Source organism: Ochlerotatus camptorhynchus, unplaced genomic scaffold (genome assembly GCF_037179485.1).
Source record: "Ochlerotatus camptorhynchus isolate MF236.1 unplaced genomic scaffold, CSIRO-AGI_Acam_v1.1 ptg000844l, whole genome shotgun sequence".
Taxonomy (NCBI): Eukaryota; Metazoa; Arthropoda; class Insecta; order Diptera; family Culicidae; genus Ochlerotatus; species Ochlerotatus camptorhynchus.
Window position 1 is genome coordinate 31,205 of NW_027041303.1, and position 72,089 is coordinate 103,293.

General features: G+C 41.2%; 1 protein-coding gene and 1 pseudogene across 1 annotated transcript; one reads left to right on the plus strand and one right to left on the minus strand.

Moving 5' to 3' along the window:
• Positions 1-30,914: 30,914 nt before the first annotated feature.
• Positions 30,915-55,743, minus strand: LOC135715285 (uncharacterized). The gene is made up of 4 exons (XM_065238621.1): positions 55,359-55,743; positions 32,150-32,459; positions 31,869-32,065; positions 30,915-31,798 (listed from the first exon to the last, which is right to left on the minus strand). Exons 1-4 carry the CDS (start codon positions 55,741-55,743, stop codon positions 30,915-30,917), a joined length of 1,776 nt encoding a protein of 591 aa, XP_065094693.1.
• A 13,883-nt stretch (positions 55,744-69,626) lies between these two features.
• Positions 69,627-71,535, plus strand: LOC135715286 (putative nuclease HARBI1; annotated as a pseudogene).
• Positions 71,536-72,089: the final 554 nt, after the last annotated feature.

The window sequence follows — 72,089 nt, forward strand, 5'->3', positions numbered from 1 at the left end:
TTAAAATTCTACTACCTAACTTCGGATATTTTTTGTTAGTTTGAATTCAGAGACCGATAACCGGGCACTCACAGAATTCATCGAAAGCTTTTCACGCGAATAACTACAGCTTTCCCTCGAAAAACGCGTTACCCACTGAGTTCTACCCACCGCTTTGTCTCGGTGGGGTTTCAACCAAGCGCTCTGATTTTCTGCGAGTGACTAGTTCTCCATAAAAACTACTCACATGCAAAAAATCAGACCGACAGGTTGAAACCCCACCGAGAAAAAGCGGTGGGTGCAACTCAGTTTGTAACGCGTTCTTCGGGGGAAAGCTGTAAATCTAATTGTATGATCAGTTCGTTCTCGTTTTACGTTATGATTTGCAAGGTATAAAATCTTATTGCTCCTCAGAAACCTTCACTGTTGAACCAAAACCATTATCAGACCCCTCGAACGAATGCAACCAGTATCACCGTCCATTCCCCAGCTAGAAAGTTGAAGATGTTCCCTCTCTCTCCCGAAAGACGGATCGGAATCTACTGGATGAATGTTTCCTAAACCATCCATGACCAATCCTTGCACCGAAACAACAGACGGATTTCACGCTGCATTGGGCAAACTATTTCCTCGTTTTGGCATTTCAGGATGACTTGAATCGAGAATGTTTTTCGTCCATTGAAAACATCACCGTTGGGAGCATTCCGGCAGATTGAGGGTGGGAGCGTGGTTCTAGCAAAAGCAAACATTGATTGATCATTCCGAGGGATAAGGTTCTGATTCCGAGAGAGGTGAAAACAGTACAAACCGCATACAGCCCCACACAATCGTAATGACAGCTAGCAAAAGCGAAGCATCTACGATGGTGATGGCTGCTGATGGGAATGGGGGGGGGGGCAACCTGGAAGAAGAATGAAGATTAATGACCCAGGTCTCAAGTCAAAGTGACACACCACTGCTGATGGCTTAAGGAAATCGATCCATTTGCATCGGCAGTCTGACGGCAGTCTAGACGGTGCGACCTGTGATAAGTTGAATTCTTAGGATTTCTAGCGCCGAGTCGCAATCGATTTCAGCTCACGCTACACCTACCTAACTTGCCGATAACTGATTGGACCGTTCCATCTGAATAGTTGGCTGCAAGACGGAGCAGAAGGAAGACCCTGTTTGAGAATGAATAATGTATCTATTTATGTCCCCGGTAGGTGCAGGATTATAAAGTGTAATAATGCGAACGTATTCCGTACCGGAGGATCTCGGTAAGGGAAATCACCCTTATGGTAATTAAGATATGTGTACTCTTATTTATGATTGCAAACCGATCCAAGATTGTTTCCTTGGGCGGTAAATTTCCTGTGCGAATTGGGAGGGGGAGCTACGAAAACATTCATTTTGCATAATTTTAATTGGTTTTCCTCTTATTTATGCGAAGAATCCTTCGCCTCTTCCTAGAAAGAAAATATTACCTCGAGGTAGTCTATTTCGCCAAAATAATGACACTTGAGAGTAACCCCTTGGCTTTCGTCGGAACTCGGGCGAGTGATGCTTGTTTAATTCAGCATCAAATAAATAATATCAAAAAGCTGGATGGTCCTTCAGATGGCTTCACCCCTTTCTGCATTAGCTGCGGTGCGCTCAATCGAAAGGGTCGCATGTGGCTTTCACTGGTTATATTGGCGGGCAAGATACCGGACTGTAATTATGATTATGGCATGGAATTTTATTAGTATGGTACAATGAATTTCAGAAGGATGAGTTTATCTTCCACCCTGGAATGCAATGAAACGGTGTAATTCTGGTTCACCTGACACTAACAGTATTGTGCAACATATTAATTGATTGAGAATAGATGATACGTAGATGATGCTCATTTTGGAAAAAGTAATCGTAATAATATCAACCACACCTAAAGGTTAATCAGATTATCAAAGGAGGGCATACACATGGTGATAATAGATAATCTCTCCAGTAACTGTAGAAAACAGTGACATAACAATTGGATAATTTTGTTTGAAAACAATCTTCTTTGATCCCTTCATATGCCACATGTGGCTCAAGACCGGAATCCTATGTTGTGTTCACATCACACGGACAAAGAGTCAGTCTACTTCCGGTCACTTTCATCTGCCGGGCTACGACTTACCGAAGAACGAAGAGGCGTGAAAGGAATTTGTCAATAATTCAGCTAAATCCCTCTACCCCTGTGTGAACCATTATGAACCCAGCCAAAAGTTGAGGGTTTACAAAAGTATAAGCACAAGTGAAAGCCACATCAAAAGGCGCGGAAGTCACTTTCTCTTTTTCAGATGATTAGGGTTTGACGCCCCACCCTGGTTTGTTTCGAAGTTCGAAATACTGCTGGTGGACGCATGGTCCACCACTTTCAGCCTAATCAAAAATTTACAACAGCCAATTACAATTACAACGGTTTCTAACCTCACTAAATCACATTTCAGCTGGGGCCCCCGTTAGATCCTTTCAACCGGGTAGAGAAAAATCCCATCTAATCCAGCACAGTAAACATGTGCAAACACCAACCGAAGGAAGGCAACAGCTTATCGAATTTAGAGCCGAATGTTTGGTGCGTGTAAACACCCGCTCCCTTGTTTTCTTCTGGACACATCAAAGGATCTGTCGTGTGGCCCTTTTCTGTACAACTGGTGAGATGGACATTCACGCGCTCGAATGTGCCTTAACTGAATTATTAACGGTCGTTTTAGCTTTTCGTAATAATTTCTTTCTCGCTTTGATTGACAGCCTCGGGGTTGAAATCACCACTAGCCTATGCATTGGAGGATGATGCGTAGTACATGGTTGAGTGGTCACGCACATGTTCGGGTGAAATGTCAAATTTGAAATTGTGTAAAACGTAGTTGCTGTCAAGTGGTTTGTCCGAGGAACTCACCCTTTTAAGTGAAAGGGTGAGCTCTTTGGACAAACCACAGTGCTGCATGAAGAGTCGTCATTGAGCATCGTTTTCGAGTTTATGTACGATTTTCTTTAGAGCTATGATTGAAACTGGTAATTTGTTGACTATTTTCTCCTTTATGTAAATACTGTAGTTGAAAAAAAAAATGCAACTGACGAAAATGATCACCAAAAATTCATTTTTAGTCGGATATTTTTGAAACTCTCGGGGAATAAATAAATATATATTAGCTATGTTTCTGCAAAGTTGGTTTATTCAACTTCCTTTCCTAGGCTAAATACCCGCATCTTGGACTTAACGCTACCCATCAAATCCTGTGCAACACTTGCGCCATCTTTCTTACACACTTTCATCCACTCTTTCTTCAAATCATTGTCGTTTTTGAAGAACTTCCCTGTTTTACCGAGCTCAGAATTTTTCTATTGGGCGAAGTTCTGGCGAGTTTGGCGGATTTGCCTCCTTCGGCACAAAAACAACATCGTTGGTTTCGTATCACTCCATCACCGGTTTCGCGTAATGGCACAATGCCAGATTCGGCCAAAACAGAGTGTCTCCTTCGTGGGACCTGAGGAAGGACAGCAGGTGCTTCTGGAGGCATTCTTCTTTATATATTAGGCCGTTTATGGTGAATCGTTATGTACGGCTTGCTGAATTTGCCGCACCCACAGATCGCCTGCCACACTAGGTACTTATTGGAAAATTTGTCGACCTTCTTCTTCCGGAATTTCTCCGAAACATCCAGGCGGAACTTGCCGACGAAAAACTCCAGGCCGGGATCTGCTTGGCGTCCGCTTTAATGTATGTCTCGTCGTTCATTACGATGCATTTCGGCTGCACCAACCACTCGCGGTACTGCTTCCTGGTGCGGGATTTGGCCACCGTATTCTGTTTATCGGTTCGCTTAGGCACCTTCCTTACCTTGAAGACGTGAAGTCCGGCCAGCTTCATTGTCTTCTGAACGAACCAGACGGAAGAATTGACCTTCTTGGCCACGTCCCGAATCGAAAGGTTCTGATTGCGCTAGAAGTAATCTCTCACCATCCTTGCGTTCACGGGATCGGTCGTCTTCGCTTTTCTTCTGCTGCCAGCTCGCCGCTGGGTCGTCTGGGTCTCCTGAGACGATTTTACCGCACGAGACACGGTCGAGTTGTCGATTCCAAACTGTTTCGCGATCCACCTGTGGGACTGGCCTGGATTTTCCACGACCGCTCCCACTTTTTTAGCCACCTTAAGAACTTGTTCGAGCTGTCATAAAGTGGTTAAGTTTATAGCAGAAAAGTGTGTAACATTTAGACATATCCTGAGAAAAACATTCAGCAGCATTCTAAGCAGGTACATTGTGCTGTTGCTTGTTTTTAGAAATATGCATTTCCGGCCAATGTTTATTGATGGTTGTGAACCAATTAACAAAAATCATTCAATAGCACATCTATGGTTAAGCATTCGATACGATATCCCTACTTAGGGATTGCAATGTTTAATTTCATTTCGAAAACTCATGATTAATCACCTTGAGAGAGCTTACACGGTAACCAGCGTAAACACATTAATGTGTAAAATTTAACACATTTCGTGAAAAAATGCTTCTTATATGCCTTAAGACTGGTCGATTTCCCAAGTATTGACAGCCACAGACACAGGCCTAATAATCGCAACGTTCATGGTTCGAGCCCAGTCTGTTTCCTTTTTTTTTAATTTTTTTGAACATCATTCCTTCCTTCCAACCATTAAGTAATTTTTACCCATTGTTGCGACTACTTAAAATTAATTATGTAATTTGAGTAGTAGCTATACTGAAGAACCGAGAGATGTCGCCCCGTCATTGGTAGGAAAATCATTTTTGCAGTATGGAGAATATCAGAAAATCCACGATTTGTGACTAAACATGGTTTCACAGAAGGAAATAAATTAACGAGTTTTTACCTTATCACCATAGTATGTTGGGCTTCATTAAGAGGTTCAGCTATAATTTTCAAGACCCATACACTATCAAATTATTATATATTACATACGTAAGACCTATTCTGGAATACTGTAACCTAATCCGTACATTGCCATACACGAGGAACGTATAGAATCCGTTTAAAAACAATTCCTTTTATATGCCCTTCGCAAATTGAATTGGACCGCATTTCCTCTTCCATTATGAAGCATGATGTATGCTCATCAGCTTACTAATGATGCGACAGTATAATCTACACTGTGAAGTCATTAGCATCACTATGTAAAAAGAAGAAATTAAAACCCAACTAAAACATAATAGACATAATGCATAGTATGTAAGTAAAATATTGTAACCATTGTATGTAGTCTACTTTGCTTGACAAAATAAATAAATAAATATATAAGTTTTTTTTTTGCATCTAAAACTGCTCATCTATATATATAAAAATGAATTTCTGTCTGTCTGTCTGTCTGTCTGACCCTTATAGACTCGGAAACTACTGAACCGATTGGCGTGAAAATTTGTATACAGGGGTTTTTGGGGCCGTGGAAGGTTCTTATGATGGTTCGAGACCCCTCCCCCTTCTGTAAGGGGGGGCTCCCATACAAATGAAACAGAAATTTCTGCATAACTCGAGAACTAATCAAGCAAATGGAACCAAATTAGGCATGTGGGGGCGAGTGTGGGGGTATAAGGAGATAATCATAGGGGGTAGCCCCTTAGATAATAGGGGGGGGGGCTACGTACAATATAGCATGCTTTTTTTTAAATCGGCGCATAAACTCAAGCTAATATTGAATCCCGAGCAAGACCGGGCACACTCAGCTAGTAATGAATAAAAACTGAAAATGGTCATGCATTTCCAAATGGTTTTCTACCATTCCCAAACATTCGTCAAAAACGGGTACACGACGTTAGGCATACGGACGTTAGGCATATGGACGTTAGGCATACGGACGTTAGGCATAATGTACGATAGGCATAATGGACGTTAGGCATAAAAGACGTTAGGCATAATCTACCTGATGAATTCCAGAAGAATGATAATGGGGACCGTCTATTGATTGCTGACATCGGTGACAATAATGAAAGAGCCTTAAGTTTTGGGACTCATGAAAACTTGCGACGTCTTGGACAGGCAAAGTATTGGGTTGCAGATGGTACGTTTGCCACAGTTCCTTGTTTGTTTCAGCAACTCGTCACTGTTCATGGAAGTACGGAGCATTTTTTTAGGACTGCAGATGGAATAACACTCGGACCTGGTGAAAATGATGATTTGGTTTTACTCATCACAGAGAGAACCATTTGTACATCTACGGCAAAAACATCCATGTTTACGACGTCGGTTGGCACATCACGGACGGCTCGCTCAATTTCTGCTTGCGATGGGGAGTCATTCGAGAAGACGCTTAAGAAGTGCCTAGCAAATAGGCTGCATTTGTCCTCAGTTGTCAATGCTACGTCATTGCCGAGAAACATTTTTGACGGCAGTCCAGTTTTTTTCCTCTTAGTATTCACAAACGACCAGAATCCCTTGGGGTGGCATTGCAGATTATGTTGAGTACGAATTACATACCTCTTGTAAAGAAGCTTGTTGTAGTGGCGATAATCATTGCTGGCAATTGAAAAATTTCGCTTGGTAAGGGTACATCGTCGATGAGTGAGAGCACGGAGAGCTCTAGATCGCACTCGTTTCAGGTTGCGGAGAGTAGCGTTAGACCAAGGCGGTTTTCTTGGAGGTTGGCACTTCGGTACTGAAGCACAAACACAGTCGCGCAAAAGGCTATTATAGCGAGCGGCTGCTGTATCGATATCAAGGTCATTCAACACGTTCCAGTTGATCCGGGACAAGGAACGTCTCAGCAAACGGAAATCGGTCTTCCGGAAATTGAGCCGAGTGGCAGTCATGGTTTCATCAAAACGAATTCGAGATCCATTCGCGATAGATATATCAAAAGCAGGGTGGAAATTGTCAAAAGGAACGATGACATCAGGCGCTTCAACGACGACACAGTCCAGAAGTGCACTTTCGCTAACAAAAACCAAGTCAAGAAAACGAGACTGGAAATTGGGAACAAGGTTTATCTGGCTCAGTCCATGAAAAGCCGTGCCGTCAACAAGCAAGCGGCTGGCAGGAGTAGTTAAAGATGCAATCGGATCTGGAAACGCATAACCCTGGCCTGAGGGTGACCAGCTAAGCCCAGGCTGATTAAAATCACCAAGCAGAAGAAGCACATCCGTTATATCAGCCATGGACGATGCAAATTCTGTAGCATCCAGATGAAGCTGCATTGTGGTGCAGTCATGTCGACGTTCAGGGGGAATATACACCGCTCCAATGAGGATGTCCCGCGAAGTGAGGCTGACCTTAACCCAAACCGCTTCAATTGTAGTAAATAGTTCGTTGGAGATTACGCAGGAGGCGAATTCGTTGGAAACAGCGATGAGCACACCACCACCGCGAGTACGAATGCTGTTGGATGAATTACGGTCTAATCTGTAGACAGTAAAAGAGTCACCAAACAGTTGCACTGAATTGATCCTCCCATCGAGCCAAGTTTCCGTGAATACATAAACGTCATATTCCCCGTCAAGTGCATCCAGATAAACATCGTCCAATTTAGTCATGAGCCCCCTGGTGTTCTGATAGTAGACACGTAAACCGCTAGAGGGTTCGGTGCGAGCCGTGTCAATGATAACTTGTCCAGGATCCACACGAGAGAACGGTGAACTATAAGGCAGCGAAAGATCACCTGACGTAGAAAGGCTCGAAGTGGTGGCCATAAGCGAAGATGAACTGAAACGAAGTGGCGGATCAACAGTTGAATTCACATGGACGAGTTCATACTTGCCGTAAACGAGTGGTTGGAAGACCCCTTCACCAGGCCCGCACACAGGGCCGGGACGGCTGCAGGTCGCTGGCGGGAATGGCTCGACTGTGGCGGGGGGCTCGGGGGCTTCCATGATGCCAACGGCAGTGCGTCCCAGTAAACAAACAGAAGTTGATTCATCATAATGGTGTAAGTCGTCAATCTTCGGCAGGACTAGATCAGAGGATCTGAATGCTTCTTCCGGTGAATTTTCTGTGGAGCGTCTCGGCTTCTGGTATGGTGGGGCTGGTATACTGTTAATGTTATCTTCAGACCACAATTGTCGAGGAGCAGACATATACAATGGCACTCTGGAAATCAAGAATTTTTCAGACAGAGCAGTTGTTGCTTGCTGATTATACTTGCCTACAGTTGGAGTTTGGAAGACCCCCTCTCCTAACTCAAACGCAGGGCTGGGACGACTGTTGAACGCTGGCAGCATAGGCTCGACTGCGATGATAGGATCAGGGGCTTCCACAAGGCTAGTTGCAAGTGTGCGTCCGAGTGTCGAGTTGAATAAAGCAGGTTGTGCTTTTATCGGAAATGATCGGCTGTAGGCATAATACATTTCAGGAAGTGGATTGTTCGAAATAATGTCGTACTTGCCTGAGATAGGGTTTTGGAAGACCCCTTCATCAAATCCAAACACAGGACAGGGACGGCTGGAGGTCGCTGGCAGGAATAACTCGACTGTGATGGATGAATTAGGGGCTTCCATAACACATATGGCAGGCGTGCGTCCCGGTGTCCAACATGGGTCAATCACGAAGGAGTTCATTGTTGAAGTTCGACTAGAAGTGATAATCGTTTCAGGGACGGAATTATTCAGAAAGCGATCATACTTGCCTGCGGTTGGATTTTGGAAGACCCCGTTTCCGGACTTAAACACAGGACCGGGACGACTACAGGTCGATGGCAAAAGAGGCTCGACTGTGATGAGGAGATCAGGGGCTTCCAAAATGCTAGTGGCAAGTGAGCGTCCCGGTAATCGGTTGATAAAAATGTGGTGTTGAGGTTCAAGTTCCTGACAAGGCAATATCACTCCGTCATAGATGATTGATGACTGGAATTGGCGGACTTTGGAGTTGTTTGCGGTATGTTTATTTGTAACAATCCTTGAGGCTTCCAAAAATTTTCGGCTCTGCGGTTGTCCACGAATTTACGAAATAGCATTCCTTTGGGCCATGTAGAGGACGAAAGAGCTTTCGACGTCAAATCTGCTGAGACACCGACTTTGAAAGAAATGAAAGACATGGTGCTGACGTCTTTGTTCTTTGAAACCAGTCGGATAACTTCAACATCGTCGGTTGACAAACGATTTTTGGCCAGCTCACCAATTTGCTCAGGAGTCACATCACGAGAAATCCGAGATAGGTAAATCCAAAACTTTTCCACCGGGGCAGGCACAGTGAAGTGGCCTAGGCTTGGAGATACAGATTTACCAGTAGCACGCATTAGGTTTGGTACATTATTGTCCTTTCTTGGAAATAACCGCCGGCTTCCTATGGTTCTTGACATAAAACCAGACCGTCTAGAGGAAACTGGAGTGATGGAAGCAGTATTGGTCAGCTTCGTGAAATTGGACCGAATTTCAATTTTCAAGTCCTTCCAGAATCTCTTGTATTAATTTCCCCAGCAACTCCGTATGAGTACTTAGCTGTTTCTCCAGACCAGCATCATATGCAGCCTTTATATTCCTACTATGCCGAATGTCTGACATTATGCTCGCACAAGATTTACACATCCAGAATAATTGCCTGTTCCGGTCAACTTCATCCAACAGTTCACTTGGCAAGTGACAGCATTTTGGGTGAAATACCGCATGACAGAACCCACGACAGGCAATGGTTTTTTCATGGATGTCATTGGCGCAAGCATGGCAAATTACACTCATTTTGCAAGAACAAGACGGCACTGCAAAAATCACTGGAAAGCAATGACATTTCAAGGTAGAGCCCAGACGACAGCAATGCGCCAAAATGTATACAGCAATTATACCACAAGCACAGGAAAAGCTCGAAAGTTTCACAATTTTGCTGGTAGATGGCGCTTCGGAAAAAAAAAATCGCGTGGGGTGTGCTTTGGAATATGTACGTAAACAAAGCAAAAATGTTTCACATTCACTATACCACGAAAATACAACACTCCGAGTGAAATTCACTAAAACCGAAAGCAGTAGCACAAAAACTAACGAGCGGACAACGAAGGTATATTTTATGACCGTTACAACAACATAAAATGCGACGATAATATGTGAGAAAAAAACACGGCGGTAAACATTACTAACAGTGTTGTCAGATATATCATGGACATCATGGTCGCAGTCGGATTTTCCGTGACGGCGCGCAAAATTCTCCGGCGATTTTCTTCTTGTTTCGATGACATCCCAATAACCACTGAACCGATTGTTATGAAATTTTGCACATGTAAACAATTCACTCCAAACTAGTTATACCCAGATTTTCATAAATTTTTACCAACGGATAAAAAAGTTACACACGAATAAAATTGGTGCATTTTTTTCGAGTACAGGCCTTAATAACCATAGAGGGTGTCCCACATCAAATTGCATAACAATAAAAAAAAACGCTGTAGAAAATTACCCATTAGGTTTTTACTCTTGAAAATTTGGGTGGAAGTAGTTTAGAGTGTATTGTTTACACTGTATTTTTATCGCTGTCAGTTTTTCCAAAGTTGGAAAAAATGGCGTCACCCGCAAAGCAACGTCGCGAATTGATTTTGCGCAAAAATGAAAATCCTCCACTCTGTCATCGGGACATCGGAAACGGAAGGAGAAATGTGGTCAGAATGGATTTTTTTTTTTCTTGATTTGTTTTCCGTCGACCTTGTTTTCCGTGCTGGGTACCAATGCTACCGACGCCAGGGAGGCAGCTCCCACACCTGGACCCTACCGCTCGATCCATCAACTCATGAACCGGGCGGTCAGAATGCTTATGTTCTATTAGTGATCAGGATCACAAGCGTTTAAGCGGAATCCCAATGCTTCGGTCAGGGTTGTGGCCAGAAAGTTGAATCTGTTCAAGTCTTTTTTTCAGAGAGCCGATGACCGGGAGGAACTGCATACATACAAAGTGCAGAAGGCTCCAAATCGTGGCTAACGGAAAAATACCGTGGATCAGTCATGGGCCCGGAAACTGGATACTCAGATGCTGACGAAGCCTCATTGTCTCATCATGGATGATGAGACTTACGTCACGGCGGACTTCCGGAAGCTTCCAACACAAGTTTGATGTTCCGGAGGAAGTAAGGAAGCAGAAACTTCCAAAGTTTGCCAAGAAATACATGATTTGGCAAGCGATCTGCTCATGTGGCAAACGGAGTGCGCCGTTCGTAACAACCGGGACTGTAAACGGGGAGATCTACCTCACGGAGTGTCTACACAAGAGCTCTACGATCTTCTGGCCGGATCTAGCTTCGTGCCACTATTGTTGTCCTGGAGTGGTACGAAGCCAACGAGGTCACTTCCGTACCCCAACGCACCGGAACTAAGGCCCATCGAAAAATACTGGGCTATTATGAAGCAGGCACTACGGAAGCATCTCAAGAAGGTCAAATCTGAGGAAGACATGAAGAAAACGTGGGTTTCCGTACAGAAGAAGCTGCAGTAAGATGTTGTACAGAACCTAATGGGTGGAGTTAAGCGTAAGGTGCGAGCGTACGATTATGGTATTGAGGTTGAATGAAATAAGTATGCCAAAAGCTTACTAATGGGTTATATTTTATTTACTGAAAGTTTGAAAAGGATCGGTCAACTAGGTAATTTTTTACAGCGTTTTTCTCCGTGATGCAATTTGATGTGGGTCTCCCTTTAAACATACTTAATCCATTTTACAGTGATCTCATTATAAAAACTGATAGGTATTTGTTTTTGTTTTAGTGATCATCTTAATGATTAATTGATTCAACATATAATTGTTCCGAAGACAAATTAAAATTGGAAAATTGTATGGTATTTTGGGCAACGTGGCTTATGTTATTATTCTTTTCCATAGAGATGGAGGCGTTCAGAGACCAGTCAAGTAATTTGGCACCGAGGTAGAGCAATCTCAGTTGGCTACAGAGTAGCATAAATTGAGGCGCAGCTTGAAGCACTGTTTAGCTGACTAGTAGAATAACGGACCAACGCGAGAAACGGAACCAACTGCTGCACCTCGGTGGACCAGACCTGCATGACATTTTTGATAATTTGCCTGAAGTTCATGACGTCCCGCATGTTACTCCAGACCCACCATTCTACATTGTAGCAATTATAGTAATGCTATCGACTTGTGGATTGTTTTGTAAATAAATTTTATCGGTTTTCAGTCTTTTAGCGAGTAAAACGATGTTTTTCCTCTACTCCCAACGTTTCAATGGTATATTCCATCTTTTTCAAGGGATCTACAAAGAATTGTTACATAGCTTAAGATGTTTCAAATTTTACAAGTTTGGTGACTTACAGAAAATAACGTTTTTTGTCAGGTGGTCTGTGATTAACAGTGATTATCGTCACTTGATCGAAATCTTGCATCAATTTACCTATAATTAATCGTCAATTAGTTGTCGGAGTCTAAATACACATTCTACAGTCATAATTACTATCAAACAGGAAAAACGAAAAAAACGGAAAAGCTATCGGTCACTACTTTCTTTGCGCTAGTCACTTTGGTTTTAAACCGTCATTTTGTATCGTTCTAGTCAAGTGGGTAACATTTGTGGGTCTAATTGTCTGTTGGGTGTAAGTTGGTTGGTATTTGTCAATCTATTTGTTTGGTTTGTTTTCGTTTTCCTTAGTGTGTGTAATATCCCTGCGTAAGTTGTACTCAAACTGTCACAATCGCTTCGCTTGTTTACCGCTTTGTCTGTGTTGATGATGTGGCAAACCTCCAGCACGGGAAGCGCCGATCGTCGGTGGCAGTCCAGAATCTCTGTCCTTTCTAGTCTCTAGTGCGAAGCGGTGTTGGTAATCGGTCGAATGATGCAAGAGAGCAGTTTTCTCTTTTAGCCGGCCGAGTTCATAGCTGTAGTAATCATCCATGTTGCTGTTTTCGTTCATTAGAACGTCCAGTTTTTTGATGTCGCTCTTATGATTGCTTAATCGCTTTTTTAGCATCGTGTTGGTGAGCCCAACGTAGCTGGCGGAGCAGTCAGCGCAAGGAATCCGATAGATCACGTTTTGCCGCAACGCTATCGGTATTCGATCCTTGGTCTGCGTAAACAGAGAGCCGATCGTGTACTCGTTTCTTGTTGCTAGACTGATGTTTGGAAAATCAGTTTTGAGCGCCTTCGACAAGTTGTTTACCTGGACCATTGGTTTGTAGATGACATCCTGCTGCTGATCCAGGTTTTCCCTTCTGTCCCGTTCAAAGGATTGATTGATCAGCCGGTGCCGGAGCGAGACCGGATAGTGGTTGATCTTAAGATGTTGGTCTATTATGCTGTTCAGCGATGACGGTGATAGGTTTGTACTGAGTTTTCGAACCGACGAACGAAATTGATGGCCATGTTCATCTTCATGTGTAACGGGTGGCTGGAGAGGAAATCCAGAAAACGTCCCGAAGCGATCGGTTTGCAATTAATTGCATACCATTCTGTTCTGATGGATTGGTCCGGTAGACGAACAAGAACCATATCCAAATATGGTATGCGGTTGTTCTCTTCCTTCTCGTGCTTAAATTGGATGTTTATGTTATACCCATTGAAAACCTCCAGGACTTCAGTCACCTTATCCTCCGGTAACGCCAAAATCAAATCATCCACGTACTTTTTCATGACTGGGACTAGGAAATTGATCTTCGACATTACATTGCTAAGTAACATTTCCATAACTAGATCTGCGACAGTGGGTGACAAAGGGTTGCCCATAGCCGTGCCTGAAATCCATTTGTAGTATTTCCCACGATAAGAGAAATAACTACATCCAATGCAATGCATTGTGATCTAAATGAAGAGATCAAGGTTTATGTGTGCATAACCAAATCCCGAGGAATACACGAAAATAGAGAGACAACGTCGAACGATACTAGAACGTATCCCTCCGGCAGTCCAACAGAGTTGATATACTCACAGAATGATAAAGAGTCCGTGATATTGCAGCTGCTGTTGATCGATGCTTGTAGTATGCGGCCAACGAATTTGGACAGCATATACGCCGGTGCATTAATGTTGGGGACAACAGGACGAAGCGGTAGGTTTGGTTTGTGGGCTTTCGGCTTCCTGGGGCATTGGGACGAATGTGAGCGGAGCTGGTACGAGGTGCTGTCATCGATGAGTCCAAGAAGCTGCAGTCTGTCAACGATGTAGCTGTACAGCAGTTGGATTTGCATTGAGACATGTTTTTCGCCAAATTTCTCAGCTAACAGTAGAACGCTTTGGAGACTTAGTGATGAAGCTACGGGTCCAAGCAAGGCAGTGTGACTTTGACCAGGAAGGAGGCGCGGTTATCCCAAGTAACATTGCTAGTTTTATCGAGGTTTTAAAGCATGCTACAAGTCTAAATCATGGTCTACAGAACCATCATAAAACCAAAATTGTTACTTGGGATGGAAAGCATGATTATTAATCAAATTGCAGAAAATGTCTCTCCTCGGCACTCCACAAAAAAAAAAATCTGGAGAAACCATAGACCATATACCATAGAAGACGTCGAACAACAATGTAAGGAACTCTTCAAGATTTGACTTCAGCAAAACGCATTAAAACAGTCAATGAATCCACCAAAAAGCAACATACCTATAGACGTGTCGGAGAAAGATCAAGACATTTGTTTCGTTATGGGAGAAAATGTGTTCCATTTTAAGGAGGGAAGTATTGAAACCGTCACGACAATTGATTCTGGAGCAGCGGAAGATATCATCGATCTTAGAACTTGGGAAATGCTGCAAATGTGTGAAGCTAACTTGGAATTTAGCTCTAAGATTGATCTCACATTCAAAGTTTATGGTTCAACGACCCCGTTGAACATGTTTGGAACATTGGTAGCAGAGATTGAGGCTGCCGACAACAAGGTGAAAGCAACATTCTACATAGCTGAAAATGGAATGCAGAGCCTCTTCGGCGATAAAACAGCTAAAAAGCTGAATGTGCTTAAGATTGGACATAATGTTGGATCACTACAAGAGATACCGCCGGAATTTCCCATCCTAGCATCAAACCAGTTCAGGAACCGTAACGACGAGCACCGTTTGACTTGAAAAATAAATTTGCAGCGAAGCTCCAATATCTTCTCGACCAGGATATAATCGAACGTGTCCATCATCCATCGGCGTGGGTGTCTCCCATTCTTCCTGTTTTCAAGGACAATCGGGAGGTCTGCCTCTGTGTCGACATGCGCTGAGCTAATCAGGTGATCATCAGAGAGACGCATCCGTTACCAATAATTGAAGAACTTTTTGGTGGTATCAATGGAGCAGTCAGGTTCTCAAAACTGGACATACACGTGAAGCGTATCATCAGGTTGAGCTTTCCAAGCGTTCAAGATACAACACAACTTTCATAACAAAACAGGGAAGGTAAACACATTCGTAACCCGAGTCGTATAGGAAAACCAAAAAAAAAATGTTTTCTTTAAAAGAGGATTATATGAGAGTATACATATTTCAATAATCGAAATGAGCATCTATTTTTAGCTAGATAGGAATGTCCGTATAGAGATCTCCAAATGCTTAATGCTGGGTTTATACTAGGCAAGTCAAATGATCAACTCAGTTGAATTCAATTGACTTGAAAAGTTGAGCCTGGTTCAACTTTTTTCAATTCAAGTGAGTTGATCAAGTCAGTTGAATGGCATGGTTTACACGTTCAATTCGTGTTCAAGTCAGTTGAATTCAACTGACTTGATTAATTGACTTGCCCTGTCTAAACCCAGCTTAAGTGTGAAAGTAGTAATACAAATCGCTGTAAGTATACGATGCAGCTAGAACTAACAATTGGTATGTGTATTGCTTTAGGAAACATGCCTCAGTTATAACGAAAATAGCGATAGTATTGTAGAAATAAACCAGCTTCAAATCGAAACTCAAACCATGTTCGGCATCCCCTACTGCGAATCCAATCTACACGCATACGTGAATCCTTTTCGCTTCATTGACGCGCTTCGCCGTTCTAATCGAACACTGTCAAAAAGTTCGACATCCAAATCCTTCCGCACCCCGGTGAGTACATACAGCACCTCCATTGTTCATCACCGGGTCACCGAATGGAGAAAAAGTCATAAATCTCAGCTCCTCAGCAGGATTAGGATCGTTGTAAGGCAAACTCACCCCAACCGCACGCTGCTCGTGGAACTTTCCTTCCGAAAACCGTATTTAGTCAACCAGATAGATCTCTCGGAAAGTGAGTCGCGAAAAGGTGAACCTTCTCCGCTGTAACCCCAGCCAACCGGGAGTTGCATAAAGGAAGAAAGAAACTGAAAGGGTCGAGGATTTTCCGTGTTTTCTCGCATTCTTTCCGCTTCAATAAATTATCGGTGAAAACATGTATGTAAATTGAACCCAAATAGCACTTTTACCTTTCGCCACACGTTGTTCGTTCAGTTCCCCTCCGGGGTGATCAACCGGCATGGGTGTGCTTAGGTTATTTGCCCAAATCTTACATTTCGAATTGGGATATCCCTCACACGTCTATTGAGAGGAGCTCTACAAGTCAGGGTGGAAAACTTGTACCAAGCTTACATAGCATGCAATAATTGCACATATTGAGTTTGCAAACGTGCATGGGGTTCAAACAAAAGGGAAGGGGTTCAATTTTTTAAACTACACGACAACCCAATTTGCATTATAGATTGGGAAAGTATTGTGAGTAGCCCTAGAAACACACAAAATCAAAGGCGCTTCCTTTGATGTTCGACAATGTTTTATTTGCTATTTCTAGGTTAGGTAAGTCTACCTCGAATGCGTATCAAGGCAAGAGGTAATTTTCATTAGATTGATTCGATTACATTTGCCGAAAAAAAAGTGCTGCCTGTTAACCGGTGTCGAGGGATCGTCGATTCTCCTCCAACTGGAAGACCGAGCGAGATGTTTGTGTTGCGAATCTTGATTTTTGCGAGTGTATGTCATTGTGTGTTTTGAGGACGATATTGAATGGTAATTGATTGGAGGCACTTTTTTCTCCTGTGGATGCAAATTCTAGAGGGAAAAAAAAAAGATACCACCGAGGAGTCAATTTGAATAATGGCAAATTAGATGGTATGTGAGAAGCATTGGCAAAGTTGTGAGTTTATTCAATGACGATGATACTTCGGCACATGTGTTTACATTTAAATGGCATTTTAGGGAAATGAGGCTGGAAATTGATATCGAAGCGAATGATTGTGGATTCTTTCATTGTTCAACTTGAAATTAAGATGAACCTTGGAATTTAGGCGGCGTTTCATTTGAGTGTTTGAATGGGGAGGGTTGAATCAACTAATGTGAGTGAACATTTTTTTCTCTAGGGGATGTCTTGGGTTACGATTGTAGCTTCTCAGACTGTTTTCAGATAATTACATCAATTTTTGTTATCTTCAGCGACGTTTCGATCCTGATAAGATCGTTTGCAAGGATTCTGCAATGATTTATTTTTGGAGATTAGATGTGTTTTCATGGTTTAATAAATTACCGAATAGATTTAGTAGTAGATGCATGTGGATTAGATGCGTATTTGTATAATGTATCCCTCCTCCACCAGTTAGTAATCAAGCTACCACCTACCCTGAAGCTGGAATGGGCCCGATATCGCTTACAACTTCCAAGGGTCAAACCTAGCAACATTTGGTGAATGGATATTCTCGCTCGCCGAGGCTGCCAGTGTTTTAACGATACCAGCCATAGTACAGCCAAGCTGTCCAACGAAAATCACAACCAATTCGTCAAAGGAGACCAGTACTTTCCTGCACACTCACTCCGAATTCTATACAGGGAACTCTCCGAAATCTCCGAAGGACAAATCTGACGATGATAGCTCGAAAAAGACAATACCAGGCGTCGATAGCTGCCCCGAATGTGATGGAAGATGCAAGACTGCATCGAGTTGTAAACGTTTCCTTCAACTCTCTCGAGATTCCAAGTGGGCTATTGAAATTGTGTTCAAAGATAAGTTAAAGAGAATCAATGGCAATTAGAAGCAAGGTTTGTAGAAAAAATGTAGACAAAAATCAAAAACTTTATTTGCAATATAAATACATGAAGAAACATGTATGGTTTTGTTTATTTTTTTGTTTCTATTGGTTCCTTAATTATTGTTATATGAATGTGCAAATTTGTATCCATTCAAATAGATAACTTTATTAAAGAGACTTTCAGAACATTTTAAAACCAAAATTTAAATCTATAGATTTTGTTTTTGACTTAAATACTTTCCTACAAATCCCAATTTATTCTAAAGGATAACAAAAAGTAAATTGGCACGCTCCCGCGCGCCGCTAGCACACCTCTAGTGTTGGGAATCGAAAATCTTTGACAGTGGTTTGTTTACACTTCTATAGAGAACAACTGGTGCAAGCTTGATCAAAGTATTCGATTGCGTTCAGAAATAACGTCACATGGAACTCGAAAGAAGAAAAAATAATGTGCAATGCCGAAAACCACAGTTTGTCGAGTGCTCAAAACCTACAAGGAAACCCTGGGTATGTAAAGGAATCAGCGGACCTACCAAAAAATTGGAACCAGGGATCGTCAGCTGCCCAGCAAGGTGTTGAGGTGCGTTAATGCCAACCCTGGTCTTTGGATCCGAGATGTGGCCAGAAGGTACAACGCCAACTTTCAAACGGTGTGGAACATGCTTGGCAGGGAAGGATACAAGTACAAAGCCAGTAAACATCCGAACCGGCACATGAAGCAGAATTCCGTGGCCAAAAAGCATGCAAGGCTCTTATACGACCGTATTTTTACCAAACACAAGGGCTGCACTTTGATCGATGACGAAACATACGTCAAACTCGATTTTAAGCAGCTTCCCGGTTCGTGTTTGCCGACAAGTTCGCGATGACCATGATTTAAATTCAGTGTCCATGAAAGCGATTTTCAGTTGTGGCCTGAAAACGGAACCTATCGTCACATCCTCGACGATGACACCCCAAGTTTACATCGAAGAATGCCTGAAAAAGCGTGTAAAGCCGTTCATCCGCAAGCATAGAGGCAAAGTCATCTTTTGGCCCTATTTGGCCAGCTGCCACTATTCCAAGGTGGTTCTGGAGTGGTATGCTGCCAACAAGATCGATGTTATCCCAAAGCTAATGAATACTCTGAATTGCCTGGAATTTCGAACAATCGAAAAATACTGAGCAATTTCAAAGCAGCGACTTCGACGAAGCGGCGAGGCAGTCAAGGACATCCAGCAAATGCGGGAAAAATGGAATAAATGCGCTGTTTCCGTGTCCATTTCCACTGAGCGGGCACTGGTGGGCGCCATCAAGAGGATGGTTCGAGATTTCGTAAACTTATTTAATCACGAATTACAGGTCTTTTTGTGCGTACCAATTTATTTTTAGTCAGCCTTTATAGAACTTTTTCTCATTATAAATTATAATTCAATCAACGGTTTCTCGAGTTACATTTTTTTTAAAACGACTGATATAAATCTATTCAGCAAGACACTTTTCACAAAAGTTGATAAAATTATGTTTTTCGTAGTGTACCAACAGCGGACCATAGCCTTCAAGAATTTTGAACGTACCTCGCAAATTCCTTGTTTTAGGGTGTCCTGCTGAATAGAAGGGTGGTTTTTCGAATATCTTCATTAAACCTTTCCAAACCTTCACCAATGTAGTGTGTCAATAGCGTACCTTTCGAAAGTGAGAATAATTTTTAACATTGAGGTATGTTATTTACCAAACTTATTTATATAAAACTCTTTAAAATACATTATATGTTAAATCTAACTTCAGATTTGGATTCCTCGGGAAATTTCAGCTCGATTTGACCCGAAAACCACATTACTCAAGTGTATTTAATGCTTCTTTATAACTAAAAACGTGATTTTAAACGTTTTAAATTTGTCGAACCTCATAACGGAATCCCTTTATGAACAGCTTTGAGTGTGTTGGTTTATTTCCTTTTAATTCCGTTATTTATTGCTTATCTTTTAACAGATAATCGTATTTCGTCTACTACTTGCAGATTGCATCAGTGCAAAGTACTCAACACTACTTTGATTTTTAAACAAGTATGTCGAAATATCCTTGAATACCTACATCCAGCTCAACATTCTGTTAATAACCAACAAACATGGAAGTCAAAAAAAAAAAAAATCTGTATGGGTACAAGTTTAACGTACCTAAACGCAACTTAAGTTTTTATGGATAGTATGGATGATTTACTAAGGAAAATTTAATTTTTATACTTTGACTATATGTTTTTTATTATTACTTCTACGTGAAGCCAACGATTTACATAGTTGAAGATGCTAATTTCAAATAACAGACTGTAGTGGTAATTTTTATACGATAGATGGAGTAGATGAAAGCATAGAGTTGATAGTTCCGTTAGAGTACGGCAGTGTGAAGATTGTATATAGATATTAGACAAGCGAGCTAGGACAACTTTTAAGGAAGGTAAAAATCGGTTTTTTCATCTCTCTTTACCAAACTTCCCCTTTGGAGAGGGATGGTGAGGGGTGTCCCCCCCCCCCCCCGCCACCACTGGACACCCCTCACCATCCCTCTCCAAAGGGGGAGTTTGGTAAAGAGAGATGAAAAAACCGATTTGTACCTTCCTTAAAAGTTGTCCTAGCTCGCTTGTCTAATATCTATATACAATCTTCAAACTGCCGTACTCTAACGGAACTATCAACTCTATGCTTTCATCTACTCCATCTATCGTATAAAAATTACCACTACAGTCTGTTATTTGAAATTAGCATCTTCAACTATTAATTTTTATGTTTATTTTAGAAAATACGTAGTTTCGGGAAAATTTCGTGAACTGCTGGGGATTAAATATTATCAAAATATTCTCACAAGATCCAGAAGCACTTCTTTCTCGAATACAATACAAAATCACTCATTCATGCGCACTGGGAGAAGCCATCAAGACCCTCATAAATGCGAACCATAACTTGACCTTACCGAAAATGGTTTAAAAATTGTATGATAAAGTTTTAACTTTATGTATTATGGTTCTTTGGAAGTGAACCTTACAAATAATGGGTTGTTAAAAACCATTACCATTTAAAATAGTTGTTTTCACCATACATTAGGGGACTATATTTGAACCTTTTTACCTATGGTTTGTGAACTTTAATGGTAATGGTTATGGTAGGCAGTAAGGTCCATTAATGGTTTTGTATTATCGGCCAACTTAACGTGGAAAATATCGGGATTTGGTAATCAGTAATTTACAGGCAACCTATTCGCGATATATTCAACATAAAATTGATCGATAATACAAAACCATCTATGAACCTTACCGATTATCATAACCATTAACATTAAAGTTCTCAAATAATAAATTAAATGGTCCAAATATCATTCTTTTCCCAAAAATTTACCGTAAAAACAACAATTTGGAATGGTAACGGTTCTTAACAACCCATTATTTGTAAGGTTCACTTCCAAAAAAAAAAAACATAATACATAAGGTTAAAACTTTATCACACAAACGTTCATGTAAAGTTCGATAACCATTTCAGTTAAAGTTTAGCAGGGATTATAACCAATTTTTAACCATTTTTGGTAAGGTCAAGTTATGGTTCGCACAAGGGGTGGTCACTCTCCACACTTATTTTGCGCCAACATTTTTCTCAGTGTGCCTCAAGTGTGCATCGCTGTACCAAGAGTGCCATGCCATCTGACTGTTTTTTTTTTTTTTTTCTTGAATAAGTGTATGTTTGGCAACCCGGTATTTTGACAATTCGAATGTTTTTTTTTTGTATTTCAAACCGTACGAGCTGTCGAAGAAAATGGTCACGTCAACGCCAGATCAACAGAATAGGCAGCCAAGAATACTGCTGCTGCGCAGCACTCTGATCTGCCCAGTTCCGTCTCCCTGTGTCGCGCACTGCGTGAAGATTTGATCGACGGAGAGTACAGCACGCATTACACGCTGGTGAGGAACATTGGGAATGCACTCATTGAACATTCTGTACTGAGAAATCAAAGATGAGGACGTTATAATCGATCACCATTTCCATATCAAGCTGATTGACTTCGGATCGGTGACGTTCGTACAGGAAGGGCAACTTTTTTCTACCTTCTACTGCACGATCGAGTCTGGAAGTGTTGGTAGGCAACCGCTACTCCTGCCCTGAACTGGAAATGTGGGCTCTCTGTGCGACACTGTACGTGTTGTTGTTCTTCGAGAACCCATTCGTGGACGTTGAGGAAACCCGTTGACAAGAATTCAAAACTCGGATCACCGTCCAGGAGCTACTGGAAGCGGAATGGATGACGCAGAAAATCAATTCGTCACAGTTCAATTTTCCCAAAATCGTCCCCTGCTAACCGTACGAAATCAATCCGTAGAAGTGCTACGTAGATGCAAATATCTGCTCCAGCCAGACGGGACTGTCCACGTTACCGCACAGCCTTTCGATATTGGATGTTGTCATGTCCAATGTCGGAAAAAGTCTGAAAATTTATTTAAAATAAAATGATTCACCGCTATTTATTTTTTTATTTTTTTATGATTCACTTTTCATGATTTTTATTCGGGGACTGTGGTTAAAATGTTTTGTGGAGAAGTAGCAGTGATTCTATTTTAATCAATCATGAAATAGTCCACGTTGAGCGTTAAATGTTTCTTGGTGATTCGGCCGGTTGGTGGTTCTGTTGGTGTGCCGGATAGCGTAACTATGTCTAAAGCTCTACAACAGGCAATGTTAGTGAATGTTTTGCTTAAAAATTCGTGAAACATCTGGAAGTCAATACAAATCCACCCGAACGTCGTCGTGATGTCGGCATCTTCCGTTGCTCCGGTTGCGGATCATAGCAGTAAGGGTGAGTTGGAGGCTCCGGCGAAATTATTTGTTGCGGATACCCAACTTGACGCACTTTCCAATCAATTCGATCATAACTCCTGTTTCGGTTTGAATTGCACCGAAATTGTAATTTTCTGTCCTTTGTTTACACTCATGCCACCCATTCATAACAAAAAACATACTTTGTTTATTGCTAATAAGAGCAATCAAAATCAAAACGAAAAAGCCATCTGTCAAATGCGTCATTTTTTTCTCATCGTAGCAACAACGCTAAGGAGCAAGTTTAATGTTTATTGTTAGTTTTCACGCAGAAAATCAGTTGTTGTGTAATAATACGTTACTAACTATTAAACTGTAAGTATTTTTAACGTTTAACAGCTGATTCAGCAATATATAGTATGTTTAGAGCACGTTATTTAACGAAAATGTTTTGCGTCAATTTAGGCTCACAGTGGCCCTTATTATTTTCTATGTGAAACATGGAGCCCAAAACAAAGTACATGACCTACAGCAAGACTGCACTCGGTAAAGCCGTGGAGATGGCACGAAGAGGTACATCAGTTCGGAAATCTGCTGCCTCGTTTGGTATTCTGGAGGCCACCGAGGCCTAAAGATGGAAGCTCAGCGAAAGTACATCCGGAAACACTTCCGGCAGAACGTCCAGAAGAGCCTGTAAACGTTGAAATCCTGAAAGAGCAACCGGAAAAGCAAGTCAGTGCAACAGTGCGCGGCACATCTCGCTCAATCTTGACAGAGCGAAAGAAAAACTTATTGAAACATCAAAGCGGGATCGACTCCTAGATGGCGCACGGGTGAAAATGATGATCGAATATTTTATACCTGTCAAAGCGCATTACATTTTTTTGTTGTGGTTTAAAAAATACGTAGAATCTTTAAAACTACGAACATTTTTAGTAAGAAAGTGTTCCGCGATTGTTAGAAACTTGTCGCAGAAGTGATTACAATAGTTTAACGGTGAATTGAAAAGCTGTATTGGCTGCTAGTATCGCTTTTGTTTTCGAAATGCAGAAGTGCGTAGTTCCCGCTTGCCAGAACTGTTTTGGTGGATCCGGAAGTTCTACTACATTTTTTAAAGTTCCCTCTTCTGGCTATCCAGCATTCAGAAAATGGAACCATTACATGAAACTATCCGGTGAGCGAACCGAAAAGATATGTGAGGCACATTTCACTTCGACGGACATCATTGAAAGTAAGTAATTTTTTGCATTAATTATTTTGCACATACTAATAAAATATTTTAGATCATCGCGTTAAACTGAAAATAACGGCAATACCGTCATTGAATCTACCCAAGACGAGCAGCAAAATACGCACCGATGACGGTGCTTGCTGCATTACGGGATGTCCAACAAGGAGGGTGACAAATCTACACCACTTTCCGTCGAACAATCGCACACTGGCAGCTTGGATTCGAGTGCTGGATATTCGGAACGAAATTCAAAAAAGTTTGCTGATGGTCTGCAGTCGTCATTTCAAAAAGACGGATTTCTGTACAGGTATTTTTTTCTCAACTTTATAATTACCTTTAATTATACTAATTTTGACATTAACATTTCAGTTACTTCGAAATACCTTAAACCCAGCGCGGTGCCGTCGAGAAAAATTGCTCGACTTAGCCGTTTGCCAAGACGTTTTTTGAAATCAGCAAATCTTCCATACCATCTGCTAGACCACAGCTATAGTAAGTATGATGCTGTATCAAGAAGCAATCGCATTTGTTTTGTGGACGGATGTCGGTCTCAAGCAGCAGGTGGCATTAAATTGCATAGCTTTCCCAAAGCTTCGGATCCCAGATACCGCGCGTGGATAAGAGTTTTGCAATGCTCCAGAAAGCCGACTAGCAACTCGAAGGTATGCAGCCTTCATTTTGCCAAGTCGTGCTACGGTACAGGTAATTAGTTTAATGAAAAAATGCTAATTTGGTCGCCTGCTAAACACTTTATTACATGCATTTACATAAATTGAAATAGTTAAAGCTTATAATAGTTTGTTTTGTTCCATTTCTTTTTTAGGGGGAAAGCATTTGAAGAAGGATGCCGTTCCGTCGGTAAATATACCTGGAAAACGAATCGAAGATATTAACTGCAGCCATCTCAGCTCGGATTCGAGTACAACAAGCAAAACCACTGATGCAAAAGAAGAAGAAAAAGAGGAAGAAAGAGCAGATGAGCAACATGGGATTGAAGTGATTTCGGACAAGTCCCTGGCTCCCGGTAGTGATGGTGACAGACCTACTCAGCTTGACAGCGGTTCCGAAGTATTTCTGGATAAGCTACCTTCCGATATTAGAAATCTCTCTGAAGATATTCCTAATCATCGTGTAACCTCATCGTGGACACAAACGGATCAGACTGTCGAGTGTTCAGCTCCCAGTAACTTCGAAGAGGCAGCAACAGTAATTGGAAACACCACTGGTATTATTTTATCAGATCTTCTTACCACGGACAAAGATTTGAACGTTTGGACGGGAATTCCTACGATGGATTTGCTGTCCGAAATATGTTTGGCGGTCAAAAAGTTAGAAGATAGCAAGATTGTCCGTAAATTTGAAATGCATACCACCGATAGGGTTATTTTAGTTCTATCGAAGTTGAAGCAAAACCTTTCGTTCGAGGCATTAAGCATACTGTTTAGACTTACGAGCACCACTGCATCCTCATATTTTTCCCATTCTATACGTTTGTTATCGAAACTGATGAAACAATTTGTATACTGGCCATCAAAAGAAGAGTTGAAGAAGAACATCCCTCTCTGCTTTAGAGAACATTTTTCAAATGTTACAATTGTTTTAGATTGCACTGAAATTCCAGTTGCGACTCCAAAATGTTTGAATTGTCGTATTTCGTTGTATTCTAACTATAAATCAAGAAGAACTATCAAATTTTTAATTGGTGTAACTCCAGCAGGATTAATTTCATTTGTTAGCAGTGCATACACGGGTAAGGCATCCGACAAGTTCATTTTCAATAATGAAAAATTGATTGATATGCTGCAAGCTCACATCGACGAAGTAATGGTGGATAAAGGCGTAACGATTGAGCACGAATTAGCTAGTAAAAGTATTAAGTTGCATATTCCACCTTTCATGAGAGGAGAGCGATTAACACCAACAGAAGCCAGTAAAAACGAAGCAATTGCTAGAGCACGAATCCACGTAGAAAGGGCAATCCAAAGAGTAAAAGTTTTTGCAATAATGTCTAACTTCATCAGCTCAAGCATGATTGGTCATATAGATGACATTATGATCACAATATGTGGAATTGTAAATCTTACTCATCCAATTCTAAGTGACGATAAATTTTAGATTCTTTTAATGGATGGTCATTCTTGTGAAATATATATACAAACTTTCGATCCGAGCCCCGGTAGGCCGAGTGTCTACCATTCGACTCAGCTCAACGAGATTGGAAAATGTCCGTATGTAAGTATGTGTGTGTTTTTTATAGTGTGTTTAGGAAAGCTTTGATAAGCCTGGTCCTGTAGTACTGTGGACACGGTGTGGTATCGACTAGTCCCTAGTTTCGTCCACATTTCCACACACCGGTAAGAGGGGTGACGTTGCGCGTCCGAACCGATTCAGGTACTTCCTTAAGAAACCGTTACCAGTCAGGAACTGCGTCAAATGGAAGTTGACTTCTTCATGCTTCCTGTTCTCCCAGATCGAAAGAATCGGCATTAATCAATGAATCCAAGTCCACCGAGTCCCATTCCTGTTGCCACTGGGCCAACGACTCTCTCCAGCTTTCGCGCGCCCGCGCGCGTGTGTGTTTGTGTGTGTTGTTTGTCGGTAACAACTGAACCAAATTGGACCGCCAAAACAAAGCTGGCCCCATAGAACGCTATTGAATAGTTTTGGTTCCGGAATCTTTCACTGCTTGTAAGAATTTTGGAAAATTTATTAACTGAACTGTGGTAATGCGAGGATTATGATTCTGAACGTTAGAGATGCCCTTTTTAGACATATTTTTGAACGATCTCTGATAGGCATGGAAAATAACTTACATTCATCTCGTGCATTCATTTACGTTCATTTGTCTCTAACTTTTTTCATCAACAGAATTCCGTAACATAATTACATTCAAGAGTTGCAAAAATCTCAGAGAACTTCAAATAAGTTCTGGAAACATAAAAAAGTCCAAAATGCTTCAGAGTTATCATTCTAATACAAAAAATAAATAAAGACGTTTTCCAAGTAGTTCTGAATTTCTCGGAACTTTTTTGAAGTTCTCGGAACTTTTCTGAAGTTCTCGCAACTTTTTTGAGATTTTTAGAACTTTTCTGAAGTTCTCAAAGCTTTTCTGAAGTTCTCGAAACTTTTCTGAGATTCTAGAAATTTTTCTGAAGCTCTCGGAACTTTTCTGAAGTTCTCGGAAGTTTAATTAAATTTTCGGAACTTTTCGGATGTTTTCGGTAGTATTTGAAATTTCTCGAAAGTTTGCAAAAGTTCTCCAAGCTTCTCGAATTTTTTCAGATCCTTAGAAGACCTTGAAACTTTTCGAAAGTTCTTGGAACTTATCGGAAGTTCTTGGATCTCTCTGAACTTTTAGGAAGTTCTCGCAACTTCTTGAAACTTTTCGGATGTTCATGAAAGTTCTCGGCATTTCTCGGAAAATCTTAAAAGATCTCGGAAATTCTTGGCCATTCTCGGAGCTTATTAGAAGTTCTCGGAACTTTTTGGAACTTTTTGAAAGTTCTCGGAGCTTCTCGAAACTTCTCTGAATCTCTTGGGGCTCCTCTAATTTTCTCAGACCTTTTCTGGAGTACTTGTTAATTACCTGGAACTTATTAGATTAATGATGAGGAATTACTTTTTTAAACTTTATACATTTTCTTTGGGAGCATGCATTCAGTACATCACGGAAAATTTAGGAAAATCAACCCCCTGTCACGTTTTTCCTATGCCTATTGCTCCTAATACCCCTCCCTTCATTGAATGGTCCCCCGGAATATCCGCAACATTCGTTGAAGTTTTTTTTTATGATGATGGTCCCACCTCTCACCCCTACAAAGGTTTGAGCTGGACGATTTATATTTAAGATAATTAAATATGACATTTTAACGAGGTTTTAAAACAACATCGAACTGGTTACAGTTACAGATATAAATTCCCTATATAGTTTACAGTTGCTTCATAGCGATATAAATATGAAAAACTTAAGCGTCGCCTTTTTGTCCACCTAAAATATTCATGAGTATTACAAGCGATAAAGAGTTAATGAACAATCAACAAAGCATCCTATACACTAGCAATCCCGCAATCTTATGTATCTTCCAAATAAGCTTCAAAGTTGCATTTTTTTTAACAAATATTAAATTAAGTCCTCTATATCCGTGCTACGAGCGCGAGGCTCAAACCACAGACAAACAGACATAACACTCGCAAGTTTTTCATCGGACAAGCATTTAACGGACAATTTAAAAGTATCGTAGTTGGTAGTACCACCACCTGTGGCGCACATAGTCAGTTCCCTTGCGTTTGACGTTTACACACTACCGCCATCTGTTCAGCGTACTACCCACCACAGTGTACTCAACAGATGGCGGTAATGTTTTAGTGACGATGTTTTACAGTGAGAAATATTCAATGTGTTATGTCTGTTTGTCTGTGCTCAAACCTTTGTAGAAAACTTTTTTTAAACTACTACTATTAAATCAAATATCAAAAATCCATCATCACCATCGTGCACACTTAGATTTTTTTCCCGAGATGGGCACCACCGAGCAGCTCGGCATTTTATTTTGCTGCATCTCAGTGAAAAACTTGCCGAGATTCAGCTAACAAATAAGAGTTTTGCCGACATCTCAGCAAACATAACAAAACATAAATTTTGCTAAATCTCGGCAAGTTTTTCACTGAGATCCAGTAAAATAAAATGCCGAACTGCTCGGTGGTGCCCACCTCGGCAAAAAATATAAGTTTGTGGCGAACAAAATAGTTTTTAAAGTGCTACAATTATTATTAAAAAGTCGTTATGACAGCTATCCATAGAAAACAATCCGTTAGAGATAACTTCTTCAAAATACATAATTTGGCAATTCATAAAAAATATCATTGGATAACTGTTCAAAAGCAAGTTTTAACGTGTGAAATGCAATGTCTTTAAAATTCAGCTTATGCTTTTGCACGTTTAATAAGTCTAGGCATCGAATTGAAAACATTTATTCCTTTATAATACGATGAATTCTGTGAAGCACAAGTAAAAAAAATGTGGTGTTTTTATTTCATCCGCGTTTGTAGTATTATATCTATGAAAATCACTTCCTCTTTCAATTCGATCACACAAATATCGAGGCAGCAAATCGTTAATTACTTTAAAAATTAACACCATAGTCAAATATAAAATTCTTTGTTTCACCGAAAAACATTGTAAGGCGACCAGCATCAAAGTTGAGAAAGTGAATCTATTACCACAAACGAAGTGACAGACGACTTACTGGCGAAGAAATCAATTAAAATAATGTGGTTCGCTGTAATAGAATTTTCTTAGAAGCTTGTGCCATCATCCACCAGATGGGATAGTATTTTTGTTTTGGTTTTGCACGAAGTTGATTTAGTGTACAATGATTCTTTGACAGTGTGCAAAGAGTGTATATCATTTTGTCATTTTTTTTATGCATTCCAGTTTTGAGTAGAGTGAAAGAGATAGAACCAAAAAAAATCTAGTACATTTGGTGAAAATGCTAGTTCAATCCAGTAGTAGTGTTGCCATGTGGTACAATCCAGTGGTAGTGGTGTTGCCATGTGGTACACTGAAAAATTGCAATAGCAGGTTAGTCACCAAAGTTTTCGAGCCGCTCCGTCTGTCACTTCGTTTGTGCTATTACATCTCAAAATCAAGTCTAGATGAGGAGAGATGATAGATTTGTAAAGCTGTATTTTACTGGCAATAGTTAAATCGTTTTTCAATTGACATAGAATTCCATACTTCTTAATCCAAGAAAACTGACCTCAGCACTCTGTGGTTTGCTTAGAACCACAAACGAAGTGACAGACGGAGCGGCTCGAAAACTTTGGTGACTAACCTGCTATTGCAATTTTTCAGTGTACCACATGGCAACACCACTACTACTGGATTGTACCACATGGCAACACTACTACTAGATTGAACTAGCATTTTCACCAAATGTACTAGAATGTTTTGGTTCTATCTCTTTCACTCTACTCAAAACTGAAATGCATAAAAAAATGACAAAATTATACGCACTCTTTGCACACTGTCAAAGAATCATTGTACACAAAATCAACTTTGTTCAAATCAAAACAAAAAAACTAACCCATCTGGTGGATGATGGCACAAGCTTCCAAGAAAATTCTTTTACAGTGAACCACATTATTTAAATGGATTTCTTCGCCAGTTAGTCGTCTGTCACTTCGTTTGTGCTTAGAACTACTTATAGACATATTTTTTTCTTTTTATTATCATATGTGATTTCAAGGTGATATTTAAGTATTTAATAACTTCTAGACGCTTTGAATATAATTCCTTGGATTTCTTGGACTTCTTTCTCATGACTTCTTGGAGATCTTTCTTTGGAATAACAAGTTAACGAAGGACTATCTTTAATGTTCATAGATTTTATTCATTACATCAAAATTTAATCAATAAACCATTTAAAAATATCGTCTTATTGAGTTCTTATTCATATTAATTCATGAGTGGTTTCGAAAAAAAACGTTGAGCTCTAGTATCAGTTCCATCAATTGACCACTTTTAAGGATGCTCCGAATCTTACGGAGGACCATTCCGTAGTCTACAGAGTCCATATTCCGAACACAACTCCGAATGCATTCTGATAAGATGTCAATGAGTGGTATCTTAAAAACCACGGAGCTTCAGGATCAGTTTCATGAATTGACCTTTTGTGGGTGTTCCGGATCTTTTAGTGGACTATCCCGTGGTCCACAGTATCAATTTTTTTTATCAAAACTCCGAATTTATTCTGATAAGACGTCTATGAGTGGTTTCGAAAAAAGTGGAGCTCTAGGATCAGTTGACCACTTTTATGGATGTTCCGGTGGACCATCCTGTAGTTTCCAGTGTCCATATTCCTGACACAACTCCGTATTCATTCTGACCTGATGAGTACCTTCTAAAATAGCAGTACCTTCTACTTTTACGGACGTTCCGGATCTTCCACAGTATTAGACTTGTAGACAAAACTCCCCTTAAGCTCTCAGTTATAGATACTTCTACTTGTAATGCATAATGGGTTTCTTATTTCATAATTGAACCGTAGGTACGGAAATGGAAATCAAAAATTTATTCATTTTTATTTATTTAATCACCTTTTTCAACATTTTCTTGAAATAAAGCATTTTCAAATCATTAACCACATTTTGAATATAGGATACGTCACACGGTACTTCTATCAAAACAAAATCGTCATCAGCCTTCGAATAAATGATAAAATCACACGTTGAACAATTTAGTATCCACATATTAATTTGCACTTGGCAGTAGTACATGTGCTTCCAATTTAGTGTGATTTCGTCACCGTCCTTTTGTCTGACATAGGTGGATACATTTGCCGTCTTGAGGATCTCAAGCAATGACATTTCGGCTGTGCCAGGGCATTTAATTTCCAGTAGTAGTCCAGATTCTGCATCTATTCCATCTGGAGATCCTCCAATCCAGCTCTCTACAGGATGGATTACAAGGCCGCATCGTTTGATTAGAGGATTACGTTTTCTTCGATAGCATTCAAAAGCTAAAGACTCGGTTTCCTTGCCATATTTAGTAGATTTTACATTGAGGCTGCGGATGTTCCAGTATGACTCTATTTTTTTCTCCCAATTGGCAGACTTATTACTGATATACGTGAAGAGAGAGTAACAGGAACTGGCTGTTATTCTTGATGCCCGATGGATCTTCCAGGCATTTGTATTCTGGCCTTTCGTTTCGAGAGCAATCGTTATGGATTTCTCAATGTCAACTTGTATGTACTTTTCGTAATATATTTTTTCCTCGTCCGAGCAGTACGATGCTGGATGAACCTCAATACCACCGATTTTTCGTAGTAAGCATAACTCAATGTCTTTCGGAACACAAAATTCATCATCTGTATTATCTAACGCCTGTTGAGCACGATTTGGATAAGATAAGGGATCGTTCAGGAACCTGCCCTGAATATGTTTGTATAGTGCAGATTGCTTTGAAACTGAAACATGTAAAAACTGTGTTACTGGATAATTTATTAAATATAAATGTGATACTGCAGGATAACATACCGGCCAATATTCTGCTGAACGATTCGACCAATATTGCTTCTTCATCATGTTCGTCCACTTCCGGTGACGTTCTAGGGCGTTTGAAGCAACACATTTCGGAAACTTTTTTTGCACCCCATGGAGCAGACTTGTGAGCTTTCGGAGTTCCCCACACCTGAGTCACTTCCGTACAGGACATATACACCAGCTTTCTGTACCTTATGAATTAATATAAATCAAAACAAACATTATAAATAAATGTAATAGGTATGTACTGGGAAATAATGTTAAAATCCAATTACTTTTCTGCATGCAGCAAGCAAGCTACAATGTGCTTGCATTTAGAAGTTCCCGCCTTGCAGGAACACTTGAGCATCCATTGCGAAACATCAGAATAAATTCTCATATTTACAGTATGAGGAGTTTGGCCAGGGTGTGATGACTGGGTAACATACGCGAGAATGTCAATCCATTCAGTATCACATTTCCTCCAACCGATACAAACAATATGGTTTGCTGCAAAAACCGCATATCCTTCTTTGATCGGGCGGACGGATTCACCGACGTAGTCCAGTACATCGACAATTGTAATTTGTACCTCACGTTCAGAATCTGCAAAAAAAAACATAACCTGTAATGTTATTCCTGATTTGGATTTTACATTTTTTAAATATTCACTAATCTAATTTCAATGAATATATGTGCATAATAAAGTAAACGTAATTTCTCACCATCTGTTTTGCGTTCCATTTGAGAATATCCTTATTTTCACGACCAAAAAACACTTTAAAATTCACCTCCCACTTCGCGCCTTGGGACGAAAACAAAACCATCATCGCATTAGTAATAACAGAACTGACAGCTAGGTGTCGCAGGGCTAGTTTTAGTTTTGCTTTGATTTCTCAATTCAATGATGCATTTACGTTGCCTAAGGCCGAAGACATAGTAACGCGTTTAGCGAAGCGTGCGCGTGTGCGTGTACGTCTGAGCTACTTTGATGAGCGTCCATGCAAAATGCTTGGTGAAACGCTTACACCTGTCATAGTAAACGCGTTGCGATGCGTCTGCAGTAGCGTCAAAGCACTCCTTGGAGTGTTTTCACGCGTGTGCACGCAAAAGACTGTTGTAGTGCCATTGAAATTAAATGGTGATCGACTAGATAACTGTGATTTCGGTCGAATTCTATAAACTGAATATGAATAATTACGTTATAAATAGCATCGGTAGATCGGACGTCTAGTCTAGAAGTTTAAGTACATTTTAAATTTAGCCGGCATTTTTGTTTTGTTAAATGTTAAACAAACTGTTAATAAGAAATTGTTAAATGTGAAATGTTAAATGTTAAACGTTAAATGTTAAATGGCAATTGTTAATTGTTAATTGTTAAATGTTATATGGTAATTGTGTAAATGTTAATTGTTATCTGTTAAATGCTACATAATAAATTCTTAATTTCAAATGTTAAATTTATAATGCTTAATATTCATTACCTAATGATGAATGCTAAATGCTGAATGTTACATGTTAAATGCTACATTTTAATTGTTACATCTTAAATGTTATATGTTACATTTTAAATGTTAAATGTTACATGTTAAATGTTTATTGTTTATTGTTTAATGTTAATTGCTAAATGTTAAATGTTAAATTTTAAATATTATTTGTTAATTGTTAAATGTTTAATGTTGAATGCTTAATGCTAAAGGATAAATGCTAAATGCTGTTAAATATAAATTGTCAATGTTAAATGTTAAATGCTTAATGTTAAATTGAAATTTCAAATGTTAAAATTTAAATTTTAAATGATAAATTTGAGTGTTAAATATTAAATTGGTTCATTTCAAATGCAAAATGTTAAATGTTATATGTGGAATGCTGAATGTTACATGTTGAATGCCAAATGTTGGATGGTAATTGTAAAATGTTAGATGTTAATTGTTAAATGTTAAATGTGCATGTTAAATGTTAATTGCTAATGTTAAATGTTTAATGTTAGATGTTAAATGCTGAATGTGTATGTCAAATTCTAAATACTGAATATTAAATGTTATATGTGATATATAAATTGTTAATTGAGACATGTTACATGTAATATGTAAAATAATAAATGTTAAATGTTAAATATTAAATGATAATAAATGCTAGATGTGAATTGTAAAATATAAAACGCTTAATGTTTAATGCTAAATGATTTATGCTAAATGTTTAATGCTACATGTTACCTGTAAAATGCTAAATGTTAATTGGTAAATGTTAAAGGAGAATGTTAAATGAGAATGTTAAATGAGAATGTTAAGTGAGAATGTTAAGTGAGAATGTTAAATGAGAATGTTAAATGAGAATGTTAAATGAGAATTTTAACTGAGAATGTTAAATGAGAATGTTAAATGAGAATGTTAAATGAGAATGTTAAATGAGAATGTTAAATGAGAATGTTAAATGAGAATGTTAAATGAGAATGTTAAATGAGAATGTTAAATGAGAATGTTAAATGAGAATGTTAAATGAGAATGTTAAATGAGAATGTTAAATGAGAATGTTAAATGAGAATGTTAAATGAGAATGTTAAATGAGAATGTTAAAAGAGAATGTTAAATGAGAATGTTAAATGAGAATGTTAAATGAGAATGTTAAATGAGAATGTTAAATGAGAATGTTAAATGAGAATGTTAAATGGGAATGTTAAATGTTAGATGTTAAAAGCTGAATGTGAATGTTGAATGCTAAATGCTTAATATTAATTGTTAAATGTAACATGTAAAATGTAAAATGTATCATGCGAAATGTGAAATGTTTATTGTTACAGGTTACCTTTAACATGTAAAATGATAAATGTTAAATGTTAAAAGCTAAATGTTAAATGTTAAATTTTAAATGTTAAATGACAAATTTTAAATGTTAAATATTAAATGTAAGATGGTAAATGATAAATGCTAAATGTTAAATGTTAAATAACATATGTTATATATAAAATGGATTAGCAAATGGACAACATCGACCCTTATCTGACCGATGCTGATCATTTGTCATCTTGTTAGTACCAACTTTTAGCACTCAATTTTGAGTAGCCCTAGTTTAGTGATCCTACTAATTTTACGGAATTTTAGTAGATTCTACTAAAAATTGGGTAATTTAGAATTAGCGTGAAAACCAGCGATTTTGACTGACAACAATGCGAGCTGTGCTTTCAAAGACGCGTTGAGTATGACATAGCACGCATCACTCGACGCTTTATTGAAATTCAGCAAACACGAACAACACGCGTTGCTCGACGCTCCGCGTTACTATGCCATCGGCCTAAGGCTACGCCCAAGATGCCGAAAGCTTCACGTAGACGAGCTTATCCAACCTGGTCTATACAAGGTGTGGAATTGTAGGCCTGAATGTATTGGTGCACTTCGTTTTTCACTCGGCTTTCATTCCGCTTCGCACGATTCGTTTCTTTCGTTCACTCAATCACTCTTGTAGTGACGTCATAGCGTTTGTTTCGATCGGCGCTTGCATAGGAAAATTAATATGGATCATAAAATTTATGTATGTTACCAAAATTTATGAATGGTCTGCTACTAAATGTTGAGATAATTAATTGATTATTGAATTATCACACTGTATACCATGAAAAAGCAGCCTGTTTATGATTTTTTGCCTGTTTTCAAGTAAGAAGTTATCATACAATAAAAATTGCCAGCTGATACTTCGCGGCGACTTTACAAAAGAATACAATCAAGCAAAACCATCATGCACAAATAGCTAGGATTTGTTTTACTTCTTATTTCGCAAATTTTCCGTTCGAGTGTTATGACGTCTTCACCATCGTCTCCCGCAAAGTTTACATTTTTCCCTCTACCAACACATACGTCAGGGATAGATCTCCACACCTTGTATAGACCAGGTTGGAGCTAATCCTCCTGCTGTCGCTACAAGCGACGAGTATAGAGCGTGGTTTGAAAGGATGGAAGCAGACAAACAGAAGGAAGAACAAAATCGAGCGGAGAAAAAGGCAGCCAGAGAAGCGAAGAAATTGGCCGCAGCAAAACGTCTTGAAAATAAACCTTAATCTGCTCCAAAGAAGATGAAATTGATTGTTTGATCTTTAATGATTTGTATATTTACCATATTTCATCAATCATTCAATAAACACTTGTTTTTTGTTGAAATTAAGCTATTTTTTTAAGTGCGTCAAATAAAGAAAAACCTTGCGTCAAATAAGGCACATTACAGATTCTATGCGTCAAGTTAGGAACCCAAAGTACCAAACAGAAATTTATTATAACATCAAGAAATTAACAGATATTTACGTTTTATTTATTTTTCCTACATTCTGTATTTACTGAACTATTACTGTGTAAAATATTGATTGAATTGGTAAGACTCTCATTTTTTAGAACATGTTTGAATTTGAAATTGTCTTAACTGCGTCAAGTATGGTGCTTCCACGGTAATCTTTTTCAAAGAGAAAGTTGATTACGAGAATCAATCAAAATCACTTGCACCCCTGCTTCCAAGTTTGTGTGGTCGTTGGGGGCTTGTGGTTCTGAATATAGACAAACAAGCACAGATAAATTCTATTCCAACTATTTACTGATGTAAACTTGATGGCCATTTTATTGAAGAGGACATCCATGGCCACTTACGCTTGGCGTGTTAAGTGTAGGTGACAGCATCACGGACCTCATTTTCCACGAACACCTTCAGCACACCTCGTAGATCAGACCGGAGATACGTTTGACACCACCACGGCGAGCCAGACGACGGATGGTCAGGGTGTCGACTAAACGAACAAAACAAAATTCCCTGATATTCCCTGATTTTCCCGTAATTTTCAAAAAAATTCTAGGTGCAGTCACTACCCGGTTTTGGCAACACAACTCCATCAACTATAACTTTCCTCAGAATATATTAGTGTTTTATGGACATATTTTCATGAAATACCACACGGACCTCAAACCCATGAAGAGTGGTCCAGTACAATTTCAAATTATATAAAGCGTTCCATGCATTTTATATAATGCAAAAAAGACAGAAATCTCGTGCTGCCAAAAACGGAAAGGATCCGCATTCTACCCTAGGGGCATAAATTCATCCAAATCTCCAAATCATCTTCATGGTGACTAGCAAATCTCGATTAGTGATTTTCCCGTTTTTCTCCCGGAGTTTTGGAAATTATCACGGTTTAGGTATTTTAATCAAGCACAAAACTGAAAACGATGAACCCGAAGGTTAAGTGGGTAATTTCTAAGACAGCAGCACCTTTGCTGGATCTTGAATTTGGATCTGCGACATGTTCGAAGTCTACACAATTTGTGTATGAAAATTTCGCCCAAAACTTTACAGGCATTCATTTGATTATTCTCAAGCCTTTCCTTTAAATTAATTTCCTTTCACATTGAACTCTCCAGAATTCTTCTAAAATAAATTTGAAATTCTCTCTGGAAATCCCTTGAAATTGTTTTTAAAATAGAACAAAAATTCTCTGTAGAACACACCAAAAAATTCTTAAAATTCATCCTTTCTTCGAATTATTAACTCTCTCTAAGAATTCACTAGAGCTTAATTTTTTTTTTAATTTGCATGAAATTCTCCGTAAAATTAACCTCAGACCAACAATTGAAAAGGGTTTATTATCTTTTGTGAGCAAAGGGTGTAATCCTCCTTCCCTACCAACACCATCTGGCAGGGGAAATTCTCCCGCCAAGAATTGTCTTCAAATTTTGCTCAGAATTATCTTGGAGTTCTCCTCTAAATTCTTAGGAAAATTTAATGGAATTCTCGTTAAAATTATCTATAAATTCATTTCAAAATGCGCTTGGAATTATACTCGGACTATCCCTATGGATCTACGCATAATTATTTTGGAATTGTACCCTCAAAATTCGCGTTCCTTGGTATTTTTCAAGAATCCTGGAATCCTCTTCACTCTTGGGAGATATAGTAAAAATTCTCTTAAAGGTCTTCCTAAAGCTCCCTAGAAAATATTCTCTGAAATACCTTGGTGTTATCTCTAGAATTCTTTTTAAAATCTGCTCAAATTTGCTTTGGAAAAAATTCTTAGTTATTTAGTTATCCTGAAAATCTAGACCAGTCTAAAGGTTTTGAAATCTTATTGTTTTCGAAGAGAGGACGAGGTATATTTTTCCAGATTTTTCAACTAAAGTTATGGGATTTTCTCGGTGACTTCAAGAAAATTATTCCGGATAATATGCTTAAACAAAAGCTGATTCGCGGGCGGATTCATCCGGTGGGAAAAAGTAAAAACAACGCTTTCATCTCCAAAATTGGTAAGCTAATTCTATCTAAATTGCAATAGCAGCAACATTACCATACTAAAACTTTACTGTGAAGCTAATTTTACGAGCTAACCAGGTTTACAATGAATACTTAATACAACCACTCTATGCTGTCAAAGCAATGCTTGTCTACGTATCTTTGAATAATTATTCAATCATAAAATTGCTACTACAAGCATTAAAAAAAACTTCTCAAGCAAGACCATTATCCTGAATTCTCATTTGATTAGCTCTATTAGCTAGCTAGTAATAGTTAAGAACACAATAAGGAACGATAACTAGAAGTATTCAGAGCAAATCTGTATCTTCTCTTAAAGCTGGGTTTAGATAAGGCAAGTAAATTGATCAACTCAGTTGAATTCAACTGACTTGAACGTGTAAAAAATGCCATTTAACTGACTTGAATTGAAAAAAGTTGAACCAGGCTCAACTTTTCAAGCCAATTAAATTTACTTAAAAGCGCTCCAATGCGCTCAAGGAATTGAGTATCTTTTGGACACAGCTGGATCGAGCAAATGAAATTGAAACCCATCCTCAAACTACAACGAGTAATTAAGTAGTTTGAAACTAGCGAAGTCAACCTTACTTATTAATATGTTTCTGTTGTAAAGAAATATTTCCCTGATTTTCCAGGTCCAAAAAGGAATTCCCTGATTTTCCAGGTCTTTCCAGGTTGTCGACAACCTGAAGAATTTTCGATGACGATTGGCACCTCCTTTGCCACGACCAGTCAATTGTTGCTTGTTGGGTTAAAGAAAAGTGGACTAACCATCTTCCTACTGCTGCTAGCAATAGCATTTTGGTCAGCAATGACCACGCCGTCCGAAGCGAAAATGAGCTGATACCAGACAGCAGCGCTGCTTTATATCTTTTCAGGTTAAAGCAGAATGATGTGTAACCAAAGTGGTATAAAAGCTACAAAGACTCCTCCCATTATGAGTAGTTTGCTATCAAGTAGCGACACTGGCTCTTTTCTTTTTGCGTACACGGCGAATGAGAACGACCCAAATTTGAGTTTAGTTCACTCATAATCGCCAAAAGTGTAGGAACTCAGCGATGAGTAAATTTGTCTCATAGTTTCCTGTGGAAAACCTAAAAAATCTGCCAGAAAATGAGGAAATTGACGAACATTTTATTCAGTCTCGGAGTAGTACCAATAGACTGAATGAATCCAATCTTTTCTTTTCTCAAATTCGGGAATCTTTCCCTGGAAAATCCTGGGAAAACATGAGGTAAATTTACTCATCGCTGAGTTCCTGCACTTTATTTCTTATTTCTGAGAGAACTAAACTCAAATTTGGGTCGTTCTCATTCACCGTGATAGATATCGGCGCCGGTGGTTAGCGTGATTACCTCTCACCAATTTCAGTCGGTGCCACCGGCATGTTCTAAGGCATAACATCTCTGGGAGCTGCCTCCCTGGCGTCGGTAGCATTGGAGCTCAGTATGGAAAATAAATCTCGCGTCACTTTTCAAAAGGTACTATCTACATTGATCGATTCTCTTCATCGACACTCTCTTTCGTAAATAACTTGGCTTCACAAATGTTTCTTGCCGTCTTCGTCGAATTAAATGCTATATTGTTGCTTCTTCCATTCGAAATATCCGGCCGTGGCGATTCAAAGTTGATCAAGGTTGATCAAAATAATTTGTACCCCTGCTTCCAGTTTGATTACATGAGCATTTTGTGTGATCGTTGGTTCTGAATATGGACAAACAGACAGATGAATTCTATTCCTACTCTTTACTGTAATAAGCTTGGTGGCCCTGAAAAGAGCCGTTTTGTTGCCAAAGTTGGTGATGATTTAACCTCCGAAACCAAACAGAGTGCGTCTCTGTCACTTCAAAAACGTAGATGACATCCATGGCCGCTTACGCTTGGCGTGTTTAGTGTAGGTGACAGCATCACGGATCTCATTTTTCAGGAACACCTTCAGCACACCTCGTAAATGAAACTGGAGATAAGTCAGACACCGCCACGGCGAGCCAGGCAACGGATGCTGGTTATCTTGAAGAATTAGCGTGTGGTTCTGAATATGGCGATGAGTGTGCAAACTATTACACAATTCCATTCTCCCTATTCGCATGCGCCCGAGGATCAGAGGCGAATGCCACTTCGACTTGTTTCGTCTACTTACTACTCTCTGACGACTGTGCTGGGGAAGCAGCATATGCATGTAGGTAATTGGTGGATTTGTTAGTTAACTCGACGCTTTTGGACAATGCTGGACATTTAATAGTTTTCAATAGTTTCTTGTTGAAAATCAACATTCGGTGCGTAGCCATATTTCTGATCGATTGGTGATAAAATTATTGAAATTGAACCAGGGGCAGCTGAGTTATTAACGTTCAAAATCTTTCTTAATTTGTTACATGTTCCATTTTCGGTTTTCACAAAGTGTACCCCCATATTGAAATCAAAGAAGTAGTCCTACGTCAAAAGCGAATGTTTGGATTTTTTTTTTTCTCAAAAACGACGCAACATATTGAAAATCGGTTTTCTGCCGTTTATTGAACACACATTAAATGGTACATTTATCAGTCGATGCTGTAAATACGAGGTCCTGGTGCCCCGCACGCTGCTCCCCGTTGACGATGTTCAAAAAAACGCTTTTTGCGGTGCCAACTGCGGTTTGTGATGTAATCATCTGAAATAATAAAAAACCAGATCGTTAAGCATGTGTTAAACTAGTCCTTGATCGTTCGGTTTTTTTCTAAAATTTTTTTTGACAAAATGGCGGCCTTGCAAAGTTGAAGTGCCGATTTTTGATCCGTAAAATTTGTCTTTGATCGGCTGTAAAAATCGAAATTAAATGATAGACGAAATCCGAACGATCGTGGACTGCGCAAAATAGTACTGAACAGAAATCAAAACGAATCGGACGAATCGAATGTATACATTTCGAGAAATTTTTGGCACCGGTTTTGAAAATATGATTCCGAGATAATCGCGTTTAAAGTTTCAAGTTGGGTTTAGTCCACTATAAGTGAATATTTTTGTACCACGCATAACTTTCACAATTTTCATCGGATCAACTTGATCTTTTGAGGAAATATTCTTCACTATATAATTTCGATTAGGACAGTAAAAAAAATCGATTTTTTGGCAGTTTCCAGGTAGGCGTAACCCCTTAAAAAATTTCATCTGGCTTGCTATTTTTCTTTGCAGGAAAAGGTTTTGGTTCAGTGTGTTAAAATGCCCAGGATGTCAGTGACGATAGACGAGTGCACGGATGGATTTCGTGATGTTTTGTCGAGTGAGTGAACTCAAATCCATCCGTGCACTCGTCTATTGTCAAGTTCAGCTGTCAAACGCCAAATGCTATTTTTTCGTTCAATAGGCAATACATCACGAAGCTCCAAGTTTATTGCTTTGGGCGAGCGCATCACGAAGTTAAAATTTCGGCTTGGTAGGCAGAGTCGATGTACACCCGAGAACGAGCTCCGCATCCCTCTCAGTGATGCGGGTTGGCAAGAGACCAGCTTGAGCGTCAAGTATAGCTCCGTGAGAGCAAAATACATCATCATCAAAATATGCTGGAGCTCAGCTTACTGATACTCTTGATGGAGCTTTTGGCAAGCATGCTTGCGAGATACATGATTGCAGGTTTACGATTGTTGATTTAATTCGTTTTAAACAATGTCATGGTGTCAACACCATATACCTCGTCAAGCCTTCTAGATGTTTATTTTTCCTTTTTTTTCAAGTGTAAACAGCTTAAACAGGCAAACATTAGTTGCATACCCTAATTTATACCTGTATAAGCTATCGGGCATCTAAAATTGTCAGCTACCTGGTTCAGAAATCTTGTCGACTCAGAAATATCTCGTTTTAAAGAATAAAATTTTCGGTACCAAAGAACTGCTGAACGGGTATCATTCATAAACTCTTAGAATTATGATGAACAGTACCAGTAGTGGTTTGAATACAGGAAGAACTATATTTAAATCTTTACAGGATAAATGCACAGTTAAAAAAGTTGTGTAAATTTCCGCTACTATGATGCACATAAATAGAGCGTCATACGGCACACAAGTTACAGATCGTATAAATTTATGAGACAAGTCATGAAATATTCCATATATTGCATGCAACTATCCTTTGTTAGCAATATTTCTTGCAAGCTATTAATTTATGTGAGAGAAAGTTTGCATGCATAATTGTTCGCATGCATGGATGTTTACATCACCAGTAACATTCCGAATGTTTATCTGTGTATGGTAGCAGTCTGTGATCTCTAACAACAAGCTTGCTTAGGTTCTCCTCTTTTGTTGTTCCAAATATTCAACATGCATTCCCTTAAAACAATAATAATCTCGAAATTTCTACGTTCGGCATGCCGATTTCCCATCCCTGCCCTCGGTCGTGTCAAGAGCCTGCACGTGTGTCATCAAAAACCTGAACTCAATAGAGTACAATGACAATTACGCAATTCAAACGTGTTCGCCTTCCCATTTAAGTACTGCTCATTTTTCTCCTCTTTCCCCTCGCGACCAAGAAAGTTAATGAATCCTAGCGTCCAGCTGCCGTCGGTCCGAGATAATCCTCCATAAAAATGACAACGAGCAAAAGAAAAGGGCATCGGGAAAAAGGTATTCATTTACTCCGGGAATCTAATAAGGCTAAGAACTTTCCCTTTCCGTTTTGATAGTCTCCTTGGAATTACGAGTCAGTCCTTGAGAGAAAGGGGCCATCATAACCGTGTGTGGCAGTCGTCATTTTTTCCACTTCATCTCTCCAGAAATAGAACTGACAGACAGCCGAGAAGTAACAGCAGCAGCAGTAGCAGCATAATCTATGCAATTAAACGAATTGATGGCGATCATAAAAAGTATTGGATGTTTAATGTGCATGTGTCCTTCCGCCGCACCATCGATGATGGTTGGTGCTTCTTTCTCCTTATGTTTATGATGTGAGGAAAATTGATATTGTTATATATTCCGGAGAGTTCTGGAGAGTGTTACCGTCTTCTTTATTTTATTTTTTTGCGCTTCCGAAGGGGCAAACCATGTCGGTTCAAGAGGCGATTTTGATGATGTGTTATGGCTCATTAACGGTGGGTTATGGCTGTGTGTGCGCTCTTTCAGGGAGGTGAGAAAATAAAATATCCATTTCCAACTCGGTGGAAAAATGAAATGTGAATGGATCGTTACACCACGGGGAGAAAACGGATCAGGCAGCCAGTCAACCAGCCAGCGGGAGGCCACACGAACCGCGTGCATAGGTGCAATGTCCTGGGAAGGTTTAGTACGATTCTTTTTTTTTTTTGCTGTCTGTAGGTGGTGTTCGTTTGACACCACTTGGTGAAAAACTGACGGTAAATCACTTCACTTAAGAAACTTTTGTAGGGTAAATGACGGCTTTGGCAATACCTTATTCTAGTATTGTCAGGAGTGTTAACAACGTCCTTGAGAGCTCAATTTTGGCATGTGGATACATTGTGTTTCAGAGTATCTATTGGCCAAATTTGAGTGCTCTAGGACTTTGTTTACCCCTCTAACGATAAAAGGTCACGGTATTGCCGAAGTCGAAATTTTCCCTATATGTTTTGAACCTTCGTTAAACGAAAAGAAAGCAATTAAAAAAAAAAACATTTCGAGTACCAGTCGTTTCCCAAATAAATAATATTCATACCGGCTAATCCAAGAAGATTTGAGAAAAATTAAATATTGGGACTGCCATTTAAAATCCCAACAAAGAGTAAATGGATGTAATGTCGGCCTAAATGCCCGTAATTTGGGCCCATACATTCAGCAATCGACTAAATTTTCAATAGCGACCAAAAATATGCAGTAGTACCGTCCCAATGACACGTTCATCTAAATAAAATTGATAAATAGCAGATTTTTAGTGATGAGCCCAATCTTAGTAACACAGGCCAACATTAGAGCCGTTTCCCCTAGCTGAAAATTATAACTGCAGAGTTGATAGTGTAAAGTTTCCTGGCTAAGCTTGTTTCTTGATAGTGGTTGACTTTTCTTTATCAGATTACCAATTGAACTTGCTTCAAGGCTCCGATTTCGGTAGCATTCAGCGCCTGTTTAGTGAGTCGACCACACCGTTTAAAACTTTTTCACCACCCCTTGCTGCTGCCGTTGAAAATTAGCCATAAAACGGAAGCCTCCCACACCAAAAGAACCGCTCGTGGACTATCAAGTGAAATTGCCAGATAACATATGTGGAGTTTGGAACCATATGGTTTTCAAAAAGTGAAGTCATTTCATCAAGCTTGCTCTGTACGCTGGAGAGGTAAATTCAAAGAAGTTAATCGAAAAACAAGTAAGTCTACAAACGATTGTGGACGGTCGTTGAAGTACAGCACCATTCAAGACCTATGTATGCCTTCTAGTTAATTATCAAACTTCCACGGGATCATCGAATACCGGAACTTCTAGTGGATTCATACCATCGCAGTCTTCGATATGGCAATTTAGCTACCATCATGAACGAGCTTTCCCAGCGGTTTCACGTGTCCAAGAACAATATTTTACAAATTGCTTGACATAGCGGCGCCAGTGGTGTAGTAATAAGCGTGAATGCCTCTTAACACTAAGGGCCTGCGTTCGATCCCAGTCGGCGCCATTGGGATTTTCTGAGGCATAAAATCTCTGATCATGAGGAAGTAGAACCTTTGGTACCCAGTCCATGAGTTGATGGGTCTATAGGTAGAGTCCAGGTGTGGGAGCTGCCTCCCTGGCGTATTGGTACTAGTACGGAAAACAAGCTCAGCGGAAAACAAGTCAAGGAAAAAAAATCGCTTGGCATCAGGAAAATCATGTCACGCTACAATCTAAATTGACTTTAAATCTCGCGTAACATTTGAAAAGGGCCTATCATCGTTGATCGATTCTCTTAAACGACTTTCGTTTTGGTTTACCACGGCAACATAAACGAATTTCTCGCTAAGCTCGCAGCACAGTTCGAATCAACACACTGAAAGGGAAATTCATTTTCAGTTGGGTTATTCGGTAAAGAGAAAATCGATGATGAGAATCGATCAACAATGATAGGCCCTTTTCTCTTGAGACGCTAACAATTATCTTTATTTCTTGAATTTGTGTGACATGTATACATTTTCAAGTGACACAGATGTGTCTTTTCAACTTTAGTTAACTTTAAATTTATAATTATTATTTAATGTTCCTAGTCCCATAACGCCTGTTTAGAGAATGATCACAAGATCAAGTACAAGAGGAAGCCGGTTATAGTTTGGGCGATTACCGATGGAGGAACATGATAATTTTCCAGATGTTTGCATAACCAGTAAAGACGTTAAGGCATCGTTGAAGCTTGTTCGTTATTTCGCGAGTCATCCTTCCTTTGACGGCCATTGCGGTATCATCTGCGAACAGGAAAAACACGTAACCGTATCCGAGGGGAAGAATGTCAGAAGTGTAGATACTGTAAGGCAAAGGGCCCAACAGACTTCCTTGCGGAACACCTGCTGGGATGGAAAACGTGTTCGAAAGACAACCATTCAACGATACCTTAAACGACCTTTGCTGGAGGTAGTTACGGGTAGTTAACCAGATGTAATGGGAAGTTGAAGTTACAAAGCTTGTACACAAGTCCATCATGCCAAACATTGTCAAACGCCTTTTCAACGTCTAACAAGGCCATGGCTGTGGACTTGGATACAGCTTTGTTACTTCGGATAATATTAATCAACCGTACTAGCTGGTGATTAGTGGAGTGCCCCTTCCTGGACCAGAAGGAGAATGTTGTTTTCCTCGACAAATTTGAGCAAACGATTGAGAATGAGTTTCTCGAACAATTTGCTCAGCGCTCAAAGCAGGCTGATTGGTCTGTAGCTTGAAGTCAATGTTGGATCCTTACCGGGTATGCGGATTGGTATGATTTTTGCTACCTCCCAGATGCTTGGAAAGTAGTGCAGCTTCAAGCATCTGTTGAAGAGCCAAAAGAGGCTGCACTTTCATATTGAGTCTCTTCAAGATTAAGTTGAATATGCCGTCAAACCCGGTAGCCTTCATATTCTTGGTACATTTCAGCACTGAGCAAATCTGTTGTACTCTAATCATATCCGCCGGAGGCACGACACAAGGGGAGACATCACATAGCGCAACCTGATCATCGAGCGGACTTTGGATAGTCGAGCCAAGCAAATGCGATGAAGCGACATGCTCGCCAATCGCATTTGCTTTCTCCTGTGGAGTGATTAAATGCCCATCGTCATCATGTTCGACTCTGAGATGTGGAACGGGATTGGGATGAGTTTTCAAGAACTTGGCTACCTTTCAGAATGTTCTGGAGCAGTCGTCCAGATTTTGGACAACACGCCCGAAACTTTCATTTCGGAGTGAGTCTATTCTGGAAGCAATCTGCCTGTTCAGATCGGCCATTTCACGTTTTGACGTAGGGCTGCGTTTTTAATTTCTATACTGGGGGTCACATTATAAAAATTTAAATTCAAACATCTAACAAAAAATCCCAAACGCGGACATGAGCGAGCTCAATGCTCGGTTGACCGCTCACTATTTCACCAATGAAGGGAAGGGAGGGGAAAAGCAGCGATAATAAAAACGCTTGCCAAATCTTTTTCTTCGTCATTCGGTGTTAGCTCGGTCTCTCGAGTTGTTTGAAAAGTTCGTGGCGACAGTGTTCGCGCTCTCTCTTTCGCGGTTTGTCGTGCGTGTGTGTGTGCCCCGAAATGGGGAAGCATCGGTCGCGAAGCCCGGCGAAGGTCCAGAACCCCGGTGAAGGAAGCTCCGGTGTGCCTATCTCGAACAGGTTTGCTGTTCTCCCCATGGATGGGAATATCCAGCCAGCTGTGTTGGAAAAACGCAGCAAGAAGAGGAAGAAGAATCGAGGCCAGTCCGATGTCACTGCGACGAACGCCAGCGACATCGGTGATTTCGGCAACGAAAATCCTGCCGGCCCGAATGCGGCAAAAGTGAAGCTACCTCCATTGGTGGTGAAAAATGCCCTCTAAATCTTAATGAACTCATCGCAGATCTAGCGACGCTGGGCGTTAAAGCCGAATACAAGTTGGGCAGAGTCGGCACCAAGGTGGTGCTCCGTACCAAAGCGGAGTATGACTTGGTCGTCGCCCACCTGAGGACTTCCAAGGTGGAATTCTTCACCCACGACATTCCCGGTGAGAAGCCATTCAAGGTCGTCATTAGGGGCCTACCAAACTTCGACCCGAAGTTTATCGAAGCTGAAATCAGAGACCGGTACAAGCTGGCCCCAAGTGCCGTCTATCGGATGACAAGGAAGGACGAAAATGTGAAGGCGTATCCGGATAGCCTTTTCCTGGTGCACTTCCAGAAGGGAACGGTGACACTCAACGCGCTGAAAGCCATCCGCTCCATCAATTCCATCATCGTCCGCTGGGAGCCATACCGTGGCGGTCATCGTGACGTGACTAAAATGCGCCAACGGTGTCTGAACTTAGGACACGGCACCTGCAACTGCAACATTAAGCCACGCTGTGGCAATTGCGCTCAAGACCACGCCACTTCCGACTGCCCTGCGGATGGAGCCGTGGCGTTAAAATGCGCCAACTGTGGTGGTGCTCACCAAGGTTCCGACAGACAGTGCTCCAAACGCGAGGACTTCAAACGCATCCGAAAACAGGCGGCAACTAACAACCAACCAGGACGCAAGAAGGACAAAGTCCCGGTATTTCGGACGGAGGATTTCCCGCCTCTTCGTGCTCCTCAGCAAAGGCAAGCGAATTCACGGGTGCATTCAGCTCAAGCAACTTCTGGTGATTCTGCTGGCCAAAGCTCTCCATCCCCCCCTGGATTCTGGAGACAACCACCAGCGCAAAACAACAACCCCGATCTGTTTTCAGCGGATGAACTGATGGAAATTTTCGTCAACATGACCGGTGCTCTTCGTAGGTGCCGCAATAAGCCCGAACAGATCCAAGTGCTCGGTAAGTTCATCATCCAGTATGGTGTCTAAACCGCTAACCATCGCTACCTGGAACGCTTGCTCTGTAAGAGCAAAACAGATTGAGCTTGCCGACTTCCTCCGCAAGCATAGCATCGACGTGGTTCTTCTAACCGAGACCCACCTAAAGTCCGGTGACAGCTTCTGGTTGCCTGACCACAACATTATCCGGCTTGATCGCACCAGCTCCAGGGGGGGTGGTGTAGCGGTCATCGTCAGAAAGGGAATCAAGTTTTGCACTCTGCCCCACATCCGCACTTCTATCATCGAGGCCGTTAGTGTGGAGGAATCACCAACTGGATCACCAACTGGAAACGTCCGGTTCATCGTTGTTTACTGCCCACGCCAGTGTACCACAAGCAACGGATTAGGAATCCAATTCAAGAAAGACCTGACCGCCATCACCCATACTAGCTCCCGATTCATCGTTGGGGGTGACCTGAATGCCCGCCATGAAGCTTGGCGGAACTACCAGAGGAACCGGAACGGATGTCTATTGTTCGACCACGCACAACATGGACTGTACACTGTGCAATTTCCGGACGAACCAACCTTCATCTCTCTGGCGGGAAATCCCTCCACGCTGGACTTTTTCCTGTCAAACATCGGACTATCCATGCCGGAGGCATCTCAGCTCCGACCACCAACCGGTGGTGACTGAAGTCGGTGTCAACGTGGCTCCTGCTAGAAGCTGCCTGCGTAAAGACTACCACCATGTCAACTGGGTGCAGTACGGACGAATGGTGGACAGCAACATCGATGAAAATCCACTGCTCGACACTGTAGATGACATCGACCGGGCGTTGGAAGGACTCCAACAGGCCATATCCGTGGCTGACGAGGCGTGTGTTCGACAAGTTCCTGTGAGGGGTAAGTTTGTTGCTATTGATTCCCACACCCATTTACTTATTCGGTTGAGAAATGTTCGTAGACGCCAGTTTCAGAGGACTGGAGATCTGGGCAAAAAACGTGAAGTGGCCGTTCTGAACAGGCAGATTGCTTCCAGAATGGACTCACTCCGAAATGAAACTTTCGGGCGTGTTGTCCAGAATCTGGACGACCGCTCCAGACCATTCTGGAAGGTAGCCAAGGTCCTGAAAAATCATCCCAAACCCGTTCCACCTCTCAAAGTCGAAAATGATGACGATCCCCAACAAACAATTTTAGCTGCAGATTAGCTTATACAGCCAAAATTTGCCTTATGCAGCTAATTTTTGCCTGTATAAGTTAACCTGCAGCTAAAATTGTTTGTTGGGTCGGCTTTTAATTACCCCACAGGAGAAAGCAAATGCGATCGGCAAGCATGTCCTTCATCGCATTTGCTTGGCTCGACTATTCAAAGTCCGCTCGATGATCAGGTTGCGCAATGCGTTCAAAACCTAGATGTCTTCCCTTGTGTCGTGCCTCCGGCGGATATGATTACAGTACAACAAATTTGCTCAGCGTTGAAATGCACCAAGAACATAAAGGCTCCCGGGTTTGACGGTATATTTAACTTGATCATGAAGAGACTCAGCATGAAAGTGCAGTCTCTTCTAACCGCTATCTTCAACAGATGTTTGGAACTGCACTACTTTCCAAGCATCTGGAAAATAGCAAAAATTATACCAATCCGCATACCCGGTAAGGATCCAACATTGTCTTCAAGCTACAAACCAATCAGCCTCCTTTCAGCGCTGAGCAAATTGTTCAAGAAACTCATTCTCAATCGTTTGCTCAAATTTGTTGAGGAAAACAACATTCTCCTTCAGGTCCAGGAAGGGGCACTCCACCAATCACCAGCTAGTACGGTTGATGAATAACATCCGAAGTAACAAAACTGTGTCCAAGTCCACAGCCATGGCCTTGTTAGACGTTGAAAAGGCGTTTGACAATGTTTGGCAAGATGGACTTGTGTACAAGCTTTGTAATTTCAACTTTCCATTACATCTTGCTAAAATCACCCGTAACTACCTCCAGCAAAGGTCGTTTAAGGTATCGTTGAATGGTTGTCTTTCAGACACGTTTTCCATCCCTGCAGGAGTCCCGCAAGGCAGTCTGCTGGACCCCTTGCTCTACAGCATTTACACTTCCGACATTCCTCCCCTTGGAGACGGTTGCGTGTTTTTCCTGTTCGCAGATGATACCGCAATAGCCGTCAAAGGAAGGATGCCTCGCGAAATAACGAACAAACTTCAACGATGCCTTAACGCCTTTGCTGATTATGCCACCACGTGGAAAATCAAAATCAAGGCCTCCAGAACACAAGCGATCATGTTCCTCCATCGGCAATCGCCCAAACTGAAACCGGCTCCATCTTGTACTGTAATCATGAATGGCACAAGGGTTGAGTGGTCTGCCGAAGTAACCTATCTCGGGATGTTGTTTGATGAAAAGCTCCTCTTCTGTGCGTATGTAGAGAAAACTGTAGTTAAGTGTTCTGCCTTGGTTAGGTGTCTGTATCCGCTGATTTGCCGCAGATCCCGCCTCTCAAGGGTGAACAAACTGGCCGTCTACAAACAAATCAAAGCACCTGCGATCCTCTACGCAGCTCCGGTGTGGGAATCATGTGCACAGACTCACAGGAACAAAATTCAGGTCGCTCAGAATAGAGTGCTGAAGATGGTTCTTGATCGTCCTTTTGACACTAGAATAACAAATTTACACGAAGAGGCAGGCATTGCCAAAATAGATTCCAGAATTAACGAAATTAAGACTAAATTTGCACAAAAATGTAATTTATCAGAACATGTTTTGATAAGCAATTTGTATATAGTAGATTAGGTGTATAAAGTAGTTGTAGGTTAGTTGTAGTTGTAAATAGTAGTTATAAGTAGTCTCCTTTTTTCAAATTTTAAACAAACCAATCCCACCAAGGTGGTCATTCTCTAAAACAGGCCTGATAGGACTAGGAACTGTAATTAATAATAATTGAAATTTCACAGGAACTAAAGTTGAAAAGACGCATCTGTGTCATTTGATAAGTTATACATGTAAACCACACAAATTCAAGAAATATAGATCATTTAAAGTAAAAAAAAAAAAAAGTTTTTCTTCGTCATTCTTTGCTGGACTGTTGATCTGTTCAGTCCGTATTTTCGCTCCAGTTCTCGATTCGATTTTGTTTCGTTTTGTGTTGTCGCGTTGCACCGTGGAAGTGTCACTACCTTCTCGCGTTCTGGCAAGTTTACTTAAATTTGCAATCACGAAACAAATGGTGCGTAGCCGTGCCAATGAGACAGCAGCGGGCCCTTCAAAGAAGGTGCTAATCAAGCCCAGCGCATCGCAGGATGACGCCGGAAAACGAGTACTGCAAGCCAATCAGCATGCAGTACTCCCGGAAGAAAATGGCGATGGTGACGCCGTTCGCATTGCAAGAAGAGAGCGGATTCCCCCGCTTTTCAAGCCGTTGAAGGACGTTGCCAAGCTGGATGCCGAACTGGAAAAACATAAGCTTTGCAGCATCGGTACCAAAATCATGTGCTCCAGTCTGGAGGAGTACAAACAAATAAGATGTTACCTGAAGGACAACAAGGTGGACTTCTTCGCGTATGATCTGCCATCGAGCAAGCCACTGAAGGTGGTTTTGCGTGGATTACCGTCATTCGAGGCGACTGCGGTAAAATCCGAGCTGGAGCGGTTCAGGCTCAAGCCTGAGGCAGTGTACCCGATGAACCGGCGTCCCAACCAAAACACCAGCCTTCGTGATCAGTTGTTCCTGGTGCATTTCACGAAGTGATCCACCAGTCTTGCGGCTCTAAGATCCAATATCCGGGACCGGTTTCAGGCCATGATCAGTTGGGAGCATTACAAACCCCAACATCGTGATGTAACGCAGTGTATGAACTGCCTCTCATATGGCCATGGCACCAAAAACTGCCACACGAAGACAAACTGCGACAAGTGTGCTGGAACTCACTCAACTGCGTCCTGTGAGCAAGATGACGACATCGAGCCAACGTGTGTCAACTGCGGTGGAAACCACCAAGCCTCCAATCGCGGATGTCCCAAGCGAGTGGAGTTTATGAATATCCATCGGAAGGCTACACTCAACAATCAGCCCGGTCGCCTTCGTAATCATCGTTCGCCTGCTGTACTCACGGAACCTAGCCCCGCTTCCGCTCAACAACCAACAAGCCAATCATGCGAGTATCCAAATGGTTCCCAACAGTCGGACAGTTCAGCATCGTCTCGCTGCTGCTGCGGCCCAGCCAATTCCAGGTTCATCCACTGCCCCTGGTTTATCATACACAGCTAAAAAAAAGTAGTGTAAATTTCTGTTACTATGATGCACATAAATGGAGCGTCATATATCATACAAGTTTAGATTATAGATCGTGTAAATTTATGAGACATGTCATTCAATATTCCACATATTGTATGCAACTGTCCACTTTTGTTTGCAACATTTCTTGCAAGCTGCTAGTTTACGTGAAAAGGAAGTTTACATGTATGAATGTTTGCATGCATGGATGTTTACATCGCCAGTAACATTCAGATTTTTTTGGTGTGACGCTGGTGCTGTCTCAGGTGAAACCTGTCGACGATTATCCGTTCACCTCGGAGGAACTTGTGACGCTCGTGGCCGAGGTCATCATCCTCAGCGCACCTGCAAGACTCGATCTGAACAGCTACATGCTGCCCTGTCCCTTGTCACTAAGTATGGACCGTGAAGCCATCAAGATCGTAAATTGGAATGCTTGCTCCTTGAAGAGCAAAAACATCAAGTTTGTTGACTTTCTCAACGAACGGCACATCGACATAGCCGTCATGACCGAGACTTACTTGAAGCCCGAGCTGAACGTCTTCCTTCCCGACTTTCGGCTCGTAAGGCTTGACCGCACCAGCTCCGGGGGAGGAGGAGTGGCCATCGTTGCGAGACGGAACATTAGATGCCGGCAACTGCCAAGCTTCCAGCTGAAAACTATCGAAGCCATCGGAGTTGAGGTGAGCACATCGCTTGGTCCAATCACAATCATCGCGGTCTACTGCCCCAAGCAAACCAACATTAGGGACGGCTCGGCCGCAGACCTCCGAAGAGACATCATCAAGCTAACACGACGGTTACAAAATTTCATCATCGCTGGCGACCTGAACGCCAAGCATCAAGCCTGGGGCAATAGTCGGCAAAACCAGAACGGCAAAATCTTGTACAACGATCTTCAAGCCCACTACAACATCCCACCCATCGACATCTTCATCAACATTGGCGATAACATTTCTCAACCTATCGCCCATCAGGAACTGAGCTCGGACCACTACCCGGTGGTGGCCGAAGTAGGTTCCTCGGTCAATAGGTTTGAAGTTTCCCGGCGAAATTACCATCGTGTCAACTGGCAGCAGTATCAGCGCTGTGTGGACACAGCAATCGACTACGACGTCCTACCGGAGTCATTCGAAGAAGTCGATCAGTGTCTGCAAACCATCGAAGAGACGATATCCCGTGCCAGGGAGCAACACGTACCAGCATCCAGACAGGTGAGTCATACTCTGAACCTTGACAGCCCAACCAAAGATCTTATCAGGCTCCGTAATAGCATTCGTAGGCAGTTCCAGCGTTCTGGGCTGCTCCTTTTGAAGACCAATGTCAATAGGCTAGCCAAAATTATCCAGGCCAGAATGGTGGAACTCAGAAATAACGATTTTGCCAACAAGATTCGCTCTCTCCCAGATTGTGCAAAACCATTTTGGAAGATGACCAAAATTTTTAAAAATAAGTCGAGACCGATCCCTCAACTTTTCTCTGTTGACCAGAACTCTGACCCATCCCTACTTATAACCCCAGTTGAAAAGGCCAGCAAAATTTTACAAAAACACAAACGCAAGAAACGCCTACAGAACATAACCACACTACAGCCGGAGAGGGATGAAGCTAAGAGGATTAGCCTACCATTTTATCCAAAAGTCACAAACCCAATCAAAAACACACTCAAACGTCAAGGACTACACATAGTACACAAAAGCGACAACACTCTACGCGACCTGTTGTGTAACCTTAAGGACAAGATTCCGGCGGATGAGCAGTCTGGAATTTACCGAATTCCCTGCCAGGATTGTCCCTCGGTGTACATCGGACAAACCCGTCGCAAAGTAAAAGTTCGCCTTAAAGAACACAAAAATGCTGTCGACAACAAAAAATCAAACGATTCAGCTGTGGCGGCGCACACGACGGCCTCCAATCATCAAATTGATTGGAAAAGTGCGAAGCTCATCAAAACAGTACGAAAACCCTCACACCTCAATGCATGGGAATCAATGCATGTCAACAACACACAGGAACCACTGATGAATGAAGATGATCCTCCCATCATATCATCTTTGTTCAACTTGACGAAGCTGAAAATACAGTAACAACTCTCCTCTCTGGACGTCTACACAACAGCGTAGCAATCCTATTGTAACCAGTCGGACATTGTCCCGTAGATAGGCAGCATCGCGCCCGAAACCGGTCGACAGAAAGGTAATTTTTAATCCGTTTTAAATGTTGTAAGAACGATAAGTGTTGTGTCTTGTCTCACGTCGCGTGTTATGTGTGTCGTGGAGTTCTTACGTTAGCACAAAAACAACATAAAAAGCCAATGCTCTTTGCCAGCATTTTGAGATTTCACATAATCTTAGCCAAACCATGGTGAGCCCCCATGAGCCTGCCGTACTGGAGGCAATGTATAGAGTCGCTGACACCCCCGTAGTAGTGCAGATGATAGTAGAATAGCGGCTTATGAGGTGATAGCAGCACTAAAAACTTGAAGGCCGCGAGTATGGATGGTGTGGTCAACCTCGAGTTGAAAAACTTGAGTATTAACTTCTTCAACCATCTTACCGTTATCTTCATCAAAGGTTTGGAGCTGGGCTACTTCCCTGCATGCTGAAAGTTAGCCAAAATGATTCCAATACGCAAGCTTTGGAAAGATCCGAAAAGTGCCAAAAGCTATCGCTCTATCAGCCTCTTGTCTTCCATCTCGAAGCTATTCGAAAAGTTGATACTCAGCTGTCTGCTGGTGTTTTCAAATGATAATAACATCTTTCTCTAAGAGCAATTCGGGTTTAGGAAAGGCCACTCTACCATCCACCAACTCGCACGGGCTACTAACATCATCAAGCGAAACAAGTCCGTCTCCAATATTCTTTTTTTTTTACCCGACCCTTTTCAAAAACGGAAAGTTGTTCCGTCCACTAGCGGTCCTACGTCAGGCTTCCGTTCGTGCCTCTAGATACAGACCATTCTACTTTTTTTTGTCAGATCTCCAGTCCTGTGAAACTGGCATCTACGTACATTTCTCAAGCGAATCAGTAATTGGGTGTGATAATCAATAGCAACAAACTTACCCCTCACAGGAACTTGGCGAACACATGCCTCGTTAGGCACGGATATGGCCTGTTGGAGTCCTTCCAAGGCCCGGTCGATGTCTTCTACAGTGTCATTCGGCGGATCTTCATCGATGCCTCTGTCAACCACTCGTCCAAACTGCACCCAGGTGACGTGGTGGTAGTCTTTGCGCAGGCTTGGAGCAGAAGCCACGTTGATGCCGACTTCAGCCACCACCGGTTGATAGTCCGATGTTCGACAGGAAAAAGTCCAGGGTGGAGGGATTTCCCGCCCGAGAGATGAAAGTTGGTTCGTCTGGAAACTGCACAGTGTACAGTCCGTGTTGTACGTGATCGAACAGTAGACGTCCGTTCCGGTTCCACTGGTAGTTTCGCCAAGCTTCATGGCGGGCATTCAAGTCACCCCCAACGATGAACCGGGAGCTAGTATGGGTGATGGCAGTCAGGTCGTTCTTTAACTTGCTTACCGCAATCCGTTGATGGTGGCTCACTGCCGAGGAGAGTAAACAACGATAAACCGGACACTTCCAGTTGGCGATTCGACCTCCACACTAAGAGTTTCGATGATAGAACTGTGGATATGAGGCAGCCAGTAGAACTTGATTCCTTTCTTGATGACGACCACAACACCACCACCCCCCTGACCGGATTATGTTGTGGTCAGGCAACCAGAAGCTGTCACCTGACTTTAGGTGGGTCCCGGTTAGAAGGCCCACGTCAATGCTGTGCTTGCGGAGGAATTCGGCAAGCTCAATCTTTTTTGCTCTTAGAGCAAGCATTCCAGGTGACGATAGTTAGCAGTTTAGACGCCATACTGGATGATAAACTTACCGAGTACTTCGATCTGCTCGGGCTTATTGCGGCACTACCGAAGAGCACCGCTTATGTTGATGAAAATTTCCATCCGTTCATTCGCTGACCGGGGTTGTTGTTTTGCGCTGTTGGTTGTTTCCAGAATCAAGAAGGTGGGTCATGATAGCCACCAAGAGGTGGGTAACCCGCTCATGAACTGAGCTAAGGAGCTACTTCAACAGGCTGAACGAGTGAACGAACGCTCTATTAAAATGAACGGTAGCTCACCCGCTCACCATCACCACAGCAAAACAGAAGTGATAGCTTAACTAGTTCAACTAAGCAAGAGCGCAAATCGGAACTGAGCGAGAGCGTTTGATTGCTGTGTGACAGCCAGTGCTGCAAAATCTCGACAGTACACGGTGATATTGAAAATTCTGCTTTGGTCACTCATTTGAGCTAACAGTCATAGTCAAGGCAAACCATGTCAATTGTCAATGACAATGGTGTCAGTGACGAACATGTGCAGATTTGTTTATTAGCTAAATTTGTAACGAAATTAAATGACTTGAGCAAAACAATTTCATGGATTCATTTTAAAGAACAAGTATCTACGTCCTGAGCTACTTGGATAACAATAATGTGACACAGAATGTACTTAATTACACTTTTTGTTACCAGGTGAATCTTTGTCATTGACGAAAAAAAGAATGAGATTTTGACGAAGGATTTTTTGAGGATCAAGTTTGTCAGTGACTATGTGACGAACAATTTTGTCAATATCGCGCGAAAGTCTGTCGATGACAATGACAAATCTCAGCATTGGTGATAGCTGAGCTAGAGCTACGTTGAGCATGGACTGATTTAACTGAGCGAGAGCGTGAACCAGAACTGAACGAGAGCATTTGATTGTGACAGCTGAGCTAGAATTATGTTAACGATTGAACTGAATGAGAGCACGAACTGGAGCTGAACGAAAGCGTCTGATTGCTGCTGCTAGAACTACACGGAAAGAAAACAAATTTTTGCAGATGATGTTTGTTTTGATTGATAATTGAAATAATTTAACATTATTTTTAGTTGATTCATCCTAAGATTGTATGCTTTATTTCTTAAGCATTGTTCTTTTCTAACAACCTAAGCTTTGGTTATAACAATCTGTTTTTGTATGAGAATAACTTTGTCGATGATTGCATTCTACTCCCCTTCATATCGAAGCAATATGAATTTATGAATTGACTTCTACTATGAACGTCGTTTCAAATACAGACCAACTTTAGTTCCAGTTTGAACTTACGTCATATTTTTTTATTTAAAACTAGATTTTTTTTTCTCTCCGTGATAGTTGAACTGGTGCTGACGGAAAATATCTGAGTGCTATTTGATGAATGAATCAGATATGAAAAAAATGAATGTGACTGACAGGAGAGCAAGAGTGTAAACTACCAACCAGCGCTGCCAAGTGTACAGAAATGTATACACAAAAAGTGAGCTGCTTCACCAAACCAGCATCATATTTAATATTGCGTGGTTTGATGCTGCTTCATGCAAAGAGTAGCCAAATTCTGGAACTATTTTTGAACTGGACATTGTTAACAAATTGATTCTATTATTGAAAATAAAAAAAGGGTCTGGTATGGGGCAACCATCAAGAAGTCCGCCTATGCGTAAAAATTTGCAATGATGTGGCATCACTGAAACTAACAAACGTTTGTCTCTCACGCTCTCGTCCAGATTTTTCTTTGATATGTGATTTCTAATATTCTGCAATGAAAAAAAAACACCCATGACTGCAACCTCTTGGAGCCAGTTTTTCGTTTTTCTGCATTTCATTCAGTTCAATACTTATTTGCCAATTAATATTTTTAAAAGTGATTGTTTTCAACGTTGCAATTGCATTGATGCTGTTTGCAAAGTGGTAAGTCTATTATAAGGTTTTCGTTGCTTGCTGTCAGCAATTTAAAACATTCGATGATTTCTTATTGTAGATTAAAATGCTGCCCCAAGGAAGGATCACCAGTGATATCTGGTACCATTTCAAAAAAGAAGAAGGCAGAGGTATATGCCGTCACTGCAAAGCCAGCATCGCTATGTCATCAGGATCTTCGGGAAATTTAAAGAGGCATATGAAAGGCAAACATCCATTCAAACATCCCGCTGAACAGAGATGGAACACAGGAGCAACCGAAATCTTCAGCTAAAACTGCTTGCACTCTCAACTCAGAAGACGTACAACCGCAACCTACTTGCCAGAACGTGAGTACTCAAAATCGAGAATCTGCTACAAAATCCGACACTGCTGTTACTGGATCGTCTTCGTTTTTGGGTAGGGGAACAGTATAACGACCTTCTGGACCTCTTTGAACTCCACGTTGAAATAATTCTTCACACTTTTTCTCCTCCAGAGAATAAGCGTCCGTGAATTCCACCTCCTCGCATGACCAGAAACGTGCCATCAACTTTTCCAAGTCCTCGGACGTTGAGAAATGGCAGTTGACTTGTAGGGATTTGATAGGCGTTGAACAGCCACCACATACTACCCAACCCAACACCGAGTCTGTAAGGCTTGGTAGATGTTTGCCGATTGTAATCCTTCGCCCCGATTCGAAGAATTCGAAGAAAGCCTCGATGCCTAGCACAATGTCGACTTCCTTGGACGTGAAGAATGCAGGATCCGCTAGCTCAATTCCATTCGGTAGAATCCACCCTTCCGTGTTGATTGAGGTTGTAGGGAGATTTGCAGTCACCTTGGGTAGCACCAAAAACCTCATATCTCGCGAGAAATCCGAGATTCGCGAACGTATGACCGCTTGGACTGTATGTTTGACCTTGGTAGCCCCTTGTCCTATACCAAGGACCGAGACGTCGACCTTATTCCTCATTACCTTCATCCTTTGGGTTAACCGTTCCGATACGAAGTTGCTCTCTGTACCGGAATCAAGAAGAGCACGGGCTGGTACCTTGAACCAACGTCGTCCTAGACGATGACTACCGCTGTCGCTAAAAGGACTTGCGATGTGAGTTGATTAGACGTACCGCATACCGAAACGTCAGTGGCTGCCACGTTACCCAGTTGGATTGAATTGGTACCTGTGGAGCCTTGGGATTCCTTGGAATTTGAAGGATGATTGCCCCCAGCAATTGCTGCGACCGTTACAGTGTGATCCTTCTCCGACTTGAAGCAAACCAGGGTGTGATAACGGTTCTTGCAGATCCGACAGGAAAATTTGGATTGGCAATCCTTTGCCTGATGTCCCGATCGAAAGCAATTCCGGCAAAGTCCCTGAGATTTCAGTAGAGAATCCCGATCCACCACAGAAAGTCTTTGGAATGCGGAACATTGGTATAGAAGGTGGTTGTCCTTACAAGCCACACATCCTCCTCCTGAGGATTGAATCGAATTGTAGCTTGCCTTGATTGCTGAAGCTTTCGGTTTCGGTGGTGGTTGTTGCTGATGGATGATCTTGTTGTCCGTCTGCCTAGATGGACGGGATTCCAGTGCTTGCATTCGCTGACGCAGAAATTCGGTGAGGTCTGTCAGTAAATCCATCTCCTTGTTGGCCGAATATTCTTCCCATGCTCGACGAGTTGATGGATCCAGTCGCATCGTGAGCAGATTCTCCGATAGGAGATCCTTGTACTCAGCAGGTTCAACGATTTGATCAAGTGTTTGTACGACTCGGTCAAAACCTTCCACCAGATTTCGTAACTCAGCAACAGATTCCTTGGAGAGGGTCGGAAGTTTGAAGAAAGATTGGACCTGCTTCTTCTTCAACAGCTTGTTGTTGTTGTACCTCTTTACCACCAGAATATCCCAAGCTATCTGGTAATTCGCCTTGGTAATTTTCAGTGGATCGATTAGGCTTTTAGGTTCACCTTGAAGACACCCCTTCAAATAATGAAATTTCTCCACCCCTCGTAAATCAGTCCTCCAGTGGATGAGCGAGGTGAACAGGTCTCGGAAGCTCAACCAGTCATCGATGTCACCGTTGAATGATTGGAGTTTGATCTGCGGTAACCGGACATGACCGACAACACCTGACATTGATTGTTCATGGGCGGACTGTTCCAACTCAGAAGAAACGCGAAGGGCCTTGCTTTTGTCCAACAGGAAGGTTTTGGCTTCATAATAGCGATCGCTCAAATGCTTGCATAACTTACTATAATAATTCTCCTCATCCTCGAAGTCTTCATGAGATTTTAGCTCGACCAAATTCTCACTAAATCTCTCCCACAAATCATCGATCCGTTGTAATCGAACTTCGACTTGAGTACCGGTGGTTTCATCAGAAAACTTCTGAATGAAAGACCAAATGTCATCGAACGAGGATTTCAAATCGTCCAATTGAACCCACAGTTGCTTCAGGGATGACAATCCTTTCCGGGTGGTGGGTGGCATTTTGATGTGATGTCGAACAATCGGTAAAGAATTTGGAGGTGTAGTATTCCGCGTGTAGTCTCCGCTTCGGCGGACATATACTGCTCGCTATTACTGACCTGGTAGAACAGGTAACTGTTCTGAATCCAAATTCGAACCAAAGTAGCAAAAGGTCCGATGACGTCACATCAATCTTGCCTCGGTAGGGATCACTCAATTTTAGGTTGAAGTTCACAGAAGAGAAGAATTTGGGGTGTAATATGCAGAGAAACCTAAGCCTCGGCTGGGCATATACTGTGGCAAACTACCTGGAGGTACCAACAGCAGTACCAATCCAAAGTTATCCAATTTCCACACCAAATTGGTATAAATGTTGCCTTGATCGCAGACAATGTGAACTCCAGAACGTGTGTGTATGCAGGATGCAGTGCGAAGAGGAATAATGGCTATGTAGCAATCGTATGGCTAGCTTCGGTAGGACATATACCGTGCAACTAACCTGGAGGACTAACAGCTTCACCAACCAAAACGAAAAACCAGTCGAGGATGCAAATTTGGGTTTATCAGCAGACTTGCTCTAACGAACAGTTCAATTGCAGGGCTTGCGTGGCATTAATTGAAGAGGATGTACGGAAATTTCATTTAAAATGGTGTATTTCTGTACACCTAGCTCGGCAGTGACATATACAATAAAGTTCACTCACCGGGGAGGGAGTAAATGGCCGCTCCCTCTTCTCCCACCGTCCACAGCAATCGTCCTTCAGAAAGGTGAAAATCTGGGCTAACGGCTTATGCGGATTCACAACCGTTCCTTCACTGAATCGTCCGTGGTGAGAAGTTGAACGCTGTCCTCAGTCCTCGGTACCACAGTAGATGCTCCGTTCCATGCAACGAATACAAAGGCATGCGTCGAAAGGTTGGCGTTAGTAGATGGTAAGTCAATGCCTCGGCTAGACATACACCGAACTTATAAATAATTACCTGGACAAAGCAGATATTCCTGCTAATTCGGTGCTCCAGCGAAGCAAGGTATGATTAGGGGTTGTTCCAATCCAAAATTCTCTGCATGCACGAAAATCCTCACAGCATCCACAGGCAGGCTTGGCTTTTCCTCGCACGTGTACCTACGAAGTGTATGTGTTGACCCACAAGCAAACCCTACACGCATCAATATATTGACGCGAAGGGGAATTATTGACAATAATATTGATGATGTGAATTCAGAAATATTGTCAATCTCGATGTATTGACGTCAATATAGAATGTATTGACAATACGATTATTGTCAATAAAAGTAATCGTGTGGGGTCCACTACACGCCGAGAAGAAAATACGATGCACGCGGAGAAAACTTTCGTTGCTCGCCGTGCACGAACGCTCGAACGAAAAGCAGGAGCATTCCCTATCGTGCACGCGTAAAACGAAGAGAGAGAGACACGGAGGAGAACAGTGTACGATCCGGGCAGTACGATGTGGGGTATGCTACGACTGTATGCTTCTAATCCAGCCGTGCTGTCTTATGAACAACAAGAAAAAGCTATTGTAATGCTGGGTTTAGACTAGGCAAGTCAACCCTAATAAAAATAACCAACCAACGACGTGTTCGAGGTATCATCTTAACCATTTGTGGGATAGTTTACCCATCCAGGATACAGTTCGTTTATGGTATTTGTTTATTAGGGAAATGATCAACTCAGTTGAATTCAATCGGCTTGAAAAGTTGAGCCCGGTCCAACTTTTTTCAGTTCAAGTGAGTTGATCAAGTCAGTTGAATGGCATGGTTTACACGTTAAATTCGCGTTCAAGTCAGTTGAATTCAACTGACTTGATCAATTGACTTGCCCTGTCTAAACCCAGCTTAAGTGTTTTCGATTTCTGTTAAAAAATAATACAGAGCTTAACACATTTGATTTTCAGAAATACCTGTTTATAACTTGGAAGAGCCTTAAAAATTGCATGGAGAGACAACCAACGTACCTAATGTCCCAGTGGCGTCTTCATCTGGCTTAGGAAACCTGTCTCGCGTTGGCCAGTTGTTGACAACAAATCAGCAGATGTAATCGTCGGAAATGGGCGGTTTCGAAAAGCGTATCCGTAAGCTATGGTTGGAACCATCATTGCCCCTGGACGAAGATGTGGTTGCATGGTGGAACAAGAACCGAAAGATCGATCCTGAAGTGGCTATGCTTGCAGAGACAGTGATGCAGATGCCTTGCACGCAAGTGTCTGTTGAACGCGCTTTTAACAGCCTTGGTCAAATGACCAAAAATCGAACTAAATTGGGATCGGCCACGTTTGAAACGGTACTATTTGTTAGAGCAAATGGTAGCATTATTGATAATATTTACTTTAACTGTAAGGTTTAAGGTATGTTGACTGCTCTACGTAAGTTTAGTAAACTTGTTTTTTTTTTATATTATTCTTCTTGCATTTCCACATATTTGACTAATAAAAGAGCAACAATATGTTTATCGTTTCTATCGTTGTCATAAACTTTCTGCCAATCATCGTAACTACCTGTTTTTGAGGTATTTATCTTACCCCAATAAAACTTTAGTCAATCATTCACGATGGAAACACAACCTTGATTGTTTTTTACTATGATTACTAAATGTTTTGAATAAAGAGGGTTTATATTTTAGTTTAATGTATTTGTTTCTGTGCGAAATAAAACTTACATCAAATTCCAAGACTATTGTGCGGCAAACTCTTTTGACCACTTTCTTTCCTCTACCTGATAAAAACATTCCTTTGATTTAAAGTGACTAGCTATTTTCTTGGACAATGTGGGACTAAACAAAAAATATTTTTAATGTACTAGTAGTGCACCAATTAAAATTTAAAATCACGTGTTGAATGCGTTACGCCTAATAATGCCTGATAAGTAAGATAATCCAGAGGCCGGTCACTTTACTTACTGTACACACTATTTTTGAGCTCGTCTTTCTAGTCATCAGCCTGATTCCCCTTTCTACCCCATACGTGGGAAATTCTGGAAAATCAGAATTAAAAGAAAATATTAACGTATTTTCACAATTTTTCACGTGGCAACTGCATGCCGCTCTCTCAGTGCCTTACAATATGAGCTGATTTCTCAAATAATGACGGAATAACCAAAGTCATTTTCGCTCTACACCGGTGGTCTCTGACTCTGATTCCATATTCTCATGAAAATCTCGTCTGGACAGTGCACAAAGCACAGAGAATGCACCAGCTGTTATGAGGTAAGGAAAATGCGCAACGGAATCGCTTCAGTGAGCGTGCTCTTGCTCTGGTAAGAAAGCCGAGTGTAGCCAAGTGCAAAACTTCGGGATTTCTCATTTGCCGAAGTGTATGCGATGTATTGCACTCTCGCACTCACGTACAATCGGTGCGCTTGAGCGTCTGGTGTAGAGTAAGCCGACCTACGGTGCACGCACCATTTTGTTGGATGCGGTGCACGTAGCAGATACACTTTTCTCTTCACTCACACCGAGGAGAGAACCAAGCCTGTCCACAGGTATGCACTATCCGATGCAGTTTCAATTCCAAAATGGGTCCTATCCACTTTCCTCCTCGGCGCAATTTTCCGCGAACAATGCTGGCAATTGTCCCTTATCCACCGATTTGGTGATGGCGATCCACCAAAGCCTCCTTGGATCCGCGATGGCGACGTGCCAATTATGTTCTATATCGCGATGGCGATTTCGCGCGGGTACGATGGCGCTCACTTGGCACTGTTGGTTTCGGTGTGGTGCAATTCCGTTCAACTGGTCCCCGAGTTAGGAATCCGGATCGAAGGACCAAAATGTTGGATAGCTGGCTTACCTCCTTCGATGTGTAGTGGCAGTGGAGCATCCGTGCCGACTCCAACACTGTTTGGGGACTCTGTTGTTGTTGGTGTTTCTTTTGGGGTGAAACGGGGTGTGGAATTCCAGGGAGTATTCTTCTTCTCCAGAGACACAAAAAGGACACTCGCGGATATGCCAAACACTAGTCTACGAAAACTACATTTATTCCACTTTTCACAAATTACTATTCACAAACAAACTTAATGTTAACAATTTAGATATTCTTCGTCCCCGATGGGAGCATCAACCGTTTCCAACGGCTACCGAAACCAACTAAACTCCCGTCTCCCGATCTGATCATCGCTTGACCCGTGGCAATGTAGAACAAATCTCCTTCTCGCACTGTCCGTCCGTTCGGTCCAGCTTCGCACTCGTCGTTCGATCATCTCATCTACTGCTCTCGATGCTCCGACCGTAGGTACGATGATCGCTGCTATCCCTTACGTGTGGACAATAGACGCATCTCCACTTGTAGTCTAATCCCTTTGTTGGCTGCAGATCAGCTGTAGCAGCGACGGTGATAACTCTCCAGGGTTGTAGTTTTCTAGGGGTTTTACTCTCGTACAGCCACTATAGAAAAATATTGCACTAACGTACCTTCACTATTGGTGCGTCAACCCTACTGCTCATATATAAAAAGCACCTACTGCATGAACACTACAAAATCTCCCTTGTAACATTGTTCTTTTGTGAATTCACGTCAGGTGCACTCTCCCATTTCGGTTCAACTTTCAAATATCATTACTGCCATCTAAATTAACCAGCTCTTCGATGATCACGAGCTCCAAATTACTGTCTGGTTTTCTCCAAAATCCGATCATTATTTCCGTACCCACAAAACCACCATCACAGCTGCTCCCCAACCGAACCGTTGTACACAATAACCTCTAATTTGATGTTTGTTGGTTGAGCATCAGAAATCGATTCCATCGTCTCTGCTCGGTTTCCATCATCTGACTTATTTATTAATACATAATCATAAAGTTTAAGCTCGATTCTATAAATTGATACAATAGGTTACTTGCTGTGCGGTTGCGGAATCCAAGAATACACACGTTACATCCTTTCGGAAATCATCCTGCGGCAAAGAGCAAAAAAGCGAATGCATCTTCTGCTTGTTAGCTATCACACACACACACACACACGGTATCTTTCCGGTTGGATCTCGCCCGTCTGGGAGTGGGAAGCTGTCCCATCGTCTTCGTCATCGTCGTCCTAGCAGCCAACCAAGTGAATGAATTGCAGCTGATGGCTTAGATCTTCGATGCATTTCCGAGCGACAAACAGCACCACCACTATATTGACTGAGTGAAGTATAAAAAGGATGCTGCATCGAGTGGCATTAAAATGGAAAATAATGGAAAATCTAAACATGGAATGTCAGGATTAGCGAGTGATTCAAGTGAAAAAGTAGACAATAAAGTAAAAGACTGAGTGAGTTGGAGCTGGGATGGCTGTAGTTGGAGCGCCGAGCATGTCGTGACGAACGATACACAACAGTGTTCCCCATCCGCAGATTGACGACCTGATCAAAGTGATGTCCCCGCATGCATTCCTGTTCGCTTTCTCTTTTTCCCTATAAAACGGGTGTTGCCGTTGTTTGTCGTGGCGTGGGTGGATTGGAAAATGGCATGTTGTCGAGACATAACACGTATAGATAGTTGTCAATTTTGATAATGCGAAGCATTTTGCTGACTTTCAATCTTGCCTCTATGCTTGTGTGCGGGCATGGATGGAAGGTGTTTGTGATCTAAAGGATGTGGAAAAGCCATTGATCTCTCGAGGAATATTGGAAGGATGTTGACGTGGATTTAAAGTTACTATTTCCTACTTTTTGTTTAAGCAGAGTCTCTTCTATCGTAATATCGTTATTTAAAGACTCTCACAGATACCTTCAGTTATTACAAATGATGATTCCTTCATTTGATCCCCATTCTCACTCTAGGTAAGCTACAATTTTGAATAGCTTCTCTGTAAGCATCATAAACCCAGCATTTTTATTTCCTACTCGCACAAATTAATGAAAAAGCACAAAAAAAAAAATAAAATCCTCAACAACAACGAACGGAACAGAAGAAGGAAAGGGAAAGTATGGAGAAGGTTTATCGTGAACCAATCTCATTTGGAACGTCTGTTTCTATTCAACAGCTTCCCATTGCATTGCGCATAGCACTCCTGTTGTGTTTTGGGTTGCTAGTCGAGATGATCATCATCAGCTTTGACGTGCATTCATATATTGAACACAATCCGGCACGCGGTGGTTCCTAGGTAGGAACGTCAAAAAAAAAAATAGGAAAAAGGAAATCATCCAGGAGAAAGGGCATCACAACAAACAGTAAACAGCGTGGAGAGTGCAAAATTTTCCGAATCAATAAAATGAATGAGACGAATGCAGACCTGGATGAGGGAAAAATATGAGAATCCCCGTATCATGCAAGCAGGACACGAATGAAAGAAGTCACAGCGAAAAAAAAAACGGAAATATATTGAAGAGAGCGAAAATACAGAATTGTGCATAATAAAAATTACCTCGCGTCTCTAGCCATGTGCACCAGACTGCGCTTCCAGACTGTGTTCGAATTTATCTCGGAACTCAGAAATCACCGAACGAAGCTTCTATTGAAAGGATGCTCTGATTCGGATTGCTGCTGGTTGAGAACTGAACGTTTTGCCAATCGACGAGTTCTATTCATTCGCTCGATTTCGGTGGGAGTTGGACGGGATGAGGTGAATTTTTTACCCACTGATGATCATTGCTCCATCCAGTGAATGGCAGGATGAGATGAAAGGGACATGAAGGAGCTACACTCTAAGGCATTATGTTTTCCTCAATTCTATCGACATTCAATGATTCTAGCTGCTGGGGCTGAAGTGGTGCTTTTCTAGTATTAGCGTAGAATTTGCTTTCCGTCCGTGCATTGACTCAGGATAGCCTGTGGCGATTGATATAGGAGCTGTTATTGGTGGCGAAACCCCAGGACGTGCATGATGTATTTCGAAACAGCAAAACTCTTGATACCGACTAATTGGTGGTCTGCAATTATTTTAGCTTTAAATAACCTTTTGGGGTGTTTACACTTATGCCATTTCACTAGCGCTAATGAGCCAGCAGCTAGCAAAAATCTCACCAGTATAATATCAACAGAGCATCAGCGTCTACCAGCATGAGATTTCAAGAGCAACTGAAATGAAGGTCTTTCTTAGCCTGTACTATTTAAGCACTTCTATATTGTGTGTTTGTGTAGTAAATTCAATAAGATTCATAGCAACACAGAACTTTTTGTTAGTGCCTCAATCTGAGGTAGGTTTTAAAAACAAACGATCAAATTGACGTTTGTCTGAAAACAAGCAGACCCAATCTTGATACCCGATCCTGGTTGGAACTGGAATCAACGAATTCGCTGGTCGATGGTATTATTGACAGCCGGAATCTAAGAGGGAATAAACACTATCATTTTCTTTATCCTACCGATTTGATTGTGGTGGTGTGAATTCCACTCCAACAGTTTCAGTGAGATTGACGCGCCCTTCTTAACAAACCATCCAGTAGGAAGCTTAATAAGTATTGCGAATTGTGTTATTCGATTTGTTGAAGGGTCCGCCCATCCGTTTTTTTGGCCCTTCATACAGCGATATAGTGAATTCAGATCGGTAGCTCAAATTGATCTTGCTATTAAGTGGAGCTGCATACAAGACAAGTCTTGAAGGGACATACATACTTACATTACTTACATACATACATACATACAATCAAAACAAACATAGTGTAGTACTAGAATTTCGACTAGAATGGGGTACGTTAACCGTAGTGAGCCAATTTAAAATCGTGAGTTGAGTTTTAATTTGCAAAATAAGCAAAAACTAGCTTAAGATTCAATTAACCGTAGTAATCTTTACAGGAAAATGTAAAGATTATAGGCCCATTTTGGGCCCATCGAGCAGAAAACATCAAATAAATCCATGATTTCAGAGTAAACAAGTCAATTATGCGTTTGGTACGATACTTTAGTTAATAAGCTACCGAACGAAGTCAATGAGAACGCGTGATATGAAAGTTTGCACCCATTATTCAGAAAAACAAAAGAAGCACTCCGAACCAGTGGTGGCACGAGTCCTGGAGTTTAACATTTTTTCCATAACATTTGATACATTTTGCGATAACCATTGTGACGACACACAAAAACAAACTGGCAAGCGGCAAAAATGTTATGACATTTCTAAACTGTTTTCTGCCAGCGACAGAACATTTTCGCACAAAGAAGCAGACAAGACCGGCGGCGCGCGCGACATAAATTTATGTCGTGTAGAATTTTGCTGATTTCTGGCTAATTACTGCATTTATTTGATGTTTATTGCATGGAATTAAAAGATAAGAATGAAGACTAACCACTCATAAGCATTGATGTTAAAATTATGCGTAAATAAGGGAGTTGGTAATTTACTGTCACACGCAAGCCTGCAGCTAAAATTTCATTACAATAAACTGTTTGGAAAAATCAGGCTGCGAGATTTTATTTATTCTCTATCTCCGCTGTTCGCTTGGAATGTAGTTATAAACGGCCGCCCGTGTGCTGGCTGTTTAGTTTCGCTCTGGACGATGGTTTTTCAAAAAATGTACTGTTGCCACCTCTGCTCCGAACGAATCAATTTTTTTCTTCATCCGATAGGCCGAAGTGAATTCATTGGCCTTTCAATGGCGTTGGGCCGAGTTTAGAATCCGTCGGCCGAGTTTGGCGTCAGAAAGCAGTGTTAGAATTTTGTCAATATCTCAACGATTGGTTTCTATTTATCAAATCTTACGGTATGTACGGAAAGCTAAATAAATTTGGAAACTATCAGTAATACTAACATTCCGTTTGGTGCTAAACTTCCCTAGATTAAGAAAGACTAAGTGCGAGTTGTGCTTAATAGGCCGGAAATGGGGTAGTTAAGCCTATTTGAACTTTTGTTCCTGGATTATTGTCAATGGGAATAACGCCGAAGGTTATGCAACGTTTCATATTAAAGAGATGCAGCGATATTTAATAGCGAATTTGTTTATTCCCAGTCTGCTGTCAAAACGTTTTTTTATTCTCTTGGGTTCAACCTAGTTCCGCGCTAGTTTCAACTCAAAAAGTACTAGTTTTGCACTGTGCTATTTTACGGTTTAGCGATTGGGTTCACCAATAGAACTGCATCCAACTGTCAAATTGTGTTTTGTTTTGGATCGTGTAATCGTAAAGTAATTTGTGCGAATAAAAAAAATGCAAAACGTTGCTATTTATCGCTCTTGCAGCTTCCGCTGTCCAATTATTGGAATCGGAAACGGAATCCGATTCGGATTCCAATTTTGAGGATCACATTCTGATGACCATTATCGGGAAGCCCAGAAACAAAAAAAGCGGGTCGAGAATTTCGTCAGCGATGTAGTGGAGAATCTCTCGGAGGAGGAGGTAATATAGAATAATTAAAACAGATTTTCATTGATGAACTCATGTTTCTTTCTAGTTCCGACGTCACTTCCGGCTCTACAAATCCACAGCCGAAACGATCATCAGACGATACGCAGAGTCCGAATTTTATCGATCGAATACCGGTATTGGACGCAGGAATGTTTCGGCAAATGATCAAATGTGTGCTTTCTTATGGTACGCATTTCGGCTATTGACTGATTTTCTTTGGTTTAGAGTACTTTCTTGGAGTTTCTATAATTTTTCTCAATTTTTTTTTCAGAGGTTTAAAGAAGGTTTCTGAAGTTTGCAAATTTTTTCTGGAGTTTGCAGTAGGGGAGAGAACTACCTCGACCTAATCTTGGTCTATAGAGCAGAAAACATCAAATAAATCCATGATTTTAGCGTTAATAACTCAATCATGTACCAGCGCCGTTGGTGTATTGGTGTGTGATTGTCTTTCACCCCAAAAGACCATCTTCGTAAGGGAAGTAAAGCCGTTGGACTCCGGTCTATGAGTGTAGGAGTGCCTCCCTAGCGTCGTTAGCATTGGTACTCAGTCAATCATGTGTTTGGTACGATGCTGTAATTTGCAGAATTGTTCTGAAGTTCGCAGAATTCCCCTGAGGCTCCATGAGTTTTTGTTTTTGTTTGCAAATTTCAGAAAATTTCGGTGAACTTCAGAAAAAAATCTGAGTGCTCAAAAAAAAATGTGAGTTCATCAGGAAAGTTGTGTGAACTTTTGGAAAATTTTGCAGAACATAAGAAAATTTTACGAACCTTGAGAAAGTTTTCTGAGCTTCGGAAAAATAATATCATTTCATAATATATTGTTCTCACTTTTTTCTTTTTCTTTCTAGGTTTTGTGCAAACAAGAATTCTTACCGAGAGATTGGTACTTTATTTAATATGTCCGAAACGTCCTTCTACAAATGCCTCAATAAAATCTTGGACTTTTTTTATAATCTGTCCAAGGAGATTATTCGCTTTCCGGAGACAGAGGCCGAAATGGAAAAAATCGTTACAGGATTCAAAAGTGTAAGGGCCTGTTCATAAACTACGTAGATATTTTTTTGGGATTCTTGACCTCCCCCCCTCCCCCTGCGTAGACAATTGTCCATACAAAAAATTTAAAATTTGTATGGGCTGTGGATAATTGTCAACCCCCCCCCTAAACTGTCTACGTAGTTTATGGACAGCCCCTAAGTTAAAATTGGATAATGTTTTGAGAGCATCAAATATTCAAATTATTTACAGATTGCTGGTTTTCCTGATGTTATAGGCTGTATTGACGGTAGCTACATCGCAATTCGAAAACCCGCCAATAAAATCAGGTCCACCTACATCAACCGGCACGATATGCTATCGATGACTCTTCAAGAAGTATGTGATCCTAATAGAAGATTTCTTGATGTTTGTATTGGGTCACCAAGTCGAATCCACGATTCAAGAGTGTTTTCATTGTCACCGATCAGCGATGATCTACCAGGTATATGTCAGGGAAGATATCATCTTCTCGGTGATGCTGCGTACCCGGTCCGGGAGTATTTGTTGACTCCGTACAAGGACAACGGTAACTTGACGATTAAACAGAGGAATTATAATCGGAAACACTGTCAAACTCGGGTCAGAATAGAAAATAGCTTCGGTGTGCTGAAGCAACGATTCCGCCACGGCTGGATTTTTTTCACGTGGAACGAATGTGCAAATTTGTTATCGCATGTTGCACTTTGATGTGGATGCACTAAAGTGGATTCAATGCTAAGGATTCGTGCACACATTACGTAACACATAGAGGAGGGGTAGTGGTGTCGAGTTTAAGTAACATATTGTTACATAGAGGGAGTTTGGTAATGGGAACCGGGTACGATTACTGATTTTTTTAAATTCAATCTTGAAAAAACTGGGTGGGGTGACATAACGTAATTTAAGGGAAGCATTAAGCGTTACTTATTGTTACATAAGCGAAGTATCAAAACCCAGATTTATTGGGCCGTATGAATAAAAAAGAGTTTACTTTACATTCCCATCCCAACAACCAATTTGAGTTGTTCAACAGCTGAATAAGCTATTTTTTAGCTGAAGAAGCTTGTTTTTGCCTGAATAAGCTCTTATTAAACATTCAATGTTTGTTGGGGTGCTTTTCTTACGGTAAAAGTAAAGCAAACACTTTTATTTATACGACCTATTGCTTTAAGTAATTTGTGTATCGCGCCTAACCTAACTTTTCTGAATTGCTTTTTACATTTTCAACTGTTATCAACAATTTCTAACAACTTGTGCCCTACTACAGATTTCCCTC

Excerpts from the sequence above, each read along its gene's own strand:
- LOC135715285 (XM_065238621.1), bottom strand. The coding sequence starts at position 55,743 with ATGAAGCTTGGCGAAACTACCAGTGGAACCGGAACGGACGTCTACTGT. Across the intron at positions 32,460-55,358 it reads TCGCCAAGTTCCTGTGAGGG|ATTCTGAACGTGAGGTACAA; the intron begins GTAAGTTTGTTG and ends TTTTTTTTGCAG. Across the intron at positions 31,799-31,868 it reads GTTCAGCAGAATATTGGCCG|TTTCAAAGCAATCTGCACTA; the intron begins GTATGTTATCCT and ends TACATGTTTCAG.